Genomic DNA, 67,079 nt, shown 5'->3' on the forward strand with positions numbered 1-67,079 from the left:
GCCCACCTCCTGCAAGCCCCCAGCGCCTCACCCCCAGCCTCCATCACCCAGCGCTGCCATCGCAGCCTCAGCCGGGGCAGGGCGGGCAGCAGCGGGCACACGGCCCCGGCAGCATCCACCGCGCCTCTTCCTCACCCTACCCCCCCTTCCCTCTTCAACCAGCCTCCTTAGCCTCCTGCTAATTCATCTGGGGGTTTTTTGGGGCAGGAAAAGCTGTGAAACGATGCGAAGCAAGGCTCCTTGCTGACGGCTCGCGGGTAGCGGTGGGTGAGGGATGCTGCCCGGGGAGGGATGGGGCGGGCGGCAGCGCTGCCCGGCTCCGGGCGCCCGCGGGCTTCATCAGCCTGGCCGCCGTAGTAATGCCTCCGCTCATCATCCCCTTCAATCCTCGCCCTTGCCGTGGGAGGAGGAGGCGGCTGGGAGGTTTTGATGGCCAAGGTAGGACACAGCCGAGACGGGAACGGGGGAGATCAGTGCGTTCCCACCCGGATCCTGCCGTGGTTTGTGGCTGGGGACCAGGGAGCGAGGCTGCTGGGGTACCCCCGGAGGGATCCAGGCCGGAGGGAGCGGCCCCACGGTGCTGTGGCCCCATCCCTACGGCAGAAAAGCGCTTTCTCATCACCCCGGCAGCAGCCGAAGTTGCCGGCGGTGCTTTGTGTTTGCCGGGTTTCAGCCGGGCTGCTGCTCGCCCAGGGAGGGTAAAGGGCTGCGGCGGGGGAGGGAGCGTTTTGTAACCACCCCAAAATACATCTGGGCGGCTCCAGGAATCCTCCCAGCACCTCTTAGGGGTTATCTGGGGATGTTTTTTTCGGCATGGATGTCTTGCCTTTACTGATTTTTGCCGAGGAAAAATGGTTTCCCGGCCCTCGTGGCCTTCCAAGGGGGTGCTGAGCCCTCAGCCCTGGCAACAAGCGTGGGTGGAGGGGGCACTGGTGTGGTTGTGGGGTGCAGGAGAGGCTCAGAGGGGTTTTAGGGTGGTGGGAAGAGTCACCTTCTGGGGTATTGCACAGGGATGCTCCCACCCACTGCTGCCCTCGCTGCTTTGGGGTGAAAGCATCACCAAAATGCCCCTGGATGAATGCTCAGACCACCCAGGCTGGAAGAGACCACGGTGACTTCCCAGGCTGGATTTTTGCTGGCTTACCCCATTTCACAAAGGAGGGGCTTTTCCCCTCCTACCCCTGCCATGATGTCTTGGGGGATTTCATGAGTGGGGGATAAACCAGGTGCCCACAGGGACCTTCACTTGCTGAGGGACAGGAAGCCACCGTGTCCTCTGCATCACCATCCCCGATGGGGATCTCTGATGAGAAGTAACTCTCGGGGATGGATCCTGCTGCCAGGCTGCACAGGCTGATCTGGCAGGACTGGGTCATCCTTTGCTTGGAGAAAGTGGCTCCAGCACCCCCATCCCAGACACAGGCATGCTCTGGGGGCCTGGAGACCCCTGGCACTACAGGGGCTCGTTGGATTGATGACTGGGCAAACTCAGGGTGGATGGAGGAGGTTGTTCACCTTCCTGATGGCTGTACTGCTCCCAAATAGTTGTCAACCTTCCCAATGGTTGTGTACCTTCCCAAGGAGTGAGGGACCTTCCCAAAGGTTATGGATCTTCCCACCTTTCCAAGAGTCACACACCTTTCCAAGGGCTGTGAGTCTTCCCAAGGGTTGTGAGTCTTCCCAAGGGTTGTGAGTCTTCCCAAAGGCTGTGGATCTTCCAAGGGCTGTGAGTCTCCCCAAGGGTTGTGGGTCTTCCCGAAGTCTGTGAATCTTCCCAAGGGTTGTGAGGCTTCCCAAGGGTTGTGGGTCATCCCAAAGGCTGTGGATCTTCCAAGGGTTGTGAGGCTTCCCAAGGGTTGTGGATCTTCCCAAAGGCTGTAGATCTTCCAAGGGTTGTGAGTCTTCCCAAGGGTTGTGGGTCTTCCCAAAGGCTGTGGATCTTCCAAGGGTTGTGAGGCTTCCCAAGGGTTGTGGGTCATCCCAAAGGCTGTGGATCTTCCAAGGGTTGTGAGTCTTCCCAAGGGTTGTGGGTCTTCCCAAAGGCTGTGGATCTTCCAAGGGCTGTGAGTCTCCCCAAGGGTTGTGGGTCTTCCCGAAGGCTGTGGATCTTCCCAAGGGTTGTGAGGCTTCCCAAGGGTTGTGGGTCTTCCCAAAGGCTGTGGATCTTCCCAAGGGTTGTGAGGCTTCCCAAGGGTTGTGGATCTTCCCAAAGGCTGTAGATCTTCCAAGGGTTGTGAGTCTTCCCAAGGGTTGTGGGTCTTCCCAAAGGCTGTGGATCTTCCAAGGGCTGTGCACATCCCCAAGGGTCATGGGTCTTCCCAAGGGTTGGAGATCCTCCCAAGGGCTGTGTACATTTGCAAAGGCTGTGAACTGTCCTGAGGGTTGTTCACCTTCTTGAGCACTGTGCATCCTCCCAAGTGTTGTGCATGAGCGGCAGGAACATGGGAAGGGAGGATGGTGGCAGAGAAGGGACCAAGAAGCAGGGCCAAGGAGGGATTGGAAAAGAGGAGGCTGAGAGCAGACATGGTCAGTCTCTACAGCTACCTGAAATGAGGTTGTAGAGAGGTGGAGGTCAGTCTCTGCTCTCAAATAATGAGTGATAGGACAAGAGGAACTGGTCTTGAGTTGCCCCAGGGGAGGTTGAGGTTGGAAATGAGGGAGAACTTTATCCCTGAGAGGGCTGTCAGACACTGTCCCAGGTTGCTGGAGGAGTGCCCATCCCTGGAGGGATCCCAAAGCCCTGGGGCTGAGGTGCTGAGAGAGAGCATAGGGGTAATGCTGGAGATGGGCATGATGCTGGGGATGGGGGATGATGCTGGGGATGGGACTGATGCTGGAGATGCGCTTCTGCATCCTGCTTGAGGATGGCCTCACCTCAGAGTGCAGCTGCTGCTGGGTGGGTTACTGAGGCCATTAATGGCCTCAAGTTGCCCCAGGGGAGGCTGAGGTTGGAGCTGAGGCAGAACTGTTTCCCTGAGAGGGGTGTCAGCCCTGTGCCAGGCTGCCCAGGGAGCTGGGGGAGTGCCCAGCCCTGGAGGGATCCCAAAGCCGTGGAGCTGAGGTGCTGAGGCCGTGGGTCAGTACTGGGCTGGGCAGGGTGAGGGCAGGGCTGGGACTGCAGCAGCTTCAAGGGCTTTTCCACTCCTGTGATTCTACGGCTTCCGAGGGCTGGCCACCCCTGTATCTCTAACCCCCCTGTCTCTTCCAGCTCCCGGCACCAGCCTCTGCTGACACCCTCCCCTGGCTCAGCAGCCCTTCCCTGGCAGCCTCCCTCCCCGCCATGCCCCAGCAGCTCGGCAGCCTCCGCAGCCGCCGCGGCCGCGCGTCCCGCCCGGTGCCCGCGCCATGAGCTGAGCCGAGCGGCGCCATGGCCTCGCTGGACCTGCCCTACCGCTGCCCTCGCTGCGGGGAGCACAAGCGCTTCCGCAGCCTGTCCTCGCTGCGGGCGCACCTGGAGTACAACCACACCTACGAGACCCTCTACGTCCTCTCCAAGACCAACAGCATCTGCGACGCCGCCGTCTTCCCCCTGGCCGCCGACGGGGCGCTGCTGACGCCGGCCGCCCGCCGCGATTACTTTGAGAGCACGTCCTTCCAGGGCAAGGACCAGCGCTTCTCCTGCGACCTCGTGCCGGCCGAGGAGCTGGAGCCGGCCCCGTCCTCCTCCCCTTCGCCCCGTTATGTCCACGAGATCGAGATCCCGCTGAGCGACATCTTCACGCGGGGCAAGGCCGTGGCGCAGGGCCCGGCGCCGCCGGCCGCCGTGGACTCGGCCTACGAGGAAGGTTTGGCCCGCTTGAAGATCAGGGCCTTTGAGAAGCTGGAGGTGGACAAGAGGCTGGAGAAGCTGACGGAGGAGGTGGAGCAGAAGATCGCCTCGCAGGTGGGACGGCTCCAGGTGGAGCTGGACCGCAAGAGCTTGGAGCTGGAGAAGGCCAAGCAGGAGAGCCTGAGGCTCAGCCAGGAGAAGCAGGAGCTGGAGGACAGGGCGTCGGAACTGTCCCGCCAGGTGGATGTGAGCGTGGAGATGTTGGCGTCCCTCAAGCAGGACCTGGTGCAGAAGGAGCAGGAGCTCACCCGCAAGCAACAGTGAGTCCTTTGCCTCTGTCTCTGTGCTGGCTGCAGGGTGGGGGGAAATCGGTCCCTGCTTCATCACCCAACATCACCATCGATGATTCAGACCAAGTGCTGGGGCACCAGCGCCTTGGCAACACCCATTCTCTGCAGCAATGGAGGACAGGGCAAGAGGAAACGGGCTGGAGCTGCCCCAGGGGAGGTTGAGATTGGAGCTGAGGCAGAACTGTTTCCCTGAGAGGGGTGTCAGCCCTGTGCCAGGCTGCCCAGGGAGCTGGGGGAGTGCCCAGCCCTGGAGGGACCCCAAAGCCGTGGTGCTGAGCTGCTGAGGGGTCAGTGCTGGGCTGGGCAGGGTGAGGGGAGAGATTTGACTCCAGGACCTTAAAAGTCCTTTCCAACCAAAACAATGATGTGCCACTTTCACTCTCCCCAGGACCAAAACATTCCCTGGGACAATTCCCAACCCTGCCAGCCCTGACCCGTTGTGCCCAGGGGAGGGGTTTTGCTCCCAGGCTCCGTTTGCTGTGCTGGGGATGTTTTTCCACGCAGTCCATGGGAAGCAGAGCGATGCAGGTGATAATCAGCAGCATCACCTTACACCAGAGCCACATTTGCCTTCCAAATGCCCGTGTCCCTTGCCAGGAGCCTCCCAGAGCAGTGCCAAGGAGCTCAGGGGCTCAGCCTGACAGTGGCAGGGAGGGGCATTAATTGGTAATTAAAGGGTAATTAATAACCAGCAGCAGGAATGATGTCACTATGGCTGTGTGTAGTCGGGTGTGCATGGCTGGGTGTGCATGGTCAGGTGTGCATGGCTGGGTGTGCACACAGGTGTGCACAGTCAGTCAGGGTCTGCACAGTTGGATGTACATTTAGGTGTGCACGGCTATGTGTACGTTGTTGGGTGTGCATGGATGGCTGTGCACAGTCAGGTGTCTGTAGTTGGGTGTGCAGGGCTGTGTGTGAACACCAGACAGAGGTGCTGAGCTGTGTTCGTGCCTCTGCAAGTGAAGGTGTGAGAGTGGTTGTGTGTGTGTGTGTGCACCATGGATGATGCAGGTGTTGATTGACAGCGGCTGAACAGGAGCCAGCAGCATGCCCAGGAGGGTGAGAAGGCCAAGGGCAGCCTGGCTGGGATCAGCACTGGGGTGGCAGCAGGAGCAGGGCAGGGATTGTCCCCTGTGCTGGGCCCTGGGGAGGCTGCAGCTCCAGGGCTGTGCTCAGTTCTGGGCCCCTCACTCACTGCCACAGGGACACTGAGGGGCTGCAGCGTGGCCAGAGCCGGGCACAGAGCTGGGGAAGGGGCTGGAGCACAAGGGGCTGGGGAGGGGCTGAGGGAATGGGGGTGTTGAGCCTGGAGAAGAGGAGGCTGAGGGGAGACAGGAGCACTCTGACACTCCCTCACAGGAGGCTGCAGGGAGCTGGAGGTTGGTTTCTGCTCCCAAGTAACAAGAGCGATAGAACAAGAAGAAATAGCCTCATTTTCCCCAGAGGAGGCTGAGGTTGGAGCTGAGGCAGAACTGTTTCCCTGAGAGGGGTGTCAGCCCCTGTGCCAGGCTGCCCAGGGAGCTGGGGGAGTGCCCAGCCCTGGAGGGATCCCAAAGCCGTGGAGCTGAGGTGCTGAGGGCCAGGGGTCAGTGCTGGGCTGGGCAGGGTGAGGGCATTGGTTAGGCTCAATGATCTGAAGGGTCTTCTCCAGCCCAATTGATTCTGTGGTCACCCCTAGAACAATGTGGCCACACACACAACATGGTCCCTGCTTTGCTCTGAACCAGGAGCCATCTGGGCTGGCACAACCCTAAATCAGGCTGTTAATGGAATGGTCTGGTTGCACACAAGCATCCTTGACCCCCAGCTATCCAGCTCTCAGGCAGGGATGGAGGTGCTTAGGGCTGGGTGTGAAAGGATGAGCTGTGACCCTCTCTGGTCCCTCCATGCAGGGAGGTGCTGCAGATCGACCAGTTCCTGAAGGAGACAGCAGCCCGCGAGGCCAACGCCAAGGTCCGGCTGCAGCACTTCATCGAGGAGCTGCTGGACCGGGCTGACAGGGCTGAGAAGCAGCTGCAGATCATCAGCAGCAGCTGTGGCACCACCCCCAACGGCAGCCTGGGCCGCTGCGGCACGCCGGGCACCAAGGCAGCCGGCCGGCCGGCACCTCCGCGGGCACAGGCACGGCACGGCGGCGGCTTCGCTGGTGGCTGCAAGGGGTTGGGCAGGGAGGTGTGGGGACCCCCAGCTCTCCTTCCCAGGGGGAAATGGAGAGTTGTAGGTGGGGGGATCCCAAAGAGAAGTTGCTTCTTGGTGGGCTTGTACTCCCATGGTGAGCACGGGGGTGATGCTGGAGATGGGGGTGATGCTGGAGATGGGGATGATGCTGGAGAGGGGGATGATGCTGGAGAGGGGGATGATGCTGGAGAGAGTGATGATGCTGGAGATGGGGCTGATGCTGGAGAGGGGGATGATGCTGGGGATGGGGGTGATGCTGGAGATGGGGATGATGCTGGGGATGGGGGATGATGCTGGAGATGGGAATGATGCTGGAGAAGGGGATGATGCTGGAGAGCATAGGGCTAATGCTGGAGATGGGAGTGATGCTGGAGATGGGAGTGATGCTGGGGATGGGGATGATGCTGGAGAGCATAGGGGTAATGCTGGAGATGGGAGTGATGCTGAAGATGGGGATGATGCTGGGGATGGGGGTGATGCTGGGGATGGGGGTGATGCTGGAGATGCACTTCTGCATCCTGCTTGAGGATGGCCTCACCTCAGAGTGCAGCTGCTGCTGGCTGGTTTACTGAGGTCATTAATGGCCTCAAGTTGCCCCAGGGGAGGCTGAGGTTGGAGCTGAGGCAGAACTGTTTCCCTGAGGGGGGGTGACAGCCCCTGTGCCAGGCTGCCCAGGGAGCTGGGGGAGTGCCCAGCCCTGGAGGGATCCCAAAGCCCTGGAGCTGAGGTGCTGAGGGCTGTGGGTCAGTGCTGGGCTGGGCAGGGTGAGGGGAGGGCTGGCACTGCAGCAGCTTCAAGGGCTTTTCCACCAGCCGGTTCTGTGACTCTACAATTGACCCTCTCTTGCACCACCACCATTTGTGTTTCACCATGCTGCCTCCTCTCCCCACAGAGAGACCGTCACCCGGGGCCAGGGGTGTCTGTGCACGGTCCCTACGGCGTGTCCAACCTCCGCTCCTCCTCCAGCACCGGGTGAGTCCCCCCCATCCTCTCCATCCCCCTCGGGTGAGGGGCTGCTGGGCAGGAGCCACCTCTGAGCATCCACATCCCACCCCCAGGGCCTCCAGCCGTGCCAAGGCCGTGTCGCAGAGCTCGGGCTGCTATGACAGCGACAGCGCGGAGCCGTGTCCCACCGACGACACGGCCGACGGGCAGCCCTACGCGGCACGGGACGGCGCCCGCGGCTCGGGGCTGCGCCGACAGGCCATCCAGAACTGGCACCGCCGGCCCTACCGCAACAGCACCGAGGGAGAGGAGGGAGACGTGTCCGACGTGGGCTCCCGCACCACCGAGTCAGAGGCCGAGGGCTGGGAGCAGGAGGCGCCGGGATGCGGAGCGGCACGGCCCGCGCGGCTGACGGGTGAGGCCGTGGGAGCACGGGGAGGCTGAAGGGTGGGGGATGGAGGTGGCTCCTGGGGTCTGCCGACCTGCCGTGAGGTGAGGGAGCGCTGGCACAGGCTGCCCAGGGAGGGTGTGGAGGCTCCTTCCTTGGAGGGCTTCAAAACACACCTGGACACGTTCCTGGGTGAGCTGATCTAGGTGGGAGCTGCTTGTGCAGGGGGTTGCGCTGGATGAGCTCTGCAGGTCCCTTCCAACCCCATCACGTTGTGGTTCTATGGTGGGTTTCCCACAGCCAGGACCGAGGGGGCCGGGGGTAAGGCGAGCCGGCTGGAGAGGGGCAGCCCAGGCCACTCCAGCGAGGTGATCAGCCCTGAGATCCTCAAGATGAGGGCAGCTCTCTTCTGCATCTTCACCTACCTGGACACCAAGACCCTGCTGCGAGCGGCTGAGGTGTGCAAGGACTGGAAGTTCGTGGCCAGGCACCCGGCGGTGTGGACGCGGGTGCTGCTGGAGAACGCCAGGGTGTCCTCCAAGGTACCAGGGCTGAGCACGGCCAGGGCACTGCCCTTTCCTCCAGAAGGGTGCAGGAGCTGGGCAAACACCTTGTGTCGGTTGCTGTGTCGTTGTGGTGGTGGGAATGTGGGTGCACACGGCTGTGTGCTCACTGTGGCGTGTTCACACGTGGGCAGCAGCTTGTGTGGTCTCTCCCCACCGTGATTTTGTGGCACATTCTTGTGTGACCTCGTCTGTGCATTGTCTTGTGTGTGTGTGTGAGTGCCTGTCTGCCTGGGGAGTGTGCACAGCTCTGCTCTAAGACAGCCAAGGATGGGTGGGTGATGTGGGGTGTGCTGAAGGTGTCCCACTCAGTGACAGCCACCCCTGTCCTCACAGTTCCTGGCCATGCTGTCTCAGTGGTGCACACAGATGCACTCCCTCACCCTCCAAAACCTCAAGCCACGCCAGCGAGGGAAGAAGGAGAGCAAGGAGGATTACATGAAGAGCACAAGGTGAGACCCACGTCCCTGGCACCCTCCTCTCACAGCTGGAGCCGCTGGTCCTCAGGGACAACGATGCTCCATGAGCCCAGTGTCTACTGATAGATGTTCATTGAACCACACAACCACTGCAGCTGTGAAAGCCCTTGAAGCTCCTGCAGTCCCAGCTCTCCCCTCACCCTGCCAAGCTCACCACTGACCCCTGGCCCTCAGCACCTCAGCTCCACAGCTTTGGGATCCCTCCAGGGATGGGGACTGCACCATGGCCCTGGGCAGCCTGGCACAGGGGTGACACCCCTCTCAGGGAACCAATTCTGCTTCAGCTCCAACCTCAACCTCCTCTGGGGAAAATGAGGCTATTTCTTCTTGTTCTATCGCTCTTGTTACTTGGGAGCAGAAACCAACCCCCAGCTCCCTGCAGCCTCCTGTCAGGGAGTGTCAGAGAGGGCTCCTGTGTCCCCTCAGGCTCCTCTTCTCCAGGCTCCACACCCCCATTCCCTCAGCCCCTGCCCAGCCCCTTGTGCTCCAGCCCCTTCCCCAGCTCTGTGCCCGGCTCTGGCCATGCTCCAGCCCCTCAGTGTCCCTGTGGCAGTGAGTGAGGGGCCCAGCACTGACACAGCCCTGGAGCTGCAGCCTCACACACCGGCTCCTGCTGTGGGTTCTGGGCATCCTGGAGCCACAGATCCCCATGGGACACGTCACCCTCAGTGCAGGGTGTCCATGGGGAGCGTGAGTGTGGGTGCCCATGCCTGATGCTGCCTCCATCCCTGGCAGGGGCTGCCTGGAAGCCGGGCTGGAGTCCCTGCTGAAGGCCACGGGCAGCAACCTGCTGATCCTCCGCATCTCTCACTGCCCCAACGTGCTGACGGACCGCTCGCTCTGGCTGGCCAGCTGCTACTGCCGGGCCCTGCAGGCTGTCACCTACAGGTGAGGCTGGCCACCAGCATCCCCTGTGGGTCTGTAGCTGGGAGAAGGCTGGGGACATCCATGCCGTGTGCTGGGGCTCCTCCGATGCCCATCCCCACTCCCTGTCAGAGTACAACCCCCCCGGCCCGGTGTGAAGGACCCACCTTTCCATGTCCCCAGCAGCATCCCCAGTGTCCCCAGTGCCAGCTGTCCTCCCAGCTCTCATCCTCTTCTGGCATCTTCCCATGCAGACATTTCCCTTCCAGCTCCATTCCCACTGTCCTGCTGCTGATCCCACCCCAGCTGGAGGCATCACCAGGGTCTTTGTGTGGGGACACTGCTTTATATTAGAGGAGGGTGAAGAAGACAAGCACCAACATGGTGCTCAGTGAGCTCCAACCTGACTGTCACCTCCTGATGAAGGGGAGAAGAGACCTCAAGGTCCCTGTGTCCTGGTAGGGAGGAACAGCCTGCCTGAGGATTGCTAACACCCAGCTTGGAGACCTTGCCCAAGGTCAAGGACGTGGGATTGGTCCTGGAGGAGGTCACAGATCCTGGAGAAGATCACTGGCTGCTCCTTGGTCTTGGTCACCTACCAAAGAGGCTCTGCTGAGGAGCCAGGGCATTCTTACCAAGGAACTGCTTCTCCTACACACTCAAGGAGGATGACCCTTGCCCTGCTGCATGCTGCAGATAATCCAGCCTTGGTATCACCTTCCACCCTCATCCAGCCCAGGATGGAGAGTCCTTCAGCTGGTAAAGCACACCCAGCCAAGCTCCTCTGTTTTGGACCAAGTGAGCTCAGACCCAGCTCTGATCTGGGAACCCCAGGCCATGAAGCATCCTGGTGCTGCTGGGTTTAGCCTAAAGACTCCTCCATCAGCCCTTCCAAGGGTGCCAAAGCGAGCCCAAGCTCCTGGCACATTGCTAACCTGTGACTCTGACTCATGCTCTAATTAACCCACCAAGCTCACAAGGGGCTCTTGGCAGCCTTGAGCTCAAGATGACACCCATCACTTATTTTTAGGCTTGCCTGAGGTTTTGAAGTAGGTTGTTTAGAGCCAGGAAGTGCAGCCTGGGTCTGGGGGAGGCAGCCTGGGGCAGTGGAACAGCATGGAACCTCTGCTTTGGGCTGGTGGCATCAGGGTGATGCTCTCTGACACCTCCCCTTCAGTGACTGGGTGCTGGCAGCTGATGGCATCAGCAAAGCTCCTCTGAGGCAGTGGCTCCAATTCTGGGTGGGCAGACAAGAGTGGCTGCAGCTAACCAGTGCTGTGGCTCATGATAAAGCCCAACCTCCACCACACCCCTCCACGAATCCAGCAGCATCCCATGAGCTCTGCTTTGATACCTCCCAAAACACCAAGGAGGAGACCCCAGGAAACCTCTGCAGCCCCCTCTGGCCATCAGCCACCTGCAGATGTGGTGGCACAACCACAGAGCTGGCACAGAGGCCGTGGGAGTTACCACCCATCAGCTGACACGTCCTGTCCTGGCACCTTCCCCATCCACGCTGGGCAGGTGGCAAGTGGAACCAGCCCAGGAGGATCTGCAGGGATGTTCTGTTTGCTCTGCAAGGGTACATGGCCTGGCAGTCTCAGCTCAGTCACTTGCCACCTTTGCATCTGGAGACTTCTCTCTTCACCACCAACCATCACCTTCAGCCACCAACCATCACCTTCAGCCACCAACCTCACATCAGCCTCACCTTCAGCCTCACTTTCTTCCATTTCTCTTGACACTGCACATCCACAGGCACAATTCCAGACTGAAATGCCTTCTGCTCTCCTGCATGGGCTGGTGGTGGGACTCTCTGTTTCATGGGCAGATCCTGGGTTATAGATAATGACCAGATTTGTACCTCCAGGTGCAGAGAGATGTAAGAGGAGGATGGAAGCCCAGACACAGCCCCCAGGGCGGCATCACTGTCAGAGGGGGCCACCACATGTTCTCTCTGTTGTTCCAGGAGCTCCACAGACCCTGTGGGTCATGAAGTCATCTGGGCCCTTGGAGCAGGTTGCAGAGACATCATCTCCCTCCAGGTTGCACCTCTGCACCCCTGGTAAGAGTCACCTCAGGGGGAGGCCAGGCTGAGCGAGAGGGACACGCTGGGCTGGAAGGAAATTGGGTGCCAGAGCCAGATTTGCTTGGGGGAGGAGGGTCCTCATGGGATGAGCAATCTCAGTGACCAGTTTGGGGAACTGGGGAGCTCAGCCTCATCCCTCCCTGGGTGTAGGCACCTCACTGCCAAGCTGGGAGTGTTTCCAGGGAGGTTGCTAACACCAGAGATGACGGGGGAGCTGTGATGGGTCTGGTAGGCAACACTGAACACCAAGCACTTGTCTGAGCTCCTCACTGCTCATGTAACTGCAGCCTTGAATCACAGAATCATTTTGGTTGGAAAAGACCTTTAAACTCATCAAGCCCCAGCCCTGCCCTCACCTTGCCCAGCCCAGCCCAGCACTACCCCATGGCCCTCAGCCCCATGGCTTTGGGATCCCTCCAGGGCTGGGCACTGCCCCAGCTCCCTGGGCAGCCTGGCACAGGGGTGACACCCCTCTCAGGGAAACAGTTCTGCCTCAGCTCCAGCCTCAACCTCCCCTGGGGCAGCTTGAGGCTGTTTGCTCTTGTCCTGTCATTCATCACTGGGGAGCAGAGCCCAACCCCCAGCTCCCTGCAGCCTCCTGTTGCAGAGAGTGATCAGGGATGTTTTTAAAGGGGTGTCAAGTGGTTGCTTAGGAAGAGAAGTGCAGCTGCCCTCTGGAAAAGCACTTGAGGGACATGAAGGTGCTGGTGGATCTGTGTCTCACAAAGTCTGGGTGGTCAGGCATTGACAGCTCACAGAGCAAGTCACTTGGCTCCTCACCTCCATGCCATGGGGCTGCCTCCTGGGCAGGTTGAGGGGCAGGTTCCCCTGGCTCAGGGGGCACAGGAATGTGTCCAGGTGGGGTTGGAAACCTCCTGAGAAGGAGCCTCCACAGCCTCCCTGGGCAGCCTGGGCCAGGGCTCCCTCCCTCAGCACCAAAGGACTTGCTCCTCCTGTGCCAGGGGCACTGCCTGTGTGCCAGCCTGTGCCTGGGCTAACAGGGGGTAACCCTGTCCTGCCACTGGACACTACAGAAAACAGTGTCACCCCATCCTGCTGACACCCACCTTTTAGGTGCTGTTAAGTGTTGTTGAGGTCCCTCCTCAGTCTTGTCTTCATCCAGAAGCTGGGTGTCAGTGGCTCCTTTCTTCCCTGGGGGAAACACGACAAGGCATGTGGGCTTTGCCTGAGCCAGAGGCCCAGCCTCCTGCTTCTGGTCCAATTACTGCAAGCAACAGAGTTCAGGGTGATTCAGACCTCCAAAGGTGGAGGGTTTGGGGCAGAGGGACTGCACTGAGTGCACAGACCTGCTCTACCCTGGCTGCAGCACAGCCTGGGCTGGTTGCTCAGGCAGAGACACCTCCCACCAGCATTACAACCCCAGGATTGGTGTGCTGGGAGAAGTCCCATCCTGGAAGCATTTATGGTTGGAGGTGAGCTTCTCTGGCAGCCCTCACACCCAGCTCTTTCCTTCTTGCTCTCCCCAGCCAGCAGCCCACTCGCTTCAGCAACCGCTGCCTGCAGATGATCGGGCGGTGCTGGCCGCACCTGCGGGCGCTGGGCATCGGGGGCGCCGGCTGCGGCGTCCAGGGACTCGCCTCCTTAGGTAGGCAGCTCTCCTGGAGGGGACAGGGAGGAGGGCAACCTGGCTGGAGGCAGGGGATGCCCCCAAGGAGATGCCCCATGGGAGTGGAGAAGCCCGTGCCGAGGGCTCTGGGTGCACAGGGCTGCTCGTCGGTGCCACCCCTTTGCCCTGATGGTGGGTGCCTCCATCCTTCCAGCTCGGAACTGCATGAGGCTTCAGGTCCTGGAGCTGGATCACATGGCAGAGATCAACCAGGAGGTTGCAGCAGAGGTGTGTCGAGAGGGGCTGAAGGGGCTGGAGATGCTGGTGCTGACCTCCACGCCGGTCACCCCCAAAGCCCTGCTGCACTTCAACAGTGAGTAGCAGCGCTGGGGGAGGGGGGCACGTAGCAGCATCCATTGACCAAAGGGCCACAGGCATCCAGATCCGTGAACCAGGCCTCTGCCTTCCAGACTCACCTGCAGGAACCCACTGCCAGCACTGGAAGGTGTTGGGGGCTCCATGGTGGAAGGTTGCTGAGAGGGAATCCAACAGCCTCCTTCCAAGGACAGGTTAAGGACAGCCTGACCTTGCCTCGGGCTGTAGGGCGGATGGAGACACTCCCTCCATGCTCCCCTTGGTGTAATCATAGAATCATTTTGCTTGGAAAAGACCTTTCACATCATCAAATCCAACCCCTGCCCTCACCCTGCCCAGCCCAGCACTACCCCATGGCCCTCAGCACCTCAGCCCCACGGCTTTGGGATCCCTCCAGGGCTGGGCACTCCCCCAGCTCCCTGGGCAGCCTGGCACAGGGGTGACACCCCTCTCAGGGAAACAGTTCTGCCTCAGCTCCAGCCTCAACCTCCCCTGAGCCCATTTCCTCTTGTCCCATCACTTGGGAGCAGAGACTGACCTCCACCTCACCACAACCCTCTATCAGGCAGCTGCAGGGAGTGCTCTTGTCTCCCCTCAGCCTCCTCTGCTCCAGATTAAACAACCCCAGGTCCCTCAGCTGCTCCTGATCAGGCTTGTTCTCTCAATGTCAGTGGCACACCCCAGGTTCACCCAGGTGTATCTGAGCTTGGAGTCACACGGCTCACTGAAGCCATTTGCCAGGATGGGAGCTCCTGGTTTTGAGGAGCCCATTCCTTGGTGGTCATGGCACACGTGGCTGTGGTTGGAGTTGCTGGAAACTCACCCCTCTGAGTGGAATAGCGAGGGATTCCCAAGGAAGCAGGAGGCTGATGATCTGGGGTAGGACAACCAGGGACTGTCTCATTAACCATTGTCCTGCCTACAGAGGCCTTGGCCACCAAAAAAGTGTCCCCATCCATCTTCAGGTGAGGTTCCTCCAAGTTCATAAGGTTTAGAGGAGAACTGGGTGGGTTTTAGGGTCCACCCTGGCTGTGGAGAAGCCTTCTGCCATGAGGTATGGGGAGGCCAGGCCGTGTCTCTGCCCCCAGGTGTGTGCCGGAACCTCAAGTCCATCGTGGTGCAGGTGGGCATCGTGGATTACTTCAAGGAGCCCCACAGCCCTGAAGCCAAGAAGATGTTTGAAGAAATGGTGAACAAGCTCCAGGTAAAGGATGCCACTGCCAGGTCACTCATGTGTCACCAATCTCCTCTCCTTGTAGGCACTGAGGACAATGTCTTGCCCACGGCTTCAGTCCTTCAGCAGGGAGCCTTTTAGCTCTCTGTTCTTCAGCCACACATCCCAGAGGCTCAGACAGGATCAGACATGCTGTGATTCGTTCCCATTGCTCTATCCAGGACTGATGGTCCGGGAGTTTCTGCCCTGGGGATAGGAAAGGGCCATTGCCTCCTTCACAGGGCCCTTCACTTGCTGAACACTCTCAAGTGATTCAAAATCTCCCCCTGGAAACAGGAGCAGGGCTCATTTTAGTTAGGCTGAGCTGCAGATCTGGTTTGGCTTGTGATGCTCAGCAGGGCTCGAGCTGTCCTTGACCTGTCCAGGGTCTCCAAAGCATCTGCATCCACATCCAAGGGGAAAAAGAGGTTCCTCTGTTTCACATCATCCTCTGGTTGGGCTCCCACAGAGGCCCAAGTGGAGACTCCCGTGAGATGCTGAGCAGGGCCCAGCACACAGACAGATGCTGACAGAGGCCCAGCACTGCAGCTGGAGGGGAAGGGATGGCTGATGGAGCTCCTGCTCCTCTGCCAAGCCCTGGCACGGCAACAGCAGCCAGACAGAGCCGTGGGCACCCCCAGGAGCCTTCAGACAGGAGCCATTTGGGCTGGGCTTTCCTGGCCTGGCCACCCACACCCCTGTGTGACAGTGTGTGCCTCACACTGCGACTGTCCTCTGGAAGCAGCAGACACCAAACCAAACCCAGAGCTGGCTGCAAGGGAGCAGGGTGGAGAGGCATTGAGCCAGTCCTGCAAGGGAGCAGAGTGGAGAGGCATTGAGCCAGTCCTGCAAGGGAGCAGGGTGGAGAGGCATTGAGCCAGTCCTGCAAGGGAGCAGGGTGGAGAGGCATTGAGCCAGTCCTGCAAGGGAGCAGGGTGGAGAGGCATTGAGGCAGTCCTGCAAGGAAGCCAAATCCCTGTGGGATGGCCAGAAAAGACCTTTAAACTGCTGAGTCCCAGCCCTGCCCTCACCCTGCCCAGCCCAGCACTACCCCACAGCCCTCAGCACCTCAGCCCCACGCCTTTGGGGTCCCTCCAGGGCTGGGCACTGCCCCAGCTCCCTGGGCAGCCTGGCACAGGGGCTGACACCCCTCTCAGGGAAACAGTTCTGCCTCAGCTCCAACCTCAACCTCCCCTGGGGTGATTTGAGGCTGTTTCCTCTTGTCCTTTCTCTGGTTACTTGGGAAAGGAGTCCAACCTCGCCCCAGCCACAGCCTCCTGTGGGGGGGTGTCAGAGGGCTCCTGTGTCCCCTCATCCTCTTCTCCAGGCTGGACACCCCCATTCCCTCAGCCCCTCCCCAGCCCCCTGTGCTCCAGCCCCCTCCCCAGCTCTGGCCCCGCTGCAGTGTGATGGAGGGATCAGGGCAGGCTCCTTCCCACGGTGGCAATTCCAGGTTGTCCTCTCCTGCCTCTGGCCCAACCCGTGCTGCCAGGCCCTGCACCGACCCCCCTCTCTGCTCCTCTTCCAGGCCCTGAGGAAGAGACCAGGCTTCTCCAAGATTTTACACATCAAAGTGGAAGGAGGCTGTTAGCCCTTCAGGGACACCACCAAGCACATTCCCTCCTGTGCCCCATGGAGCCAGCGGCCCCTCGGAACCGAACCCACGGCCCGGCGCCGGCCCATGCACAAAACAACCCCAAACTCTTGCAGGCCTTAGTGACTGGCAGCTGGTGCCCAGCCCTGGGGACAGCTCCTGGGCAAGAAGGTGCTACTTAAGGATATTTTTATGGCTGCCCAAAGAGGCAGAGCTCTGCTCTTTCCCGGGAGAGACAACGGCTTCAACCCCCCGCTGCGGCTGCTCATTGCCAAGGATCCTTCTCTGGGGAATGGCTTCTCTTCCCTCACATGCTGTCTCTGGGACGGGAGTTTTGGCTGTTTGGTGGGAGCTGAGGTGGCTCAGCCCATCCCTGTGGGCTCCCTGCAGAGTGCTGGGCTCAGCTGCCTCCCAGCTGGAGATGGGGTGGGATGGGGCCGTTCCTCCGGAGGAAATGGTGCTCAGCATCCCCGCAGGGCTTCTGCTCCTCCTGTCACTCGTTTAACAGAGGGGCACCCAAACCTGGCCTGGTGCTGCCCAGAAACCAGCAGCCACAACAGCCCAAGGTTGGCAGAGCTGCATCCCAGGGGGCTGTAGGAGCCAGAGGACACCGGGAAGGGATGGTGGCTCTTCCAGAGGATTCCAGCCTCATCTCCTCTCCACCCAAACCCTCCTGCCAAGGCAATAAACCATCCTCAGAATCCTCGTCCACCAGGAAACACGGGTCATGCTTCTGTCTCCACCAACATCCACCACCAGCTCAGGCTTCCTCCAGAGCCAGCTGTCCCATGGGGAGAGAGGGACTGGCGTGGGCCACCCGCCTCTGCCATCTCATCACCTTCCTGAGCAGCCTGAAGGAGAAACCGTGGCCAAATCATCCAGCAATCCACAGCTGCTGGTGAGAGCACCGACCCAACTGCCCCGGGACATCCCCTGTCTACAGCCACAGCCGGGTTTTGGACCTCTGCTTGGTTCCTTCTGGCTGGCCTCTGCCTGCAAGGACATCATCAGCCCCAAAACACCCTTCTTGTTCCAAAGGAAAAGGCTCTTGAAAGGCATCTGGTGGGGTCAGGCGTCTCCATCCTCCCCCCTTGGGTTTGAGCCTGAGGGTGCCCAGGCCATGGGGACACCCAGCGCAGCACTGCCAGCAGCAGGGACAGCCTGGCCTTACCCCCAGCCCCAGCAGCACCTGCTCGGGCACAACGTGCTCAGCTGAGAGGAAAAGCACATTTGAGGGTGTTTTGTCTTCTCTGCACCGTGGTTGGAGGTTTTGGTGTCTGCTGTGAGCTTCCTCCAGCCCTCCTGGGGTGATGGGCTGCCGTGGAGCATCCCCTCAGGAGGGAGAAGGCTGCAGACCCATCCTGGTACCACCTTCCTCATCTACAGCACGAGAGCCACAGACCTCAGCCGAGGGCTCCCAGCCCATGGGGACCCCAAGGACAGAAAGGAAGATTTGATTCCCAGTTGCTGAAGCTGGTGGTGGGCTGGAGGGAGCTCCTGAGTCTCCAACCCGAGAAGGCACCTCAGGAGGTCATTCCATCCACCCCTCGTCCCATCTACGCCGTCTCCTCCGAAACAGGGTAAGGTTTTTTGGCCATAACCCCTCTCCCTCCTTTGAAGCACCTCCAGCTTTCCAGGAGAAGGCTGTTCCCTGTATGCACAAAATGTGGGAGGCCCCCTCCCCTCAACAAAAACCCCCCACCTGGGAGAAACTACCACGTCCCACCACGTCCCTGTGGGCAGCGTCGGACGAGCTCCCCAGCACCGCTGGGGTCGAGCTTCACCCTGGGGGAGGCTGGGACACGTGTAATCCAGGGGCAAGAGGGGCAAAGGGTGCCCCAACCAGCAACAAACAACCCACCTCAATGTGTTTAGCAGCTTGTTAGCAATGCTAAACCCCCACCCTGGGGAAGCACCCAACCCCAACAGCCCACCAGTGTGGTCCCAGCTGAGCCATCCCCGCCCGAAATGGCTCAGAGACTTGTGGAGTTCCCTTGGAGAGCAAAGAAAGTGGAGTATTTATTTCTATAGAGAAAAAACAAAAAAGCTAGCAAGATTTTAAAGGAAAAGTTCTATACTCAGCATGTTTATGCACTCTGTGCTTCAAGACTATCGTGTTGGAGAGTCGTGTGTGAGGACTGAAGGTGGCTGCTCCAGGCCTGTGCCCGGCTCCCACGGGACGTGGGGAGGGGGAGTGATGGAAAGCAGAGGGAGATGTGGGGAACTCTTGGTGCATGGGGGTGGGTGATATCCCCATCCCCTCACTGCCACCAGAGTTTGGTAAGTCACAGCAGCACAAGCTCACCTGAGTTTGGGGCATTACTGAGACCAGACCAAACCAAACCAGACCGAACCATCTGCCTCCCCTTGGGGCATGCCCAAACCACCACGGGTTTACACAATGTCCTGCCATGACACAAGAGCTTGAGCAGCTTCCAGGGCTGGAAGACAGTGAGATTTCCCACCCTCATTTTGCTTGATGGGTCCCTTCCTCCTCCTCAGCTGGGGATGAAGGCGTCAGTGAGAGCCCTGTGTCTCCTCAGCCCTCCTGGTGCCTCCTAATTGCATGTTGTTAATGGCAAGGAGCTCATTAAGTGTTTCCTGCCCTGCAATGCCAGGTGCATGGTTTCCCTGCTGCTTTCCCTCCCCAGATCCCCCATCAGTGGCCCCATCCTCAGGCGATGCTGCCCGTGGGGATCACCACGTGGGTTTCCCTCGTGGAACGATGGAGATGCACCAAAAGATCAAATCCCCTGGGAATGCCTGGAAACCAGGAGGGAAGGGAGAGCTGCAGCCTGTGCTCAACCCTAGAGCAGACCCCAGAGAAGTCACTCTGCAGTGACAATCCCCAGGGTGCAGCAGCCTGGAGCAGGACCAGCAGCGTTCACTCGGGGTCACGGTGACAACCAGATCTGCCAGGGTTTGGGTGGATGGTGCTGCCTGGTTCCAGCTTCCCACAGGACCAAGGTTTGGGGCAGATTTATCCCTTTTCTAGTGGCTTTGCCCAAAGTTTCTCCATGGGCAAAGTCAGCAGCACCCTCCTCTGGCTTGGGTTTGGGTGCCAAGGAGGGATGTGGAGAGGAACATGAGCAGCAGAGGCAGCTCCAGGGGCAAATTCAGCCCAGATCTGTGGGTCTGTCTCCCATGTGTGTTGGGTTTTGCTGCTTTGCCTCCTCCCTCAACCCCTGCACCCCAACTTGGGGGTCCAGGGGAGAGGAAAAAGATCCCCCCTCAAGTTGGCTCCATCCAAAGAGGGTTTGAAACCTTTTCATCGAGCAAAAAAAGGTGAGAATAAACCACCCCACCTCTGTCTGTGTGTCACAGCCCCAGGGGCCACCTGAGGCACATCCTAATGGTCCTGGATCCTCCCAAAGGCTTGGAATTGGGTTAAAACAGAACAACAGAAAGGACAAAACCATTGAAAGTGTTGCTAAAGGCTCTTAAAGCAACTTTTAAAAGCTCTTAAAGCCCTCAGGGGTCACAGAGGAGCCCACCCAGGAGCCAGGGCATTGCTTGAGCCTCTCAGTTTGTGCTGAAAACCCACAGGTGGAGGGTGAAGGGAATCGATGTGGAATGATGAGATGCTTTAAAACAAAAGAAAACAAGCAAAAAAAGAGAGAAACAACCCCCCCAAAAAAGCAAAGAGATTTCAGCAGCTGCTTTGTTGGGTGTTGCTGCAAGGTGAGGGCTGTGAGGAAAGACCCTCCCCATGGCTGAGAGGTAAAACGATCCCTGCAGCAGGAGAAACGCTCCCTGAGGGGAAAAGCTGCTCCCAGACAGGAGGAAAATGTGTCCAAAGTGCCCGAAAGCAGCGAGGAGGGGAAAGGCTGCCGTGCTGCAGCCCGAGGGAAGCGCGGGGCGGGCCGGGCCGGTGCAATGGGGCGGGAGGGGGTGGGATCTGGGGAAGGGGGAGAGGTGAACGCACAGTTTGCTCCGAGATAATCAGAGGCCACAGCCCCCCCGAGGGGAGACAAATCCGTGCTGTAGGGCTGGGTGTTGAAAGGCTGAAAGGCGATGGCTGCTCTCCTGTGGCTGCTCCCCCGCCGGGGAGGGGGTGAGGGAGGCTGTGGGGGTTTGGGGGTACAGGGTGTGGGAGATGGGGTGAAGGGGGTGGCTGCTGCCCCGGGGGGAGCCCGTGTTTTTAGCACTTTGGTCGGTTACTCTCACCTGTAGACGCACTTTGATGTTGTTGCTTCGAAACTTTGCCGAGTGTAAACCATGTGTATTTAATGACTTACAGCCAAAAAATAGCCCAAAGCGCCGCGGCCAGGGCGGCTTCTGCCTCGGTGTGGAATAAAGGCTCTTTAAGAGATGGAGGTGGGGCTTTTCCTGGTCAGCTCCAGCACTAACCCAGTGAGACCACCCCTCCTCCTCCTCCTCCTCATCCCTGCAGGCACAGGTACAGAGACAGCATGGGGGGAGCAGCACAGGATGGTGCTGGGGAGCCCCCCGAGGCAAAGGGATCGAGAGAGATGCAGCTCTCCCCTCCCCACAGCCTCTGCTGAGGGAAAAGGGGGTTCACTGTTGGGAGACACAGCTGAGGGGCTGCAGGATTCCTGGTTCCCAGATTACAGCCCTGCAGAGGTGGGGACAGACAGGACTCAGGTGCCAGGAGGGGAAGCTGCAGCAGCCCCAAGGCTCTGCTATGGGTGACCGTCCCCCCAGGCCTGCTTCTGTCCCCCACCTCAGGCTGCAGAGGGGCTGTGGTGGGTTTAAATCCCACCCCTGGCATGCTGAGAAGGTTGGGAGGCAGCACCAGCCCTCAGGGGTATGTCAGGGGAGGCAGAGGGGCCTCAACATCACCAGGGCTCAGAGGCTGTGCCAGGGGCTGCAGCTGCCCCATTCCCACCTCCCACAGACAACACGCCCCAGGGCCACAACTGCTCCTCCTCTCCTCCACTGACACAGCAACAGCCCACGAAGGAAACAGCCCTGAGCAGGATCAGAGCCAGCAGCTGAGGGAATGGGGGTGTTGAGCCTGGAGGAGGCAGAGGGGAGACAGGAGCACTCTGACACTCCCTGACAGGAGGCTGTGGCCAGGGAGGGGGTGGGTCAGGCTCTGCTCCCAAGCTACAAGCCACAGAAGAGGAAACAGCCTCCAGTTGCCCCAGGGGAGGTTTGGAGTGGAGATGAGGAACAATTTCTTCCTCCAAGGGCTGCCCAGGTGAGACAGCACACACAGAGACCTGGCTTGGAACCACAGGGGAAGGGCTGGGAGAGGATCCCAAACCAACCCAGGCCCCAGGTAGGAAGGATAACGTTTGAAGCCGATGAGGCTGGGGAGGGGAGGAAGCAGCAGAAAGCAGAGGGGACGCCCCAGCTGGGCCATGGAAACAAAGTCATCTTTTATTGTTGGGCTCCAAAACCCCAGCAGACAGGAACCAAACAACTGGAGGAGTATAAATAGGAAGAAGGCCCAGCACTGGCTGGAGGGGTCAGTGCCGGGGGGAACACAGAGCAGCCCCCAGGCTGACTCAGTGCCACGAGGCCGGCGGGTGCCCCAGAGCCCTCCAAACCCCCAGCTGGGAACTGGAAGCTCCACACGGACTCTGCTCAGCCCTGGCTGCGGGAGGGGTGCAGCAGGGGGCGGCTCTCAGTGGTTGTGGGGTCGGGCTCGGGGGCGGCCGCGGGCGCCAGGCGCCGCCTCGGCGCTGGAACGAGGGTTCCTGATGGTCTCGTCCACAGACACGATGAGACAGGCGGCCTCGGAGGCGGCCGTGAGCGCGTTGCTGCGCACCACCGCCGGCTCCCACACGCACGCCGCCAAGTTGTCCGCGATGTCCTCCCGGCTCACGTCCACCCCGTACCACAGCCCGCCCTGCACACCGACACGCGCCTGAGCCGCCGCACGCACGCAGGGAGCTGGGCGGGAGTGGTGAGCTGGGTGAGGGAAGGAAGGGGGTGGAAAGGGGCCCTGGGCAGGCTGGAGCCGTGGGATGAAGGGGAACGAGGGCAAGGGGTGGGTGCTGCCCTTGGGTCACCCCAAGGCCAGGCAGCTCCAGGTTGGGGCAGAGGGGCTGGAAATGGCTGCAGGGAAAGGACATGGGGGGGTTGGTGCCAGGAGCCAGCAGCGTGCCCAGGGGGGCAAGAAGCAAAGGGCAGCCTGGCTGGGATCAGCACTGGGGTGGCAGCAGGAGCAGGGCAGGGACTGTCCCCTGTGCTGGGCCCTGGGGAGGCTGCAGCTCCAGGGCTGTGTCAGTGCTGGGCCCCTCACTCACTGCCACAGGGACACTGAGGGGCTGCAGCGTGGCCAGAGCCGGGCACAGAGCTGGGGAAGGGGCTGGAGCACAAGGGGCTGGGGAGGGGCTGAGGGAATGGGGGATTCAGCCTGGAGAAGAGGAGGCTGAGGGGACACAGGAGCACTCTCTGACACTCCCTGACAGGAGGCTGTAGTGAGCTGGGGGTTTGACTCTGCTCCCAAGTAACAAGAAAAACTGTTCAGCCTGGAGAAGGCTGAGGGGAGACAGGAGCACTCTGACACTCTCTCACAGGAGGCTGCAGGGAGCTGGGGCTTGGTCTCTTCTACCAAGCAAGAAGCAAAACTGTTCAGTCTGGAGAAGGCTGAGGGGAGACCTTCTTGCTCTAGGCAACCTCTGCTCCCAAGACACAAGTGACAGGACAAGAGGAAACAGCCTCAAGTTGCCCCAGGGCAGGTTGAGGTTGGAGCTGAGGCAGAACTGTTTCCCTGAGAGGGGTGTCAGCCCCTGTGCCAGGCTGCCCAGGGAGCTGGGGGAGTGCCCAGCCCTGGAGGGATCCCAAAGCTGTGGGGCTGAGGGCCAGGGGTCAGTGCTGGGCTGGGCAGGATGAGGGCAGGGCTGGGACCTGATGATCTTAAAAGGGTTTTTTTCGAACCAAAATGATTCAATGAAAGGCTTCACTTTGGGGAGAAGCTGCAGAAGCCTGACAGGACTGACCCCACTCCCCTACCCACATCGCAGCTGCTCATTGCAGGGCATCCCCCAACCCCCCCTGAACAGCAGCAGGATGGAATGGGGTAGGAGTGATCCCACAAGGGGCAAGCTCTGACTCCCTGAAATCAGCAGTGCTTGCAGTGGGACATGTTCCCCCAGAGCCAAAGGGATCACAAACCAGAGGAACCTTCCACCTGCAGCTCCTCTGGGGCACACACAGGGCTTGGCCAGCTCCTAAATCCTCTCATGTTTAATACAGAAGCCTCCTCCTGACAAAGGATGTATTTTTAAAAAGCAAAACCCAAGCTCCCAGCTCTACAAGTCACCAGACAGCTGTGATCAAAGGGAAAACAGATCCCCTCCCCTTCCACAAACCCACACCCAGCCCACACAGGGGATGGAAACAAAACACGGCGCTTCATCAAAGAGGACACGAGGCAAACACGGGCTCAGTGGCTCCCTGGGGCTCCAAAAGAAGGGTGGGGAAGGGGGTAAAGGAGAGAAAGAAGTTGCCCACAGTGGGCTGGGAGGTGGGCACTCACCTGAGCGTGCTTGGCCCGCAGCTTGTTGAGGATGTTGGTGGCGTCGAAGCCGGCGTTGTCGCAGAGCTGGCGGGGAATGATCTCCAGGGCTTTGGCGTAAGCCCCGATCAGCAGCTGCTGCTTCCCTGGAATGGTCCTGGAGTAGTCCCGAAGGTACTTGGACAGCTCCATCTCTATGGCACCACCACCAGCAACAACTGAGTCATTCTGGAAGGAAAGGGGAAACTGTCACTCCTTGCAGCAAGGAGGGGAACAGGGAAGGAGGCTTTGCTGTACATGTCAGGGTGAGGCACACACAGCAGGCCCAGGCAGCGACAGCAACTCTGCAGAGGGCTCTGGCCAGGCTGGAGCCATGGGCTGAGGTTTGACAAGGGCAAGGGCCAGGTCCTGCCCTCGGGCCACCCCAAGCCCAGGCATTGCTCCAGGCTGAGGCAGAGGGGCTGGAAACTGCTGGAGGGAAAGGGCCTGGGGGGGGGGTGGTGCTGTGAGGAGGGGCTGAGGGAATGGGAGTGTAGAGTCTGGAGAAGAGGAGGCTGAGGGGACACAGGAGCCCTCTCTGACACTCCCTCACAGGAGGCTGCAGGGAGCTGGGAGTCACTCTCTGCTCCCAGTAATGAATGACAGGACAAGAGGAAATGGGCTCAAGTTTCCCCAGGGGAGGCTGAGGTTGGAGCTGAGGCAGAACTGTTTCCCTGAGAGGGGTGTCAGCCCCTGTGCCAGGCTGCCCAGGGAGCTGGGGGAGTGCCCAGCCCTGGAGGGATCCCAAAGCCGTGGAGCTGTGGCTGAGGGCCAGGGGTTAGCAGTGGCCGTGGCAGTGGTGGGGAAATGGTTGGACTTGATGAGCTTGAAGGGCTTTTCCAACCTCAACTGTTCTGTGACACGGGCCAAGAACCTCCTGTGCCTGCCTCCAGCAGCTCTTTCCAGCTGTGCACACAGTGAGTGGGTGGTTTGGGGAAGATGTAGCAAGGGAGGACAGCCAACCACAGCCCCTCTGTGCTGGACCAGTTTCCCCTCACTTCTGTACACGACTCCAAATTGAAGATAGCTGCAGCAGCACACAGCAGCCAAGCTCTGCTATTTTCCCCCTCCCTGTTTCATCTGAGAGATCAGGATGTTCTTTCCAAGAGCAAAGGAGTTCCAAAAAGCTTGACATGCTTCTTCCCATCCCCTCAGGGCACTCAGCCTCAAAGCTCATATAACCAGAAACCACCTCATTAGCACATTAAGCATAACCCAGGAACACCCACAGCTGGGCAGCATCAGTCACATCCACACAGCCTCAGAGCTCACACACACACAGCCTCAGCCCCCTCTCCGTGCTTCCAGCCCACCCTGACAGCCCAGGGACAGCCACCCCCTCGCACTGCTCACCAAGAGAAGGCACAACTGGCTTTAGCAGGTGCTGACACACAAGTGGGATCAACCCAACTACTCACATCTACTGAAGATCTACCTGGAAACCCAGAATCTCACGTTCCCTTTCAGAAGCAGCTGTTCACAGAACACACCACAGCCCAGCAAGCACCAGTTAGGATTCTGCTAGAGAAAGCAAAACCCAGGAGTGCCTGAAAAGCAGCTGGCAATGCTTTCAGCCAAGGAACAGCACTGGAGTTAATCGATCCGATGGCACCCGGCTGTGAGCTCCTGAGAGGCCTCAGCCACGTGCTGCTGTGGGAAAGGCTTTCCAGGAAGTGTTACAGCTGTGCCAAGTCCCCTGGGCAACCCCCAGTGCCAGCCCAGCTGGGAGGAATTGCCTTTGCCAGTCCTTACCTTGATTGCTCTCCTGACTATCATGATGGCATCGTGCAGGGATCGTTCTGTCTCTTCCATGAACTGCTCTGCCCCTCCCCGCAGGATTATGGTGCAAGTCTTGGCCTTGGGGCAGCCTGTGAAGAAGTTGTACCTGCCAAAAACACAGCAGGAGGAGGGGTTGCGGTGATGAAGCAGCAGTGCCTCATCTGATACAAGTGCTTCACACTGATACAAGTGTGGGAAGAGAGTAGGTCCTCACAAGCCAGATGCGTGAAGCTGTTTCACCCTACGCTGTGCCCCTCTCAGCTCTGAGGCTGTGCAAGTGAAACTCAAACTGCCCCAGGGAAATCCTCTCTCCCCCTGTTGTGAGGGCTTTGTGCTAAGCTGATGCTCCCATTTCCACCCAGTAGGAATGCAACAGATGTTTGCACAGAGCCTCAGAGAGGAGCAATGGGCTGAACCCCACTGTGCAACACCCAGAGCTTCATGTGCACCGACAGCAAAGCACTGTGGGACCAGCAGCCCCAGAAGGACTTTGAGGCTTGTGAGTTAGAAATGAGAGAACACCACTGTGCTTTCTGCAGGGCACTGGGGAATAAATGCATATAAGCATTTAGAAGAGGCAATATCTAGATGAAAGGTTACTCCTGCCCCCTCCTTCAGCCTCATAAAAAGCAGCAGGAACACAATCTCTTCACACCATCACCTCGAGAGACTCCTCAAAGCTGATGACACTTGGAGCCACACTTTTCAAGCTGTAGTGTCTATGCAGGACTGGGGATTCCCTGACAGTGTTATTTCCTTACCTTTCTCCTCCAATCTGAGTCTCCTCAAAGAGTTCACACCGGCCCAGAACATCATCTGACAGGGCATTGACACTGGTCTGGATGGACCCACCACAGGCCTGCAGGGAGAGGAGATGCAGTGCTGTTACCAACACAGACCAATTGTACAAGGGTAAACTGACCCAGAAGGCCCCCACTCTTCAAGAAGAAGTTTCAGCTTGATTCTCAGGTGAAAGAGCCCTGGCCCAGGCTGCCCAGGGAGGGTGTGGAGGCTCCTGCTCTGAGGTCTTCAAAACCCACCTGGATGAGTTCCTGTGTGACCTGACCTAGGACCTGCTTTGGCAGCGGGGGTTGGACTGGATGATCTCTAAAGATCCCTTCCAACCCTCACCATTCTATGATAACAACATCAGAGAGACAAAAAGAGCAGAGCAGATGCAACCAGTGTGTGGTTGTTCATGCCATCAGGGAGAGCTCTGTCACTACGTGCCAACTCGACACAACAACCACACAAGCAGAAGTGAGTTCATTTTCACATCTTTGCAAGCTGCAGTTTGCTCAGGTCACCCAGTGCTGCCTGTTTTGACAACGACCAGGCTGGCACTGTTAAACCTAACCCCAAGTGTGTTTCCTCTGAACTAAGGCCTCTCACCATCATGGTTCGTTTGAGATCCTCCTCGGGCACACGGCCGGCGCAGAACATGTCTCTGTCCGCGAAGTACTGGGTGGCCACATCACCAATGGGGAGCTTGGACAGGACAACTTTGGCTCCTGACTTGTGGATTTTGTCCAGTTTGTCATACAAGATGTTCCACTCTGCATCCACGATGGCCTGGTAATCCTGGCAGGGAGGAGAGAGGAGGGGTTTGCTTGTGGTGTAAAGGATTGCTCGTGCCACCCTGCAGCCCTGGCCAAGGGAGAGCTCCGTAAAACACTGGCAGCAGGGACACTGCTCGGTGCAGCCCTGGCACACAACTGCTTCCCAGCACTCCCACGTGAGCTCAGGGAGTGTCACACAGTCCTGTCTGTTCAAATACTACCAGCAGTACAACTGATAAAGGGGCTGGATGAACTGAGAGGAGGTGACAGCTCAAGACAGCACAAGGAGAGTAAAGGGGTGAATACTTTCATCAGTGATCTGGATGAGATCAAGAGCACCCCCAGTCAGTTGTCAGAGGACACCAAGCTGGGTGGGAGTGTTCATCTGCTTCAGGGCAGGAAGGTGCTGCTGAGGGCAATGGGATGAAGGGGAACAAGGCAATGGCCAAGGTCCTTGGGCCAGCCCAAGGTCAGGCAGCTCCAGGCTGGGGCACAGGGGCTGGAAACTGCTGCAGGGAAAGGGCCTGGGGGGGTTGGTGCCAGCAGCGTGCCCAGGGGGGCAAGAAGACCAAGGGCAGCCTGGCTGGGATCAGCACTGGGGTGGCAGCAGGCCCAGGGCAGGGATTGTCCCCTGTGCTGGGCCCTGGGGAGGCTGCAGCTCCAGGGCTGTGTCAGTGCTGGGCCCCTCACTCACTGCCACAGGGACACTGAGGGGGCTGCAGCGTGGCCAGAGCCGGGCACAGAGCTGGGGAAGGGGCTGGAGCACAAGGGGCTGGGGAGGGGCTGAGGGAATGGGGGTGTTGAGCCTGGAGAAGGGGAGCCTGAGGGGAGACAGGAGCACTCTCTGACACTCCCTGACAGGAGGCTGTGGCCAGGAAGGGGGTGGGACAGTCTCTGCTCCCAAGCTACAAGCCACAGGATACGAGGAAATAGCCTCAAGTTGCCCCAGGGAAGGTTTAGACTGCATATAAGGAACAAATTCTTCCCCCAGGGGCTGTCCAGCCCTGTGCCAGGCTGCCCAGGGCCATGGTGCAGTCCCCATCCCTGGAGGGATCCCAAAGCCATGGAGCTGCGCCTGAGGGCCAGGGGTCAGTGGTGCCCGTGGCAGTGCTGGAAGAGTGGCTGGACTTGATGAGCTCAAAGGGCTTTTCCAACCTCAACCATTCTGTGATTCTGGTGTCTGAGAGGTGTTTACAGAACTGCACATGAATGTTGAGGTGGACAGACTTCCAGTATCTACAGAGGAAGAACAGATTCTCAGAAACCTCAAGGCTTTACCATTGTGCTGAGGCTTCAGGAGCCTGTAGTGCTCCAGCTGTCAGTGAAACCCTGCCCCAGGTAGCTGGGAAAGGTTCCAAAAGCACACAGCAATGTCACACACAGCAGCCCACTGCACCAGAAAAGACCATCCTCTTCAGCACACAGGGCAAGGAAACAATGATGAAGACCAAAGGTGGCCAAGACTCCAAGAAGCAAAGCGTAAGGAGATGCTGAACATCACACAGGCAGGAACTAAATGCAGGTAACTTTGCAGAGGCTTTTCTAGCACTTAAAGCTTGATAAGCTTTCCTTGGCAGGCCACTTAGTAGCTGACAACTTCTCACAGCACAAATGAGACCCAATGACTGGGCAGAAACATGCCCTAAACCTGCTGTACTCTGTCTGCCATCCCTTGCCCCAGCTGGGGCAGCATAACCCACCAGTGACTCTCAGGTGGGGAAGGATGTGCAGAAGGCATATCCCACAGGCTCTCAGGCAAGCACCACAGCTGGCAGGCAGGAGGAAGCAGGACAGGTTTGCCTTGGAGCTCTTACCTCCACGGTGTTTACTCTGACCTCGGCGTTGTCCTTCTCAGCTTTGAGCTCCAGCTCCACGTTGAGCAACGCGATCTTGGGAGCCTGATACTTCTTGGGCTGCATCTCAAAGCCAGCATAGGAGAAGGTCTTCTTAAAGGCAACCCCAGCCACCAGCTGGGAGTCCTTGAAGACAGAGATCTGTGTTAGGCTCAGCCACTCCAAGGTTTTCTCAGTCAGGAGACTCCCTGTTTCCAGAGCCCTCATTTACAAAGCTCTCCCCACCAGCTGTCTCCTTTCATTAACCCACTTCCAGAGAAAAGCAGCAGCAAGTATTTTCTTGTCTCTCTTCACAAAACCAGCTTCTGTCACTTCCTTTCCACCCCTCAAGACACCACAGACACACTACACACAACCTGAAGATCAAGGGATGGAGCAATCTGTTCTCTCTCTGATGTCTTTCCCATTTCTACCCTTTGAAGATGGATGCTTCTCTCACCCACAGCCACACACTTGGATTGTTGGGTGGGGGGTTTTTTTGGCCTTGGTTTGGTTTTCCCAGCTCCAGCACCACCTCCAGGATTGTTTTGCAGCAGGACTGCCTTGCCTGACCCTGACTGCTGAAGTGAACTTCGTGGCTGGGAGTGAAATCATCATCTACATCTCTTACTCCACAAGCATCTAAGCAGGCATTACAGACTCTGCACAGCCCCTGAAGCCCAGAAGATCCCTGTCCCTCCTAAGCCAGGACAAGCACAGACTCCTCTGCTCTGACAGGGTGAGATGGCTCAGGATCACTCACAAGCCAAGCCTCCAAAGCAGTGTGCTACAATTATTTGCCCCATCCTCCTATAGAGTCCCCAGGGAGTCTGACAGGGAAATACAAGGGCTAAACTCTGAGTAGGGAGAGATGCTTTCATCCAGAATGGGAGTCACCACCCACCCCAGGGGAGCAATTCTGCAGCTTCAGAACACCAGCAGCCCAGGCCACCACCACAACAGATGCTGTAATGCTCCTAATTCATTGAATTAGTTGTCTGGGCAAGATAATGGTGTAATTATAACATCTCCTCCTCAATGAAAACACTCATGCAGAGTGTTTACAGCCAGTAACAGTCACAGAATACTAATTCACAGACGCTCTGGTGGGCTTTACTTTGCAGCAGCAGGATCCCAAGTGACAGGCCAAAGCTCCACAGGACACAGGCAGAAGAGAGCATGGACACACCAACTCTTCCACAGCCCAAGAACAAGCCCCAGTCACACTCCTGTGCATGAGAGGTAGAACCAGGCAGCCCATCCACCCTGCTCCTTTCACAACCTTTCCTTTGCATCTTCCCCCCACCCAGTACTCATGCACTCAAGCAGGACTGGCTGGCTTTTGGTTTCAGAAATAACAGACTTCGCACCACCATCCTCCATCATTACTTGCAGAGATATAAAGGGAATTAGTCTAACAGGATTGGCTGTAGAGGGAGCTGAGGTCAGAGTGCATCTGCCTCAAACAGGTTTTCCACCTCCAGAGAAGAAATGCATCCTTACTAAGCATCTGCCTCACAGAGGCTTTGGCAATTCCTGAGGAGGAAGCATCAAGCCAGGCTGCCATCTCTGCTAGAGTAACCCATCCAAGGAGCTGCTTGTCTCCTCTAACTTCACAACAGGCTCTGACAGAACTTACTTCCAAAGCACCTCCTTGCACCTTCTTGATTCCAATCATTTTGAGCTGCAACAAGTCATCCAACATCATGACAGCATCTACAACCATCTTGGAGAAAAACTCCTTGCTCTGGGAGATGAGCTTAGAGCTCAGGGCTGTGGCTGCACACTTCTCCAGCAGGCTCCTCAGCTCACTGTGAGAAAGGAAGAAAGCAAAAACAAGGTCTTGGTCACTTGCTGATTCTTTTCACAAGCTCACATTGTGCATGGAATGATTAATCCAGTCTGGAAGAGGCAAAGATCAGCTCCCTTCTGTTGCTGGGGCAAGTGAGGTGCAGGTGGCAATGTCCAGACTGTCAAAGCACAATTCTCCCCTTCAGAGGTGTGAGGAGGCTGGAGCCAGGCTGTGCTCAGTGACAGGACAAGGGTCAACAGGGAAGGGCTGCAACACAAGAGGTTCCAAAGAAACACAAGGACAAAGTTGTTCCCTGTTGAGGTGAGGGAGCACTGGCAGGGGCTGCCCAGATGGGCTGTGGAGTCTCATCTCTGGAGACATTCCAACCCAGCTGGATGAGTCCCTGTGTGCCCTGCTCTAGGTGGTGCTGCTCTGGCAGGGGGGTTGCACTGGATGAGCTTTCAGGGTCCCTTCCAGCCCTTGAGATTCTGTGATTTCTTCCCTTTAGAGCCAAAGCATCAGCCCAGTGCTACCCAGGTCAGGGCTGGCTCTCAGTCACCACAGGCCCAAGCCAAAGAGCAGAGCTCAGCATCCCCTCCTTCAGCCAAAGGCAGGAAGAAGATCCTGAAACCCTCTAAAAGTGGCACATTCTCTGAAGTATTAACTCAAGAGAACAAATGCCATAAGAGAAAGGATGAAACAAAGGGACACCAGAGAGATATGGACCCAGCTCCCAGGCTCTATCACCTGAGCTACTGCTGACCATCAGAACTGCTGTATCTCACATCCCAGGACAGAAAAGACACAACTAGGTTTAGTTTACTTGAGATGGTTGTGCACTTCCACTTGAACTTTTACTGTGGGTATGAGGAAGGTCAGATCAAGCAGATGAGAGCTCAAAATGCAGGGAGAGAATGAACTGTGGTATCCTCAGCTCAGCTGAAGGGATCATTTCCATTCTAACTGCACATATTCTACAGCTGCAGAGTGATCTGATTCCCAAAGCACTGAGCATTTCACACTGCCACTGATTCTAAGTCTCCACCATCACTGGAAAAAAGAAATCAGGCCACTTATTTTGGGTCCCCAGCTTCCTCCTCACACACTGGAGGACACTGGCCTACCTACTTTGCTGCAGCCCAAGCAAGAGCAGGGCAGCTCTTCCCAAGGAAGAGGAAACTAAAAACACAACAGGCCAATAACCCCAGTGTGAGGCCACAGCTGCTCAGCCCAACCTCGAGACCTCAGTGAGACTCACAGCAGAAGCCTGAAACACTCCCACACCCCCTAACAGAAGCCCAACTGCACAACCAGGTCATCTGTAAGGGAAACTTACTCTTTATCTTCCTTCTTCACAGTAACAGCAATGTCTTTGATCTTGTTTACAGCCTGTGAAAACACAAGCCAACAGCTGGATTAATGATTCATGCTCATAACCTGATCTGATCTCCAACTTCTCCCTTTGTACTTCATCTCATCTTTTATTTCCTACTTCAATATTATTCAAGTTTCAAGCATTGAAGCTATTGCATCCATTGCAGCACAGTAACTGTAAGAGACACATCAACATTGAATCACAGAGTGGTGGGGTTGGAAGGGACCCTTAGAGATCATCCAGTCCAAACCCCCTGCAGAAGCAGGTCCCACAGGAACATATCCAGGTGGGGTTGGAAACCTCCTAAGAAGGAGCCTCCATACCCTCCCTGGGCAGCCTGGGCCAGGGCTCCCTCCCCTCAGCACCAAAGGACTTGCTCCTTGGGTTTAGGTGGAACTTTTTGTGTTCCAGCTTCATCCCATCACCCTTTGTCCTGTCACTGGATACAACAGAAAAAAGGAATGTCCCAACCTCCTGACACCCACCACTTATATACTTATAAATATTAATGAGATCCCCTCTCAGTCTCCTCTTCTCCAGACTGAACAGCCCCAGGTCCCACAGCTTTTCCTCATCAGGAAGATGCTCCAGTCCCCTCAGCATCTTGGTGTCCCTGCACTGGCCTCTCTCCAGCACTTCCCTGTCCCTCTGGAGCTGGGGAGCCCAGAACTGGACACAGGACTCCAGATGAGGCCTCAGCAGCTCTGGCAGAGCAGAGGGGCAGCACAACCTCCCTGGCCCTGCTGCCCACACTCTCCTCAATGCCCCCAGGCTGCCATTGGCTTCTTGCCCACGAGCCCACGTGGCTGCTCATATTTAGTTTATTCTCACCCAGCACTGCCAGGTCTCTTTCCTGGAGCTGCTCTCCAGCAGGTCACCCCCAGCCTGTGCTGCTGCAGGGGGTTGTTCCTCCCCACTTGCAGGACTCTGCACTTGTCCTTGTTGAACCTCAGGAGGTTTCTCTATGCCCAACTCTCAGTCTGCCCAGCTCTCACTGACTGGCACCACAGCCTCTGGTACATCAGCCAGTCCTCCCAGTTTGGTGCCATCAGGGAACTTGCTGAGGGTCACTCTGTGCCCTCATCCATGAAGATGTTGACCCAGACTGGCCCCAGAACAGATCCCTGTGGAACCCCACTGGTCACAGGCCTCCAACTCAATTCCATGCCATTGAACATAAGTTGAAGAGGATCATGAAGAAGCTCAGAGCTGCTGCACTGCTTTCACCAGAGATCTGGGCAATCAAAATGCTACTGAGGGAGTTAAGCTCCAAAGATTTAGCTTAATGGGACTGATGGGCTTCCCAAGCCCTAAGCTTTACTGAGGAGTAGCAGAGATCAAGAGAATGGAAAATGAGCTTTCCTGTTCATTCATTCTTCCCTGGAATTAAATAACACAAGAGACAGCACTGCAAAGGTACTACCTGGAAATAACAGGTCCCTGACACCGGAAAAGGCAGCTGACGCTCACAGTAAGACATCACAAGATCAGTGCTGTCACTCCCCACACCTATTCATTGCTGCACTCTGCCTGGAAGGACGCTCTTTTCCCTCACCTTGCCACAACTGCTGTCCCCAGACACTGTGCTGGAGCCCAGTGCAGCCCTCAGCTCCTGCCCTGCCCTCCCCACCCCTGGGTGCAGAGCTGCCTTACCAGCTGCGTGGCGGTGCGGAAGGCACGGATGATGATCTGAGGATGGAGCCCTTCCTCCACGTAGGGCTTCACTTGTTTCAGGAACTCAGCAGCGAGCAGAGTTACAGATGTGGTACCATCACCAACCTGCAGTGAGAGGAAATGCTCTGTGTCACCCACATGCTGCAGAGCTGCTGGGACAGAGGCTTCAAAACCACATGAAGGCTTCCAGAGGAATTGATTTCATCCTTTTGTCTGCTCACAGACATGTGGCTGGATTCTTTAGTGATTAAAGAGGGCTGGGTTCAGACCACATCCCATCTGAGAGTGAGGTCTCACTTCCCAGTCATCCACACTCATGAAAGGTGAACATTTTACCTTTGAAGCTTCCCAATCACCCACGAAAAATGGCTGAGACACATGGCACAGCTCTCACAGAAGAGGTGTACATACAGACACCAGAATCAACACCAGCACTCCATGAGCTGTCCCCAGCAGTTAACACCAAGTCCCCAGAACCAGAGGCCAGCAAACTGGCTGCTACATGTGACCCTCATCCCCTCCTACCTCTGCATCTTGAGATTTGGCAATGTCCACCAACGTCTTCGCAGCGGGATGGACAACGTCAAGGAGCTTCAGGATGGTGGCACCATCATTAGAGATGGTGGCTTTGCCTAGGATTGATGGAGAAAAGGAAATGAAGCTTGATCCCTGCCAGTAGAGTCCTTACTGTTGCAAAAGGGCACCCTATGTGCAAGGGGCTTTTGAACAGCAGGGATATGTTAATCACAGATTGGTGGGGCTTGGAAGGGCCCTGCAGAGCTGCTTCAGCCCAGTCCCTGCTCAAGCAGCTTCCCTTCACTCAGGGGGCACAGGAACGTGGCCAGGTTGGAAACCTCCTGAGAAGGAGCCTCCACACCCTCCCTGGGCAGCCTGGGCCAGGGCTCCCTCCCCTCAGCACCAAAGGACTTGCTCCTCCTGTGCCAGGGGCACTGCCTGTGTTCCAGCTTCTGCCCATTACCCCTTTTCCTGGCACCAGCCACCAAAGAAAACAGTGGTGTTGCCTTATCTTCTCAACATCTACCCTTTAGATACTTCTAAGTACCTTCTCTTCTTCAGCCTTCTCCTCTCAAGGCTGAACAGCCCCAGGTCCCACAGCCTTTCCTCAGCAGGAAGATGCTCCAGTCCCCTCAGCATCTTGGTGTCCCTGCACTGGCCTCTCTCCAGCACTTCCCCGTCCCTCTGGAGCTGGGGAGCCCAGAACTGGACACAGGACTCCAGATGAGGCCTCAGCAGCTCTGGCAGAGCAGAGGGGCAGCACAACCTCCCTGGCCCTGCTGCCCACACTCTCCTCAATGCCCCCAGGCTGCCACTGGCTTCTTGCCCACGAGCCCACGTTGCTGCTCATGGGCAGTTGATTCTCCCCCAGCACTGCCAGGTCTCTCTCCTGGAGCTGCTCTCCAGCAGGTCACCCCCAGCCTGTGCTGGTGCAGGGGGTTGTTCCTCCCCAGCTGCAACAGTCATTTCAGACCAGTCAGTCTCACTGTGCTTCACTGTTTCTCCTTCCAGCCAAACATGGCCCCAACCTGTTACTGTGTCACAGTGCTCCCCAGCCAAGCCTTGGTCCTGCATTGCCATGAGTTTTGTCTTGCCTACTTAGTCCCAGGCTCTCAGGCCAAACTGCCATCTAGAAGGCTTTTCTCCTTCAACCAAATGACTGCTTTGTTCTGCTAGGTGATTTGAAATGTGATCATCACCATGCCTGGATACACCCCTACAGCCACATAAACAACTAGGAATCAGCTGAAAAGGCCAGTGGAGGGGTCACCCCCATGGAAAGTAAGAGCCCAGACCACAGGAGCCTCCTCAGGCTAAGTTAATGACCTCAGTTTAGTCTGTCTGAGGGGTAGATGAAGCAAAGTGAGTGCAGAACAGCTCTCTGCAGCTGTTGAGGGGCTTTAATTTCTCTCTTACATCTCAATATCTTCCCCAAACAGACAAAAGCAGCTATCCCAGTCTGACACGTGAAGAGAGAGACTAGAAATCAATCACAGGAGCTATGAGGTAAATTTAAAGCCAATCCTTACATTACTACAGCTCCTATTTGTAAAACACCCACTATTTAAAGACAACACCAAGACCTTCCACCCCACAAACACATTTGTTTGGTGACCCAAGTCTTTTCAGAGGGAGGGCAATCTCATCCCTCAATCATACTTTAAAAATACCTCCTGAGTAACATGCCCTGACCTCACCCACAGCCACAGGGGCTGAGGAGCTCCACACATCCTATGGCCTCATTGAAAACATAACTGAACGCTCAGGGATGCCTGAGGAGCAGGTTCAAGGCACCACTTCTCCTTCCTGGCAATGCTTCTAGTTATCCAGTCCCACTGTGCTGTATGTGGCTGGGATAGAGTTAATTTTCTTCCTAGTAGCTGGTTTGGGGTTGTGTTTGTGTTGGAAACAGTGTTGGTAGTAGAGAGATGTTTTGGTTACTGCAAAGCAGTGCTTAGGCAGAGTCAAGGCCTTTTCTGCTCCTCACTCCACCAGCAAGTGATGCACAAGGAGTTTTTGGGGGAACACAGCTGGCATAACTCACTCCAACTGACACAGGGGATGTCCCACACCATATGGGGCCATGCTCAGCAGATAAAGCTGTGGGAAGGAGGAGGAAGGGGAAATTATCTTCCCAAGTCCCCATTACACATGATGAAGCCCTGAGGATGGCTGAACACCTGCCTGTCCATAGCATAAGTTGAGTGAACTCCTTGGTTTGCTTTGCTTGTGTGCACAACTTCTCCCTGAGCTGTTCAACTATCTTTTATTTCAACCCACCAGCTTTTTCACTTGGATTCTGTCCCACTGCTGGGACAGTGGGTGAGCAGCTGTAAGGGGACTAGTTGCCATCTGGGGTTCAACCATGACATCCACTTCATCTCTTCAACCTCACACCAAACAAACACAACCACCTTAAGTCAAGCTGGCAGGAAGCAAACAGGAGTTCCCAAGGAACAATCTTCAACAGCAGAGGCCAGAGTCAAGGTGTTAAAACTGAACATTGAGGGATAAACTGAACCTCTGCTGTGAGAGTTTAGTGTGGGGTGAGGAAGCTAAGCCTGAATATATGCAAGAGTTGGGTTTAATTGAGAGGAAGATACAAGTAAATACACACACCACCAGTGTACACTGTGCCTGGAGAGTATCTGAGCCCCTTTTGTACACAGCTGTGAGGGCACTGCCCAGTGCTTACCCCGGTCATCCACAATGAGCTTGTCCATGCCCCGGGGTCCCAGCGTGGTGCGCACGGCCTCTGCGATGACCTGGCAGGCATTGATGTTGCTGACGAGCTGAGGGATGCCCTGGGAGGTGTCTGTCCCCTCCTTCAGCAGGATAACTGGTGTTGGCTGAAGAGAGAACCCACAGCAGAGCCGTTACTCCCATGTCAGCAGCCTGGAGCTGATTCCTCACACTGCCCAGCATGCAAACAGACCAAAACCCAGAGCCTCCTTTAAATTCCACTGCCTGCACACCAACTAAGTGCCTTCCAGCTCCCACTGCTCTACACAGAAAGCCCACCTCAATTGACTCATCTCCAGTGGAATCATACCATAACTGTCCCCAAAATAAGGAGGCTGCCTCTGTACAGCACAGCTCAGCGAAGCTCTGAGTTTGCCCCTGGACTGGAGAAGCCATCACCCCCAGGAATTACAGGGGGCTGCTGTATGAGTGCAGCAACTAAAGCAGTGATTTATCTGTTACAGTGCCAGCAGAACAGGCCCGGGAGCCTTCTGCTGATCGCACCCATTGTACCACACATACAGTGTCATAAAGCTTCGGTCTAATCACAAGGGATCACCGTTGCCTGACAGTCTTGGAGACAGCACAGAGGACACCAGAGGCCAGAGCAGACAAAGGCTTGAGGGTGCCCTGAGCTGCCCCTTGCAGGGAGCACAGCAAACACGCCTTACTGGCAAAGCTCAAACTCCAGAGGCTGTGAGGCGCCCGGTTTTAAACAGGCGCCTGCAGGCAGAGAGCAAAACGATGCAGCGACTGCCGCTCTAAGCAGTGGCGGGGCTGAAGGCCCGGCGGGCGAGTCAAAGAGGGGCGTGAGCACCAGGGAAGCCTCTCTCAACCCTGCCAGGCTTTTGTGGCAGAGAACCCATCGACTTCTTCCTCACCCTGCCGAGCAGCGAGCTCAAAGGGAAAAGAAACCCCGGCACCGCCGGGAGAATGAGGGCAAAGGCGGACGCCCGCCCGCGGGCACACACTCAGCAACGGCTCTCGGGGCCGGGCAGCGCCGGAGGCCCAAGAGATCCGCAGCCGCGGGGCCGGGAGGCAGCCGAGGCTCCGGGAGGGCCCCGTACGGCAGCGCCACAGCTCCCGGGACGCGGAGCCCGGCGGGACGCGGAGCCCGGCCCAGCCCGTCACGCCGCAGGCCGCCATCCACACCCGCCCCGGAACGCGCGCAACCCGGCCGAGCGCAACCCCTGCGCGGCGCCGGAGGCCGAGCAGCCCGTCCCCGAGCGGCGGGGCTGGGCGGCGGCGCGGATGGCGGCGGATGGCGGCGGATGGCACTCACCATCATCCCGGCTGCGATCGCGGCGGCGCCTCACACACGGCCGCACCCCACAATGCACCGCGCCCGCCCAGAAGCTTCCCGCGGGCGGGAGGGGCGGCGCGCGGTGCTACGCCATCGCTTCCGGCCGCGCTCCCGCCCCGCGCAGCCGGGCAGAGGGAGGAGCGGGCCGGGGGCGGCGGCATGGCGGCGGGACGCCGGGCGGACGGGCCTCCGCGCCTGCCCTCCGCGCCCTGATGGCTGCCTCGGCCAATGGAGAGGCGCGGGGCGGCGGCGGCGCGGCGGCGGGGCGGCTGGCGGCGCCGGGCGCAGCCATGCTCCGCCGCTCGCTCTGGCTCTGCCTCTGCCTCTGCTCCTGCCCGGCCCGCGGTGAGTGCGAGCGGCCCCGGCACCCCGCGACCGATGGCTTTCCGCTTCGGCCCGCCCGCCCTGGGGGCATTTCCCCTCCCGCACCCCGGTCTCGGTGCATTTCCCCTCCCGCACCCCTGTCTCGGTGCGTTTCCCCTCCCGCACCCCAATCTCGGTGCGTTTCCCCTCCCGCACCCCAATCTCGGTGCGTTTCCCCTCCCGCACCCCAGTCTCGGTGCATTTCCCCTCCCGCACCCCGGTCTCTGTGCATTTCTCCCTCGGTGCATCGCGATCCCGTTGCATTTCCCTCGGTGCATGCCGCCCCCGTTGCATTTCCCCATCCAGCACCGTGATCCGGGTGCGTTTCCCCTCCTGCATCCCAATCTGGGTGCATTTCCCCTCCTACACCTCACTTTAGGTGCATTTCCCCTCCTACACCTCAATCTGGGTGCATTTCACCTCCTACTACCCCACCTGGGTGCATTTCCCTCAGTGCATCGCGATCTAGCTGCATTTCCCCATCCAGCACCATGACCCGGGTGCATTTCCCCTCCTGCATCCCAATCTGGGTGCATTTCCCTCAGTGCATGCTGCCCTCGTTGCATTTCCCCAGCCAGCAGCTCATTCTGGGTGCATTTCCCCTCCTACACCTCAATCTGGGTGCATTTCACTTCCTACAACCCCACCTGGGTGCATTTCCCTCCTACACCCCAATCTGGGTGCATTTCCCTCGGTGCATCGCGATCTAGTTGCATTTCCCCATCCAGCACCATGACCTGGGTGCATTTCCCCTCCTGCATCCCAATCTGGGTGCATTTCCCTCGGTGCATGCTGCCCTCGTCTCATTTCCCCAGCCAGCAGCTCGTTCTGGGTGCATTTCCCCTCCAGCACCCCAGTCTTGGGCGCATTTTGCCTCCACGATGTGGGTGCTTTTCACCTCCATGCACCCCAACCCCATTACATCTCCCCATCCAGCACCCCAATCCAGCTCCATTTCCCCTCGGTGCACCCTGGCCCCGTTGCATTTCCCCTCCCACACCCCACTCTGCACACATTTGGCCTCTGTGCATAACAATCCAGGTGCATTTTCTCTCCACACTCAACAATGTGGGTTCATTTCCCATCCCTGCACCCCACCTCCACTGCAGTTCCCCTCCTGCACCCCAATTTGGCTGCATTTCTCCACCCAGCACCCCGTCCCAGGTGCCTTTCTTTTCAGGGTGCCTCCATCCAAGCACATTTCCCCTCCTCAGGGATTTTCCTGTGTGCTTCCTCAGCCTCTCAGCTCTCTCCATGCCCACCCAGGTTTACGTATCCATGAATACCTGTATTTCCAAGTGCTGAGCCCTGGAGACATCCGTTACATCTTCACTGCCACCCCAGCCAAGGATTTTGGGGGGGTGTTTGTAAGTATTAACCACTCATTTTGTCTATTTGAGTGCCTCCATCCTGATGTTTCTCTGTTGGGCCTGGTGATTTGAAGCCTTTGATAGAAATAGAGCAAATTGCTCTTGGAGCTCAGGAGGTTTTCAATGGGGGTTTGGCCCCATGTGTGTTCAGGGAGCATGTGCCTCCCTTTTTCCTCCTCCAAGGGTTGAGACAGGTACAGCCACGTCCCAGGAGGGCTGGGTGGGCTGCCATGGGGAATGGCAGAGAGAAACCAGCTGCTCTGCGGATATTGAGAGGCAGGGAACTGATGGGAAAGGCGAGCACAGGGCTACTGAGGTGATCAGGGGACTGAACATGTGTGTGAGGAGGAAAGGCTGCAGAGCCTGGGGCTGTTCAGCCTGGAGAAGAGGAGGCTGAGAGTGGATCTCACCAACATAAGTACCTAAAGGATCAATGTCAGGAGGATGAGGTGACATTTGTTTCTGTGGTGGCCACTGTCATGGCAAGGGGTAATGGGCACAGGCTGGGACAAAACATCTGCCCCTGGCACAGGAGGAGCAAGTCCTTTGGTGCTGAGGGGAAGGAGCCCTGGCCCAGGCTGTCCAGGGAGGGTGTGGAGGCTCCTTCTAGGAGGTTTCCAACCCCACCTGGACACGTTCCTGTGCCCCCTGAGCGAGGGGAACCTGCTGTAGCAGGGGGTTGGGCTGGATGAGCTCTGCAGGGCCCTTCCAGCCCCCACCATTGTAGGATTAAGACCTTTCCCTAAATAAACCCGGAGGCAGGATGGAGGTACAGGAGCAGATCTGCTTAGGAAGGACATGGGACATGGAAGACCAGAGGAGAAACCATTTTCTGGGTGGATGGATTCAGTTTCCCCTCCTCACAGCAACACTTCAAGCTATTGAGTGAGATCAGGCTGACTCTGCAGGGGCTGGAATGAGACAACCAGCATCCTTGCACCTGGGAGCCCTAAATGTCCCTAAAAGCACACCCTGCTCAGGGATCAGCAGGGCCATGGGGCAGGGGATGGGAAGCTGCCCCCTCCTCACTCACCCCTGCCTGTCTTCTCCTCGGAGAACACAAGGTACGAGCAGATCCACCTGGTGCCAGCGGATCCCCCCGAAGCCTGTGGAGAGCTGAATAATGGCGTCTTCATCCAGGACCAGATCGCCTTGGTGGAGAGGGGGTAGGTCTGGTGTCACAGGGGAAAGGGTCTGTTCAGTGGGGGGAGCCTCAGGCAGGAGGCCACAATGGTGACAGTGCCATGAGCACATTTTACCATCAACTCCAGCTTCTTCCCCTGACCCGTGAGAGAATAGGAGGGGAATGGGAGGGTTGTCCTACCTCAGAGCATGTCTCATTATGCCTGTGGGAAACAGCCTGTGCTAAGGGGAATGTTCTCAGGAGGAAAGGCTGCAGGAGCTGGGACAGTTCAGCCTGCACAAGAGAAGGCTGAGAGGGGGATCTCATTGACCCTTGTATTTCAAAGGTGTCTGTTAAAAGGATGGGGCAGCACTTCTGTTGTCTCCAGTGCCAGGACAAGGGGTAATGGACACAAGCTGGAACACAGATAAACCCAAGGAGCAAGTCCTTTGGTGCTGAGGGGAGGGAGCCCTGGCCCAGGCTGCCCAGGGAGGCTGTGGAGGCTCCTTCTCAGGTTTCTAAACCCACCTGGACACGTTCCTGTGCCCCTGAGCCAGGGGAAGCTGCTTTAGCAGTGGGTTTTGCTGGAGCAGCTCTGCAGGGCCCTTCCAGCCCCCAGCACTCAGGGACTCTGTGAGAAAAGCCTGCTGTTACTTTTCCTTAGCTGAGAACAGCCGAGTGTGGGCAGCCTGGTGCCTAAAATACAGGCTGGAAAGAGGAGCGCGCTCTGGGGGAGGCGCAGGGCCAGGTTTGGGCACATCCAGGCAAACCCTGTCACTCCCATCTCTTGTACCTACCGAGCTGCCCAGTGGGCACCAAAAGTTTGTGACTCCCCGTGCCAGGGGCTGCTCGTTCCTGTCGAAGACCCGTGTGGTCCAGGAGCACGGCGGGCGCGCGGTGATCATCGCCGACAACGCCTACGACAACGACAGCTTCTACATCGAGATGATCCAGGACAGCACCCGCCGCACGGCCGACATCCCCGCGCTCTTCCTGCTGGGCAGGGACGGGTAAGGGCCCCTCAGGCATCCTCCCAAAGGGGAAATGGCTTGTGGGAAGGGCTGAGTCGTGGCCTTGTCCCCACAGCAGGGCTCGGCCATCAGCGGCTCCAGCCTGAGCACCACGAGGCTCGTTTTTAGTGGGTTTGGTCTGTAAGGAATCAGCAGTTTTCACTTTGAGCTGGTTTGTGGTTTCTGGGGTGTGTGGAGAAGAGGGTGGGCAGCAGGGCAAGGGAGGTTGTGCTGCCCCTCTGCTCTGCCCTGCTGAGGCCTCATCTGGAGTCCTGTGGCCAGTTCTGGGCTGCCCAGCTCCAGAGGGACAGGGAAGTGCTGGAGAGAGGCCAGTGCAGGGACGCCAAGATGCTGAGGGGATGGAACAAGTGTGTGAGGAGGAAAGGCTGTGGGACCTGGGGCTGTTCAGGCTGGAGAAGGATGAGGGGGTATCTCATCAACACAAGTACCTAAAGGGTGAGTGGCAGGAGGATGGGGTGACACTGTTTTCTGTAGTGCCCAGTAACAGAACAAGGACACAAGCTGGAACACAAAAAGCTCCACCTAAACCCAAGGAGCAAGTCCTTTGGTGCTGAGGGGAGGGAGCCCTGGCCCAGGCTGCCCAGGGAGGGTGTGGAGGCTCCTTCTCAGGAGGTTTCCAACCCCACCTGGACACGTTCCTGTGCCCCCTGAGCCAGGGGAATCTGCTGGAGCAGGGGCTGGAGCAGCTCTGCAGGGCCCTTCCAACCCCCAGCACTCTGTGACTCTGCTCCTGTGTGGCCCCTCTCAGGCAATTCACAGCTGTCACATCTTCATCCTTCCAGGTACATGATCCGACGCTCCCTGGAGCAGCATGGGCTCCCCTGGGCTGTCATCTCCATTCCTGTCAATGTCACCAGCATCCCCACCTATGAAATGATGCAGCCCCCCTGGACCTTCTGGTAGCAGCCAGAGGCTGCAGAGGATCAAGGACTTCTTGGTGGATCCTAGGAGTTTGCCCCAGGGACAAGGTTTGAGGAGAGTTTCCCACTGTGCTCCAGAGATGCCACTGCTCAGCCTCCCCAGATTCAGCAACAGGGAGCTCTTTCTGCTGCCGTGTGTGGCTGAAGGGCAAAGACCAGTGCCCATGGTGGGAAGCGTGAGCCTGGCACCAAGCACCCTTTGTAGTGACTTTTTAGGAGGGGTTGTGATGGCCCACAGCAGGCCAGCACTTCCCCAAGAAACATTTTTAAGATGCTACCAGTAATTTGTGCTGCTGATTGAGAGGGAATCAGGGTTATGTGGACATGGTCTGACAGGGATGGGAGGGAGAGCAAGATCCAGGCTTGGTCTGTGCTAACAGGGCTCACCCATCTCCTGTGTATTTTTGTCTCAGCTAATGAAATCTGAACAAGTTTTAAAGAAAGGAAGGTTTCTCTCTTTTTTTTCAGCAGTCAGGGGATCAAAGGACAAATCTTATCCCTTAAGGCTGTGGGACCTGGGGCTGTTCAGCCTGGAGAAGGCTGAGGGGGGATCTCATCAGCACTTACTTGAAGGGTGGGTGTCAGGAGGATGAGGCAACACCATTTTCTATGGTGTCCAGTGACAGGATGAGGGGTAAAGGACACAAGCTGGAACACAAAAAGTTGCACTTAAACCCAAGGAGCAAGTCCTTTGGTGCTGAGGGAGGGAGCCTTGGCCCAGACTGCCCAGGGAGGGTGTGGAGGCTCCTGCTCAGGAGGTTTCCAACCCCAGCTGGACACGTTCCTGTGCCCCCTGAGCCAGGGGAAGCTGCTTTAGCAGGGGCTGGGGCTGCAGCAGCTCTGCAGGACCCTTCCAGCTCCCAGCACCACTGTAGGATTCTAATGATGTTTTCCCTAGTTAAACTCCCTGCAGTGAGGGCAGAGCTCCTGTCAGTCCCCTCTGCAACACGAGTCAGTCACCCACTGGGGCAGCAATAGCCCCACAGGACAGCACAGCTTCAGGCCCCCAGCCCCAAGGGCTGGCTGGCCACCGATCCAGAGCCCAGACCTCAGTGGGCATCACTTCTCTCATGCCCAGCCCGCCCTGTGCCCAGTAGAACCAGCCCCAGCTCTTGTCTCTGACCCACTCCCCTCCACTGGTACAAAGAACGTGGCCCTGAGTTGTCACCAGTCTGGGTTTATTACAACACAGAAGGGGCTGTGGCCCCGGAGGGCTGGGGACAAGCAGCGGCTGCACGGCTGTGGCAGTGATGGTGGTGTCACAGGTGCCCATCTACAGTCTGCCCTCGCTCCTGCCACGGGCTTGAAGGAAGCAGCAGCAGGAAAACAGCTCCCAAAATCCAAGAGGGGAAAGAAAATACCCCAGGGTGCATCCCTGACCTGCTGCCTGTTGCTGGGAGACTCTTCTCCCTCCAGCCACGTGGTCCTCAGACACCAGCATGGGATGGGTGACAACACTCAGCTCAAGACAGCTCCACGTGGGGCCACTCAGCACTATGGTGTGTCCCTGGGCACAGCAGCTCCTGCTTGGGCACATCCTCCCTCCCCAAGCAGCCTGCAGCCAGATGGGTCTGCAAAACCCAAACCACCTTGTGACTGCTTACACATCATAGCCAGTGTCACCCAAAAAAGCCCAACAGTCACTGCAGGGGGCTTTGCATTGCATGAAGGTGAGAGGGAGGGAGGGAGAGAGGTGCTGCCAGGGTTGCCCCCACTCTTCCCACTGGCCTTGGGCACCTGAGCCACTCTCTGAGGTGTCTGTCCCACCTGCAAAATCGCTTTGCCCCGTGCTGCTCGCCAAGGCAAGGCATGGAATGGAGTATATATGAGGACCCCAGCTCCTTAGTGTGTAGATAGTGCTATATAGACATTAAATAGTACCCCTTGTGCACACAAACACACACACACAGAGGCTCCACTCATCCCTGGGGGATGGGGAAGGACACACTCCTCCACATCCACAGCCAGCACGGATGTGGTGGAGCAGCCTCACAGGTGACCACCGTGATGTCCCAAGGGCTGGCTGGCCCCTGCTCTCCTCCAGCTTCCCCCCTGCAAGCACCAGCCAGCCCCAACATGGCAGAGGGCCACCCCCTCCCAGCCTGTCCTCACAGGGAGGACGGGGACAGCCCAACACACACACACAGAGCACACCAGGACAGGCGGGAGCAGGGCCTGCCTCCGGCTCCCCCACACGGCCTCCCACCCGACCCCACAACACAACCCTGCTTCTGGTATTAAAGCTGCTGCCTCTCAGAGGAACCCTCCCCTGCCCCCCTGTCCCTCCCCTCTCCTCTTGCCCGGCACCAGGATCAAACATCAGTCATCTCATCCTCCAGCTCAGCATCATCTGTCTCCCCTTCGCCCTCCTCTTCCTCCTCAGACGTCACGTCGGCGTCGTCGGCTTGCGCCAGGCACTTGGGACACGAGCAGGTAAACAAGTAGTTCTCCCTGGGAGAAGAGAAGGAAGGAGGAAGGGTGATGGCACTGAAGGGTGGGTACAAGCCCAGTGGTGCTGCTGGGCAGGGGGCTGGGGACAGAGCACACAGGAAGGGCTAAATCACAGTAGTGTGTTTGGTCACGATGGGCTTGTGGGACGCAAGTTGTAGGGGTGGAGAAGGGGGTTTCTCAGCCCTGCAGGGGGGATGGGACATGGGGACAGTGACCAGCAGCAAGAATCCCAGTCCCTGAAGTGTGGAGAAGGGAAAGGAAGGTGGATGAGGACAGCAAGGGTTTGCAGGAGCCAACTGCAGAGCAGAGCAAGAGATGGGGGGCCCAAATCTTTGGCCCTTGAGGTTCCTCCAAGCAGCCCCTACCTGAGTATCTTGTTGCGGCTGTGTCTGCTCCTCTCCCTCTGACAGCAGTCCAAATAACTGATGCAGATTTCCTGGGAGCAAAAGAGAAACAGGTTGGGCTGAGAATCACCCCCCCATGAAGCCAAAGCAGCACCATTTGTACCAGTCCCACTGGGAGTCAGGGTAGCTCTTCCACAGGATGAGGTGAGAATTCCTCTTACAAGGCAAGAGACTGGAGGGGACACAGGGACCTTCTGCCACGGTGTGATGCCACCCCAGCCTCACACAGGCAGGTTCACTGCCTCACCTCTCCTGCTTCAATGTCCTCCAGAGCTGTGAGATGCAGGAGGAAGTTGTTTTCTGGGAAGGATGTCTCAGCGTTGGGGATGCAGCTGTGGTTACCTATGGGGAGGACAGCACACAGCTGTGAGGGTATCTCCAGGGGAAGGAGAACACAGAGGCAAGGTCAGAAACCTCACAGAGGCCCTGGGGCTTGTGCCTGCCCTCCCATGTAGCCCAGGCACACAGGAGCCAGAGCCTCCAACTGGGAGGACCATGGCCTGGCTAAAGACAAGGCAGCACAAAGCTGTGGCCACCCCATCTGCCTCAGGGCCAGCAGCATCCATCCCCACTCACACTGGGGACCAAAGAGCCAGCAGGGCAGGGGCCAGGAACAGAGCTCTGGGTCAGACCCACAGAAAGCACTCAGAGAGAGCAAACTGCCCTGGATCAACCCTGGGTTGCACAGCACCATGGCTGCCCCCAGGGGCTGAGGGGAGGATGTGCAGAGCTGTACTGTTCCTCCTGCTGCCCTGCTCCCCCTCACTCTGCCATTAACACTTAGGAGTGAAAGGTGACAGCTTTGGGTGCCAAGACATCCACTCTTACATCCCTGTGGTCCAGACAAGAAAGGCTCTGTCCCTCTGTGGTTTGTTCAGCTCTGTTTTGCTCAGACAAGGCTGGAGTTGAACTCTTTGCTAACTGCATACACAGCTCCTGGAAGCTGTATCACATCTGAGTCCAAGCCAGGACTGACCACTTCATAGCTACAGATGCCAGGAGACCCCTGAGACAGCCCAGAACAGCATCTAACACCAACACAAACCCCTTTCTCCAAAGGCTCTGAGGAAGAGTCTACCCCAGGCAATCCCCCTTCTCACTACTAGTTCCTCCCAGTCCTTGTGTTACTTACAGCAGCTCTGGAGCACGTAGAGACCTGATCCCTCGCAGTTGAGGAACTCTCCTGACTCTGCAGCACAGAGAGGGGGGTTAAAGCTTTGCATGAGCCCTTCCTGTCTCTCTACTCACACAGCTGTACCAGTCAAAACAAGTGACAAGCAGGGCTTTGAACGTTTAGTGTGGATGGGACTTTCTGCACAGGATCCCTCCACATCAGCCCTACACAGTCACAGAATCATTTTGGTTGGAAAAACCCTTGAAGCTGCTGCAGTCCCAGCCCTGCCCTCACCCTGCCCAGCCCAGCACTACCCCATGGTACCTCAGCACCTCAGCCCCACGGCTTTGGGATCCCTCCAGGGCTGGGCACTCCCCCAGCTCCCTGGGCAGCCTGGCACAGGGGCTGACACCCCTCTCAGGGAAACAGTTCTGCCTCAGCTCCAACCTCAACCTCCCCTGGGGCAACTCCAGCCCCCTTCCTCTCTCCCATTATCCTGTCACCTGTTCCTGTGGAGAAGAGACCAATTCCCAGCTCACTGCAGCCTCCTGTGAGGGAGTTGCAGAGAGTGCTCCTGCCTCCCCACAGCCTCCTCTTCTCCAGGCTGAACACCCCCAGCTCCCCTCCAGCTACCCAGCCTCCAGCTCGTGCTGCTCACAACCTTGGACTTGCTCTATCCACACAGCAAGCCAAAAGCAGCAGGCACAGAGCAGGGAAAGGGGGGATCTCCCAGGCTTCTCCTTGTGTCTGAAGCTGGGAAAACCCTCCAGCAGCCTGCTGCCAAGAGCCCTGCCCATGGAGCCTCACCCTTCTCGATGTCCTTGTAGAGCTGGTCGATGAAGGCATCCAGCTCCTCCCGCTGCAGCACCGGCAGCTCCAGCGCGTCACAGGCGTGAACCCACTGGCTCAGAGAGCTGCAGGAAGCAGAGGGACACCCTCACAGTCCCACGGTGGGACACAGCATGGGGGAAATTTAAGGGTTAAACTCAGCAGCTCTGAGCCTGGCAGAGGGATGAGAAAGGGTTGGGCACAGGCGAGATAAAGGACAGCTTCTAAGTGAGCCCTTTGTTGTGGTAGCCCAGGCCAGTGTGGGTTTACAGAGGGCACATCCCCTCTGTGCCACAGAACAGAATCACAAGGGCTGGAAGGGACCCTGAAAGCTCATCCAGTGCAACCCCCCTGCCAGAGCAGCACCACCTAGAGCAGGGCACACGGGAACTCATCCAGCTGGGTTGGAATGTCTCCAGAGAAGGAGCCTCCACAGCCCATCTGGGCAGCCCCTGCCAGGGCTCCCTCACCTCAACAGGGAAGAAATTCTCCCTTGTGTTTCTTTGGAACCTCTTGTGTTGCAGCCTGTACTCACAGAAAGCCCCGTTACCTTGTTCCTATGCCTTGGCCGTTGGTTCCAACGAGGGCAAAGAGGGATCGAAAGCCTTCTGGGGTGAACCACTGCAGAAGGGAGATAAGAAAAGAAGCTGAGCCCAGGCCACCCACTCTGCAACTGTCTCCAATCCCACAGGGAGCTTTGGGGGATGGAGAAATGAGGAGAGTGCCAGGGGAAGCCCTGGCCAAGGGAAGGGTCCCACCACGCTCCTGGGCTCATGGGGACGCAGCTCAACTCACCCTGCTGAGATGTTCATCGTAAAGAGCTTCAGTGAAGAGCAGCCTCAGCAGTTCCAGCTGACCCTGGCAGGACACAGCAACATCCTCAGGGTGGGGAGAAGCCACTGCACGTCAGACCCAGGCTGACAGCTGGGCCCAGCACAATCTGAAGGCTGAGGAGTCAGGCTCCTCGACCTTCCCTGCAAGGCTGGAGGCTGCTGCCCTCAGAGCAGCAAAGGCCATTCATTTTAGCAGCACAAACCACCCACTCAGCAGCTAAACATCACCCTGTCCCATCTCACTGTACAGGCATCTCCACCTCAGCAAGGAGGAGCGTGTCCCACTGGAGCACCACAAGCCCAAAACCCTCCAAGCAACCTGTTTCCTCTCTGTCAGGTCATTCAACCTGGCTTTGTGCCTCCACTCTGAGCCTGGGATTTCCAGTGTCTCCCATCCCAGGTGTAACAGGGCCTCTGCAGCCATGGGCTCACAGACACAGGCAGGGAGAGAGCAGGCTTGGGGATTCAATACATCCAAGAGTTGTCAGGGTCTTACCTTAAATTTGTCCCCCAGCAGCTTGTGCACAATCTCCTCTTCTTCATTTGCTGTCTTATTGCAGAACTGGGAGAAGGCCTTGATCCACCACTCCTTGTCTTTAGCCTGACAAAGGAACCAAGTAAAGGCATTGCAACAAAATGGATTTCCTCCCCAAAGGGGACAGAGGGAGGGGAGGACAGGGTTTTGGTAGTGGGGGGCTACAGGGGTGGCTTCTTTAAACCAAGAGCTCTCAGAAGCTCCCCCTGTAGCTGACGGGGCTAATGGCAGTCAGTTCTAAGACGGACCCACAGCTGACCAAGGCCTGGCCAACTAGTGACTGAGGGAACCCCTCTGTGATTAACAAACTGAAGGGGAAGGAATGGCTGGGCAGTTGCTGAACTGCAGCAGTGACAGGGAGTGAGAAGAATGTGAAAACACCTCTGCAGACACCAAGGTCAGTGAAGAAGGAGAGGGAGGAGGCTGCTTAAGCCCTGAAAGAAAGACTCCCCTGTGCCCTGTGGTGCAGCCCATGGTGAGGCAGCTGTGCCCCTGCAGCCCAGGGAGGCCCCAGGGAGCAGAGACCCACTCACAGCCCATGCAGGAGCCCACGCTGGAGCAGGTGATGCCTGAAGGAGGCTGTGACTCTGTGGGAAGCTCAGCCTGGAGCAAGTTCCTGGCAGGACCTGGGAGCCCATGGGGAGAGAGAAGCCCAGGCCAGAGCAGGTTTGCTGTCAGGGCTTGTGACCCTGTGAGAGCCCCGGGCTGGAGCAGTCTGTCCCTGAAGGACTGTTCTCCCCATGGATGAGCCACATTGGGGCAGGGTGTGAGGAGCTGCCTCTGTGGCAGGCCCTGTCCTGTGTGCTGCTGGGGGGGATGAAGGAGAGTCCTGGGCACAGGGAGGGGCGGGGGGAGGTGGTTTAAGATACTGTTTTATTTCTCATCTCTCTTTTCTGATGGTTCATTAATAAATCAAACCCTTTCCTCCCCAAGTTGAGTCTGTTTTGCCTATGACTAATTGCTGAGTGATCTCCCTGTCCTGATCTCCACTCACAAACCTCTTGGTATATTTCTCTCTCCCCTGTCCAGTTTAGGAGGGGGAGTGACAGAATGACTCGGTGGGCACCTGGCACCCAGCCAGGGCTAAAGCACCACACCAAGCCAAAGAAACAGAACCAATGGAAAGCTTCAGTTCTTACTATTTTGGTACCAAAAAAAAAAGGACCTGCTTGGCTCAGGACACAGGAACCTCCTTTGCTGCCTGCTGTCTCCATGACCAGGGACCACTAGATATTGAAATCTATTCAAGCAGTGCCATGTCATAGCAGAGATCAGTCAGTAACTGAATAACAGCCACAGCAGGGTGAGGAAACCACCCAGTGGCAGTTGTGGCTCCAAACCACCGACATACCTGCTTGATAGTGGCGACCATCCGGGCCATCAACATGATGCTGGAAGTCTCTGGTGGATAATGCATGTTTCTGGGGGATAAGAATGAAGAAAAGAGGTGAGCAGAGATCAGTGCTGGCATGGAAACAAAAAGCCAGAGGCAGGCAGAGGCAGCTGCCATCCATGTGGGCATGCCTGCATTCTTCTGTCACACCAAAGCAGCCAGTGCAGCACGAGGATCCAGCACTGCTAAGGGTGAGGAGCAGCCTGCACCCACCTGCCTGCTCTGAGCATACAACTAATCCCCCATCATCCTCCTAAACACAAAGCCTGGGGCTGCAGAAAGACACAAAGCCTGGGGTCTGTGACGTGCTTTGGGTCAGAGATGTCTCTTCTCCCCTTGCAGATTTGCCATCCCCAAGCGGGGACAGCAATTTATGCACCCGCAGGGGTTCTGCAAGGAGGATCCCCCAGAGGCTGGAGATCAGCAGGAGCACTAGAAAACTGCAGGAGTGAGGGATGCACAGCTCAGTGCTTTGTAGCTCTTTACTGGGAGAAAAATAAGAACTGCTCAGCCTTGTGCCCAAAACCCCTGAGCTGCCAACACAAAGTTACCCGTTGTCCAACCAACAGGTAGAGCTGGTCACATCCCATGGGCACCACCACCCTCCAGCCACTTCATGCAGGGATGCAAAGCAAAGACAGCCCTCAGCCCTGGTCCCAAGCAACATCATCCAGCCCAGGAGAGCCACCTCTTCCACCCTGGAGCAACGGGCAGAGGTCGGTCCCCTACCTCCATGCCTCCTGCAGCTTGTTGAGAGGGTGCGTGGGGTCGTCACGGGACGGGCCAAGGCACAGGACCTGGTGGTACTGCTCCAAAGCGGCCTGCCTGCACTCAGCACTGCAGTACGTCACCTAGAGCGAGGGGCACAGCGCCCAGCATTGGCTACAGCAGCAGGAAAAGGGGGTCTCTGGCCTAGCTGTGCCCCCTTCCCTGACCCTCTGAGCCCCAGCTCTTCAGCCAGCACGATGCAGAAGGGAAAGGGCACCCATCTCGAGGCAGCACGAGGAGCCAGTGACCCCAACAAGACCACGGTCCTTCGTGGCAGCCGCGTACCTGGCATCGGGGACACTGCTGGTGCAGGTCCTTGCGGATGCTGCACTGCTCTGGGTGAGGCAGCACCAGCGAGCTCTTCCCCAGCAGCCGCTGGGCATTCTCCTCCGCCGTCTCCAGAGCTCGCAGGCAGTGATCGCAGGCTGTGGGGAGAAAAAGGGTCAGGGAGAGACGGCACAACTGGTACCAACACCACCTCTGAGCCTCTTGTGGCTCCTTCCTCAGGAAACACCACCTCTGCTGCCATTTAAACCCTGCCCATCCCTCATCTGCTGCCCTGAAACACCGTGCAGTGTTTAGGGGCCGTACGATGGCAGTGTCCCCATGTCACTGATCCAGGATGGATGTCAACACAGGACAAAGAAAGTTTAAAACCCTGCTCTTACAGCCCTCATCTTTCACTCTGGTCCCTCTGGAGAGCGCTGGCACCTTTGTGGGCTGCGTTCTGTGGTGGTGTGACTGGGATTGCTAACACCCACCAGCAGAGGTTCCCACATAGATGGTACCCGGTGGTGGCACAGCGGGTTGATGGACGTCACCATCCCTCAGATGACCCCTCACGTTTCCAACTTGTCAACAGAGGCAGAAATGGCAGCAGGGCCACCTTCCTGGCACTGCTAAGACAATCCCAAATCCTTTCCTTACAAACTAGGCAGCTCCTTTGGGACCCCCACATCACCTCCACAAGGCAGGCGATGGGGACACGGCCACCACCCGCTCACCTCGGTAGTTGTACAGGGCGTTCCAGAGGAACTGGGATGACACCACCGGCCTCTCCACGAACACGGTTTCCCCTTTGCGGATGTTTTTGGTGGCGAACAAACCTTTTCCCTACCGAGGGAGAAGCGCGGGGTGAGGGAAAAGCGTGGGGAGAGGTGACGCGCCCGAACCCACCCACGAGGCTGAGGGTGCCCCTTCCCCCGCGCTCAGCCTGACAAGACAAGGCTGACGGGTTTTTAACCCTCCCTTTTTCCCCCCGCAGAGGCAGGGGATGGGACGGAGGGACCCCCGCGGCGGGGGCCCGGGCCGTGGCCGCCGGGCTCACCTTGGCGCTGCTGATGAACCGCGCCTCCGCCGCAGCCCCGGCCCCGCACACGTCCCCCGCCGCGGCGGCCATCTTCGGGCGGCGACTTCCCCGCTCTGACCCGCCGGGGGCGGGCAGCGCCTCTTCCTCTTCCTCCTCCTCCTCCTCCTCCTCCTCCGCCCCACCAACGCGCCGCTCCACGTGAAGATGGCCGGTCAAACCTCGGGAGTCCGCGCCCGCCATCACCCCCCCACACTTTTCATCTAGGGGCGGTGGGGGCCGGCGGCCATCTTAGCCCTCCCCTCAGCCCACTGCCACCCGTCCAAAAGCTCCGAAACGGGCGCTCGGGAGCTTCTGCAGTCATCCGAAAATCACGGCGGAGTTTTGCTGCCTCTCCTCTCTAAATTACTGCTGGTTTTTAACCGTACAGAAGCGAGGGGAATACCCTTCATAGCCCTGTTATGTGGGAACGCAGGGTACCCCCTCACAGGGCAAGGGAGTATCGCAACTGCCCCTGCGCGCCCTGAACTAGCCCGACTTTCCTAAAGGAGCCCTCAGGACTGGTTAAACTGGCCCCTGTGCCCTCGCTACATCCTGCTAGGCTGCCTGCAAACCCCTAAAGCACACGAACACGCGGGTTTAGTTGTATGTGGTGATGGGTGCCGGCCCTAGCCACCACTCAGTCCCGCTCATCATCGACCCGGCAGCCGCAGCGGGTTTGGCCGTGTCGAAGAATTTCATCTTCGGGGCGCGTTGAGGAGTCACTAGGTGTCACTGTCGGCTCGTGGCGGTGACACGGCAGCGGGTGGTAAGGCCGCATGGCTGCCGCGGCGGCTGCCTCCGTGCTCAGGCCGGCAGCCGTGCGGGAGCGTGGCCGCAGAGCAGGACACCTCCCCGGCAGCCAAGGGACGGACAAACTGCCAGGAGCACCCTCCTCATCTGTATTTTGGGGTCTGCACTGCAAATGCCCTTCCCAGGGTTCTACAGGGACCCAGACACGGATGGAGCGATGGTACCCAGTGACTCCTGTTTCAATTACATCCTCACACAAGTCAGCAGCTTAGCCATCATTGCAGTAATGGCGTTGTGTGTCGTTATTTTCTAAGGTTGTGGTGCTGAGTGGCAGGGTGTCTCAACCATCAATCACAGAATCACATCATGATTGAGGCTGGAGAAGACGGCCACCACTGAGCCACGTCCCTCAGAACCACGTCCCCCGGAACCACGTCCCTCAGAACCACGTCCCTCAGAACTATGTCCCCCAGAACCACGTCCCTCAGAACCACGTCCCTCAGAACTATGTCCCCCAGAACCACGTCCCTCAGAACCACGTCCCCCAGAACCACGTCCCCCAGAACCACGTCCCTCAGAACCACGTCCCTCAGAACTATGTCCCCCAGAACCACGTCCCTCAGAACCACGTCCCCCAGAACCACGTCTCCCAGAACCACGTCCCTCAGAACCATGTCCCTCAGAACCATGTCCCCCAGAACCACGTCCCTCAGAACCATGTCCCTCAGAACCATGTCCCCCAGAACCACGTACCTCAGAACTATGTCCCCCAGAACCACGTCCCCCAGAACCACGTCCCTCAGAACCATGTCCCCCAGAACCACGTCCCTCAGAACCACATCCCTCAGAACCATGTCCCCCAGAACCACATCCCTCAGAACCACGTCCCCCAGAACCATGTCCCTCAGAACCACGTCCCTCAGCCCCACAGCTACAGGGCTGTGGAATCCCTCCAGGGATGGGGATTCCACCATGGCCCTGGGCAGCCTGGCACAGTGCTTGGCAGCCCTTTCTGGGAAGGAATTGTTCCTCATCTCTAATCTAAACCTTCTCTGGGGCAACTTGAGGCTGTTTCTTCTTGTCTTGTCACTCACTCGTTACTTGGAAGGTAAAGATGCACCACCTCCCTGCAGCCTCCTGTGAGGGAGTGTCAGAGTGCTCCTGTCTCCCCTCAAGGCTCCTCTTCTCCAGGCTCAACACCCCCATTCTCTCAGCCCCTCCCCAGCCCCCTTGTGCTCCAGCCCCTTCCCCAGCTCTGTGCCCGGCTCTGGCCACGCTGCAGCCCCTCAGTGTCCCTGTGGCAGTGAGTGAGGGGCCCAGCACTGACACAGCCCTAGAGCTGCAGCCTCCCCAGGGCCAGCACAGGGGACAATCCCTGCCCTGCTCCTGCTGCCACCCCAGTGCTGATCCCAGCCAGGCTGCCCTTTGCTTCTTGCCCCCCTGGGCACGCTGCTGGCTCATGTTCAGGCAGCAGCTGTCAACCAGTATCCCAGTATCCCCAGGTTCTTTCCCTCTGGGCAGCTTTCCATCAGCTTGAGCCACAGCCCAGCCAGCAACACTCATTGTTCCTGTCTCCAGATGAGCCCTTGTGCCCACAGGAATTTGAAGTATTGGTAAAGCTGGACCTGGTTGTGATTGGAAAGCACAGGAAGAACCTTCTCCTGAACTTCTGTTTCCTGAAGCATCAGCCCTTCACAGCTTTGGCTGCATCCACTGCAAATGCAAGTCCTTGTTCTCTGGGAGCAGCAGCCCAAAGCTGAGCACCCCATGCTAACCAGATGTTTATTTCTGACTATAAATGTAGCTCTATCTCCGCAGTGATTGGCCCAGAGAGAATAAATCCTGTTATCTACTCTACTCATTGATCATTTTTTTAAACACACCTATTTTTAAGCATTTATTTTTGTCCAAAGCAGTTTATTAAGAGAAAAACCCTCAAACTTCTGTGAAAGATGAAAATACACTTGGAAATTTCAATGGAAAACTAAAAGTAGTTGTATTTTCCTTCTGGGTTTGGGTTTTTGGGTTTTCAGTTGATCTATCCAAATACTGTTCTTGCTCCATTCCAAATGTTCCAGCTTGAGGCAAGTGCACAGGTTCACCAGCAAACACACAGGGGTGGGGGGGAAAAAAGCCCTTCTTTCATGTTTTTATTGGCATGGAATGGAAAAGTGTGAGAAGAAATCACCCTGTCAAGCAGAAATCACCCTTGCATTGGCTTCTGCTGTTTTCTTTTTGACAACAGGAGTCCCATTAGAAGAAGATGTATTTCTCTGGGGTTTTCTTCTTGTTTTTAGTTACCTTAGAAACACAGAGTAAACCACACACAGCAAAAACGGGGTAACCCATCCCTGGCAGCTCTGGGACAAGAAGCCACTGAGGCCTCTCTGTGTGCTCAGAAACCAAGGAGCTGCCAAAGCCAGCCTCCCCCCAAGCCAGACCCATCTCTCTTTTTAAAATAGACTCCATCTTTATTAAGAAGCAAAGGAAATAAATAAGTGACACTTACTGAGGAAAGAATCAAGAAGTTACTTCTATAAATAACAATTATAAGAGTAAAGGGATAGAAAGAGAAGCAATAAATTACCCTGTGGTGCTTGGTACCCTGGGCAGATGGAGGAAGGCGTGGTGACAGCCCAAGCACTGACAGCCTGGCCTAAGAGCACTCAGCTGTTAACACACAGTGGGGAGGGGAGGCTCAGGTGCTTAGTCCTGACCTCTCAAAGCCCTCCCACCCCCCAGAAACAACCACTAACTGCACTGGGTGGTCCCAGCCCTGCTCACCCAACGCTCCAGCTGCTGCTTCCTAGATGTATAGTGAGGAGAGAACTGAGCAACTGCTGTCTGAGGCAGAATTGGCACATCTGGATGAGGGGCAGGGGGGTGGCTGAAGCACCAGAAGGGTTGGAAAGCTGCGTCTTTCTGACAGCTCTGATCCCCACACCCCAGCCAGCCCAAGTACCTCATTCCCTGCACACACCAAGGCAAAGAAAGGCAATGCCAAAGGGCAGGGAGACCTACTGGGTTCTGCCTTCTGGGTTTGGGAAGCCAAAACAAAGGCACAAATACACCAAGGCACAGCATTAGAAGAGGCACTTGTGTTCCAAGGGCAGGATCAGACCCTGTTCATCTTATTGCAAACATAACACCACAGTTTGTGGGTGGGAGCAAAGAGATTTCCAACTTTCTCCTTGGTTGTTTTTCGTGACCTGGGAGTCAAGTTGACCAGGAAAAAACAGAATCAGAGCTGATCCTCCTCCCAGCACAGATGTCCCTCCCAGCAGGCCACAGCCACAAGTGACCCCGTGTTTAATTGCCCTTATGCTCACAGCCATCAGAGACACCGTCTGATGGTCACCCCAAGCCTCTCTCCTGGAAACTCTTGTGTGTCCAGGTGCTTCAAGAGCAAACAAGACACCACATGCCTTGCCACAGCCATGGCACCATCAAGTACAAGCAGCTTGGTGATGAAACCCCAGCAGTTACAGCACAGGGCTATCAAACAGCAGTCAAATTCAGGGGGTTCCTCCCAGCTGGCTGCAGTTTCATCCTGTAGCTCCAGCTCTCAGATGGGAGAGCACAATTGGACCAAAGCAGCACAGATGTGCCTGCATCCTCAGTATCTCCAGCAAACAGGCATGGCTGAAACAAACACCAGTGGCAGCTGAGCCTCAGCAGCCCTTCAAAGCTCCACATCCACGGTGTCCTCCTCAGGGCTCTTGTCTGTGGAGTCGGCGGTGGCAGGTTGGATCACCCCAAACTGGGACAGCTTGGCTGCCTTCTGCTCCATGCTCTGCTTCCTCCACTTGATCCTTCGGTTCTGGAACCAGACTTTCACCTGGCAGAAAAAAAGGGCACAACAGCTTCACCCAAGCTCTCCAGGAGCCCACTCCCAATGGTGATTCTTGTTACGTGGCCCTTCTGAGGTCCCTCCCAACCCTTAAGATTCTGTGATATGCTCCTTCTGTGCAGAGTGTGTGTGAGCAGGAGGTGACACTACAGAGAGCAGAGTGGTGCCTGGGGAGAGTGAGGCACAGCTACACAGAGGAGATTCTGGCTGAGGGAGTGAAGGAGATGCCTCCCCAACCTCCCTGGTGCCACTGAATCCACCCCCAAGACTATGGCTGCTAAGGACATGACCAGACACCCACCTACCCCTGTGCTCACCCTCCCTGTCCCCCTCCAGAACTGCCCTTGCTTTGCTCTCCTGTTCCACAGCTGAATTTGGATCCCACCCCTTCACACAATAAATGAACAGCAGCTTGGGGGGGAGGGCAGGAAAACAATTTAGATCGAGCATCATGAAAGGACAATTAATGCAGAGGATGCAGGTACATTAGTCCAGCTGGAACTATAAAGCAAACAGGTTTTTGCTCCTAAAAGCTTTTTGTTCCACCTCATGGATTAAGGAAAGAATGTGCTTATTCATAAACCATCTAACTGTATCTCACATGCCTCGAGGCATGTGGCCTTCATCAGGGAGTCCCACAGGTCACTGAATCCCATCCTTCTCCCACTGCTCCTCACAGCAGGGACTCATAGAATCATTTCAGTTGGAAAAGATCTTGAAGGTCCTGCTGTCCCAGCCCTGCCCTCACCCTGCCCAGCCCAGCACTGACCCCTGGCCCTCAGCACTTCAGCTCTATAGCTTTGGGATCCCTCCAGGAATGGGGACTCCCCCAGCTCCCTGGGCAGCCTGGCACAGGGATGACACCCCTCTCAGGGAAACAGTTCTGCCTCAACTCCAATCTCAACCTCCCCTGGGGAAACTTCAGCCCATTTCCTCCTGTCTTCTCATTCATGACTGGGGAGCAGAGACAGACCCCCAGCTCACTGCAGCCTCCTGTCAGGGAGTGTCAGAGAGGGCTCCTGTGTCCCCTCAGGCTCCTCTTCTCCAGGCTCAACACCCCCATTCCCTCAGCCCCTCCCCAGCACCCTTGTGCTCCAGCCCCTTCCCCAGCTCTGTGCCCGGCTCTGGCCACGCTGCAGCCCCTCAGTGTCCCTGTGGCAGTGAGTGAGGGGCCCAGCACTGAGCACAGCCCTGGAGCTGCAGCCTCCCCAGGGCCCAGCACAGGGGACAATCCCTGCCCTGCTCCTGCTGCCACCCCAGTGCCGATCCCAGCCAGAATGCCCTTTGCTTCTTGCCCCCCTGGGCACGCTGCTGGCTCATGTTCAAACTGCCCCAGACCAAACCCAGACCCAGCACATCTCTGCTACCACCCCCAGCTCCCTCATGTCTCACCTGAGTCTCTGTCAGATGCAGAGTTGCAGCCAGGTCTACTCTCTCTGTGCCCACCATGTACTGCTGCTTGAGGAACTCTTGTTCCAGCCTCTCCAGCTGCTCTGGTTTGAAGACTGTGCGGACCCTCTTCATCTTGCAGGGCCCTCCAGACCTCCATGGCACAGCAGGTCCCAGTGAGTTGGGCCCCATGCAGTGAGACAACTCCAGACCTGCAAGCAAGAAGCAGCAACTGAAGGGGTCTGCATTCCTCCAAGCCTTGTTGATGTGCCAAACCCAACCTGCTTCAGGTGTAGCTGACATCCAAATGCAGCTGCTGGATGCACTAAAGGGGGCTGGGAGAAAATAGCACAAAGAAGAAAAGCAGGAATGTCCTCTACCCTGCCTAGGTCATCTCATCTGGGCTTCCTTTCACACAAAAGGTTGGACAAGATGATCTTTCGAGGTCTCTTCCAAGCCATCCTGTGATTCTACCCATAGGTATGATCTAAGACAGTCCTGGATTGTCAGACCCAAAGTCAGCTCTCAGTGAGGAGAGCAGGGTTGGACCTTCCTCTGCACAGGATCTTTGTAACATCAAGATCTTTGTCCATCAAGAGCTGCCGAATGCAAAAGTCCTACCTTTGTCTCAGCCCCTAATTACAAATGTCTAAAGGCTGGAGGAGTTTTAACCCCACGCTCAGCCCTGCTTTTGCCCTTCCCGTGGCAGCTGCAGCCAGGCAGCTCAGGAGAAGGCACTAAAGCTGGCAGACTGGGCTGAGGAAGATGCCACCAGCAGGTCCCTCTTCCTTTGCTCTCAGAAGGTTCAACTGCTCCATTAAGTGTGCAGAGGCGTCAGCAGGACTAACAAGTGGATCTGGTCTCAGTCTCCCATCTGCCTGTGGCCTGATGATAACTGTAATTACCTAATTAACATACAATACAACACCAGCACCCTCACAGGACCTGAGGCACCAGTGATTCACAGAAGTCTGGATGCTCAAAGAAGCTCCTGACTGCTACCCCCAACCTTCCCCAGGAGCCACGGGGCTCATCCCAGCCACCTCTGTCCTCCTGAAGAACCTTCACAGGAGCCAGATACCTCACTGCAGCGTGGAGAAGCCAGGGAAAGAAACACAAGGAAGAATTTCTTCCCTGTTGAGGTGAGGGAGCACTGGCAGGGGCTGCCCAGATGGGCTGTGGAGGCTCCTTCTCTGGAGACATTCCAACCCAGCTGGATGAGTCCCTGTGTGCCCTGCTCTAGGTGCTGCTGCTCTGGCAGGGGGGTTGCACTGGATGAGCTTTCCAGGTCCCTTCCAACCCTTAAAGATTCTGTGACCTGCCACAAGAAGTGTGAAAGCCCAGTCCTGAAGGTGTGGGGAACCAGCACTGAGATGCAGCTGCTGGTGCCACAGCTTCGGTCCTGCCAACAGCCAGGCACACTTAAACCTCCCAAAAGAACCCACCAGCAGAGCCAACAAGACTTCTCTAGGTGGGAAGCAAAGTGTGAGGCTGCATCTGCAGGATGAGGGCATTAAAGCTCCCCACCACTGCTGCTGTGAAACCTCAGCCCCATGGCAATGCCACCTGTCCCAGATCAGCTCTGCTTTGGGCAGAGGTTGGACTCTGCACCTCGCCAGCCAAAGCCATCTCCCACTGCCTCAGACTACTGTGATATAACATACCAAGCTGAGTTTCTTCAGCTTTTATGGCAACACTGCACATAATGCTGCCAGTTCTCACCCACCACTCACCTCTCCTTTAATAACTGATGCTGTGTTCCCCAGGCACAAACAGCCACCTTGACCCACACCGTTTCATTAACTGGCTGGAAGTTGTGCCTTGTGTTTAAGGCTTTGTAGCATGGAGACCTGACAGTTTAACAGCTCCAATTGCACTTCAAACCACTTTAATCATCCAAATCGTTCCACTTGTCACATTTTTTCCCTCTCTATTTTAATACTGGGATATAACAAGTGTCATTTCCAGCATGAAACACTTGGTGGAAATAGCTTTGCAGATTTAACTCTGTTTCCCTACCTGTACCCTTGATACAACACAAAGATTAACACATGGCTGTGCAGGTGCTGTCTTGGAAAAGGAAAGAATAGATGAAATAGTCGTGCTAAGTAGTGTAAAAGGAGAAAAAGATTCATCAAGAGTAGCAAATGCTTTTGGTATCTGACTATTAGAGCTGTTGGGATCAAGTCAGGAGTTTCTTGTGCAAGGAAAACCTGGCTGCAGGTTTCTGCCTGGGCAATGACAAAAATGAGGCTCTGAATTCTAAAGAGATGCTTCATTTCAAGAGAAATATGCTGAGTACAGGTGCTTCATTGAAAGAAATGAGTCATTTTGCTGATAGAAAGGTGAAAACGGGGCCTGATGGATGATGTTGGCAGCCCCACTGGGTATATTTTAGCCACAAGCCAAAACGTTTCCTTCCGTGCTTTTGCATTGAAAAATAGAGGTTTTGGGGCTGGGTGCAAGGGAACACTCAGCGTTTGCATCGCAGGGACAGCAAAATGAGAGGACCAAGGAGCTTTGGTAGAAGAAGAGACCCCACGCAAAGGCAAAAGGGTGCTGGCAGCAGGGAGAAATTCCTTCTGGGGCTGAGCCTCTGGGATAAGCCAGCAGGTTTTTGGAGGCACAATGAAAACACGGTGCCTTTCTAGTACATGAAAAGGGAAATAAAAGTCCGGGGGGAGGCAAAACCACCGTTGAAATAGAGAGAGGTTGGGGCACAGGGTGGGGGGAACCGTCCCCGACCTGAAACCTTCTACTCAAGTCAAGCCTGAAGGATGTCAGTCGTTATCTGACTCTCACTGCACCCGGTTATTTAACGTTGGGGGTGAATGGGTAACGTCAGTTATCGATCGCTGCGGGGTGGGAATCTTAGGAAACTCATCCCTCTCGGTTTCCCACAGCCTCAGCTCACCTCTTCACCTCGGGCTTGGCAGGGAGGCTGCAGGACGCAAAACCACAGCCGTAGAGGGTGGGGGAATAAAGTAACAGAGAAGAAAAAGGCATTTTTGGGGACGTGCGGGTGATGCCAGCCCAGCACCGGCCGGGCCGGTCCCCGCATCCCCCCGACCCGCATCCCCGCGCCCCGGCCGCATCGTTCCCCACCCCGCGGCTCACCTGCACGGCCCCGCGCGTTGGTGGCCGCGGCCCAGCCCCAGCCCCAGCCCCAGGCGCAGCCCCAGGCGCCCGGCAGCGGCCCCAGCGCGGCTCCGGAGCCCGGGGCCGGGGTGGGGGTCGGTGGCGCCGCGGGCCAGCCCGGGGCCGGCGGGGCGGGGGCGGCGGGGCAGCGGCGCGGCGGCTCCCGGGCCAGCAGCGCGTCGATGTGGAAAGGGGTCTTGGCCGGTGGCGGGTCGGAGCGGGGCCGCGGAGGGCTGCGCAGCATGGCCGGGACGCTGTGGGCGACCGCCGGCCCCCGCACGCTTATATGGAGGGAGCGGTGGGCTGGGATGAGCCGCGCTCCTATGCAAAGCGGCGGCGGGGGGGCGGCGGGGGCTGCCCCCTGGCCTGCGGCAGCACCCCCACCGACACCTCTTGTTTGCCCACGACACCCCTTGTTTGCCGACGACACCCCTTGTTTGCCAGCGACACCTGTCCTTCCACACCGACACCCCCAAAGATACCCCTTGTTCCCCGCCGACGCCCCCATAGACACCCAGACTTCCCTCCTTCCACACCGGCTCCTCCACAGACACCCCCATCCATGCCAACACCCCCACAGACAGACCCTCCAGCTTCCCTGCTGGCACCTCCACTGATACCCTCCTGGACCCCCAGATCTTGCCCCCCAGCCAGCTGTGCTCCTTCCCCACAGACAGCAACAGCCACTCCTTCCTCACCCACACAAGACCCCCCCTTCCCCATGGACCCCCACACTGATACCTGCTCTTGCCTCATGGACAGCTTCTGCTACTCATGGGCATCCACTCCAGACACTCACCCACATGGACATTGCTCCTTCCCTCTGCCACAGACAGTCCTTCCTCATGGCCAACGACACCTTCCCCCTGCCAAGCCTTGCTGGCACACTCACCTTCCACCATGGACTCCTACAGCTCCCCAGCCTGACCCCACAGCCACCCAAACCCCACTCTGCACCCACATCAGCCAGCTGGCCATACCCGAGGGCAGGGATGTACCCTGTGTGAGCCCATCCTGAGGCTGTGCCAAGGGAACTGTGTGTGTGTGTGTGTGTGTGTTCCTACCTGGGTGTGTCTGTGTGTACCTAGATCTGAGGTACAGGACAAACACATCAGGAGCATTGGAAATGTAACTGCTCATCTGGTTTGGATGCTGTGATGCCCCCAGACTCATGGGCAGATGCAGATGGCACAGACCCCTCACTCAGGTGTGACTGTACTCAGCAAACACACACACACCACCCCCATACACCCACCCTGACACACACAACCCTTCTTGTTGTGAACCCAGCCTCCACCAGCACCAAAGTTACACTGAAAGTTCACTCTGGTGTTTGGAGGAATCCCCGGACTGGAGTCTGAGGGTTAATAAACAGGGAGCAAAGATCCCCCCATGGGTGTTTAACATCTGTGTGCCCGGGCCAGCTGGCCCTGGGTAGGAAATCCTGCCTCACCTCGGGGCTGGGTGCTGTTTCACATCCCTTCTCCCTGCCCAGGCCCTAGGAATAGACCTTGATAGACATGAGCAGCTCTAGATTTCTGAGCATTTCAAAGCAAATGGAAATGATGGCAATGCATTATGCTGCTCAGAGGAAGCACCCTGGTGATGGCTACAGGAGGGAACCTCGGGGAAGAAGAGACAAAAGACTCCCTCAAGTTTGTCTTTAGAACACTTCTTCTCCCCCTTCTCCCCTTTAGCATCCTGTCTTCCACAATAGCTTCAAAATCAGAGAATAAATACAGCTGCTGCTTTATTGCTCCTTATCCAAACAGGCAGCCCCAGCCCTGCTGCCCTGGAACCCTGTGCTTAATTGAAATCACACGTTCAAAGCTGGGCAAGCACCGAAGCCTCCCCCCAAAAACAGCCACCACCACGAAAACAAACCCAGGGAGATTCACAGCTCCAGGCTTTGCTTGCACAGAAGTTGTGGGGATTGAAGTTTGTTGTCATAGAATCATCTTGGTTGGTAAAGACCTCCTGGAGTCCCAGCTCTGCCCTCACCCTGCCCAGCCCAGCACTACCCCATGGCCCTCAGCACCTCAGCCCCACGGCTTTGGGATCCCTCCAGGGCTGGGCACTCCCCCAGCTCCCTGGGCAGCCTGGCACAGGGGCTCACACCCCTCTCAGGGAAACAGTTCTGCCCCAGCTCCAGCCTCAACCTCCCCTGGGGCAGCTTGAGGCTGTTTCCTCTTGTCCTGTCACTTGTCATTTGGGATAAGAGACGGATCCTCACCTCACTACAACCTCCTGTCAGGGAGTTACAGAGAGTGCTCATGGGTCAGGCTTTATAAAACCCAGGTTTAATTAAAAGCCTGCTAAATCTCTGAATTATTATTCCTCTCTATAATGAGTTATGACTGCCACTGTCATTCAGCAACAGGACAAGGGGTAAGGGGCACAGGCTGGCACACAGGCAGTGCCCCTGGCACAAGAGGAGCAAGTCCTTTGGTGCTGAGGTGAGGGAGCCCTGGCCCAGGCTGCCCAGGGAGGGTGTGGAGGCTCCTTCTCAGGAGGTTTCCAACCCCAGCTGGACACGTTCCTGTGCCCCCTGAGCCAGGGGAAGCTGCTGGGGCTGCAGCAGCTCTGCAGGGCCCTTCCAACCCCATCATTCTGGGATCCTGTGCTTCCTACGGAGAGAGATGTTGGAGATGCTCTGTGGCTTTATGTCGTGGCTGTGGGAATGGGTGAGCCATGGACAGAGCGAGGAGTCCTAGTGACATGCTGCTGCTGGGACAGACACACAGATGTGTGAGCCAGAGTGACAGGCAACCAGCAAAACCCCACTTGCCTTTTCCCCCTCCACCCTCTCTGGCTGACCTGGCTGCCTCATGCCACGTCCTGCTTCCCATTAGTGCTGTGTGCTCAGCTAATGCATTTCGCTCCCAAAGCTGGAAATTTTCACTGCCTGGTAATGACTTGGGAAATGTAGCACCCAGCAGCCAGGGCAAGCCCCAGCTCCTGCCCCAGCTGCTCCCAGCAAAGGGGAGATGAAAGGCTGCACCCTGAGCCTCTGCAGCCTTTTTCCTGGTGAGGTTTTGGTTGGGGTTTTGATTTTATTCCAGTTTTGTTTTTCAGGAGGGTAGAAAATAAAAGGGGAAGGGGGAGGGTGGGGGAACTTATGGGAGGGGGGGGGTAAAAGAGAATCCCAACAACAAAACAAGCCCCCCAGCCCTTTGCAAACATCCCCCCTGAGCAAAGGGAAGGAGGTGAAAAGCATTTCCTGATAACTCCATTAAAGAATGAGGCTGCATTAACATTCCAAGTACCTCGACAAGAGATGAAAGTGGGGAACTGGAGTTCAGCCTCTCCTTGCTCCAGATGTTATTATGGGCTCCCTGAAAGCTTTTTTTAGTTCTTTTTTTTTGCAAAGAGACAAAGATGTTGCCTACTTCAAACGGGGCTAATTGATGCTAATGACTATCAGATAGAGTGGGGGCCCTTATTCCCCCCTGCAAAGTGGAAAGAGAGAGTGCATTTTACAATCCCCTCATAGAAAACGTCCCACTCTTCAAACCAGGTTTGCTGCTTTGGGCATTTTTGTTCCTGCTTGCTGCTTTCTCTCCTCCTCCTCTCCCCCCTCCCACTGCCTCCTCTTCTCCTGGGCACCCCGCAGCTCTCACTTGTTTGCCCATGAGAAATTTCACACCTCTCCTGGGTCTGTGGGCAGAGCCTGGCTCCCTCTCCATCCTTGGCCCAGCTTGGAAAGTCCATCCCAGCGGGTGAAAGGAGGAGTGGAAATTCCCCCAACGCCACAGCAAGCACACCTGAAAACCTGAGGGGAACCTTGTGCCACTGAAACATCATCTGCACCCAGAGCATCCTTTATCAGGGAGGAGATGGGTCCCAGGGCTCCTGTTGCTGGTTAGACAGGCATGTGTGTGTGTGTGTGTGTGCTCCTCAGGGTAACTATCCCACACAGCCAGCCTAAGGGGGCTGAAAGCAGGAGCTCATCCCTTTTGCTCTTACCAAAGGCCAAAGAAAGGGCTTAAAATAGGATGTTGAACACTGCTTTGAGTTTTTACCCATTTCTCATGTGATAACATGTGGTAATAATAAATGAGAATCATAGAATCCCTGAATGGTGGGGGCTGGAAGGGCCCTGCAGAGCTGCTCCAGCCCCAGCCCCTGCTCCAGCAGCTTCCCCTGGCTCAGGGGGCACAGGAACGTGTCCAGGTGGGGTTGGAAACCTCCTGAGAAGGAGCCTCCACACCCTCCCTGGGCAGCCTGGGCCAGGGCTCCCTCCCCTCAGCACCAAAGGACTTTCTCCTTGGGTTTATCTGTGTTCCAGCTTGTGTCCATTACCCCTTGTCCTGGCACTGGCCACCACACACCAAACACTGGCCCCAGCCTCCTGACACCCACCTTTTAGGGGCTGAGCAGCATTGCTGAGGTGCCCCTGAGCTCAGGCTTCTCTTCTCCAGGCTGAACAGCCCCAGTTCCCACAGCCTTTCCTCCTCACACACATGTTCCATCCCCTCAGCATCTCGGTGTCCCTGCCCTGGCCTCTCTCCAGCACTTCCCTGTCCCTCTGGAGCTGAGGAGCCCAGCACTGGACACAGGACTTCATAACCCACTATTAGGCAATGGGGAGAGTCCCCAAATCATGTGGCTCCTGGAGCTGGTGACTTGCCAGATCCCACCAAATCCCATGGAAAGAGGAGAATGGGGCTTCATTTTCCTGGGCAAGGAGGAGCAGGGGGTTATCTCAGGGTAACTGATGTGTGTTGGCTCTGTCAGCATCAAGTCTTGCAAAGAGAAAGGACTCAGGCTGAGGATAATGACTGTGTGTCACCATGGTGCCACCCTGCCATGGCTTTGCCACCTGCCCCAAGCTCCTGGGGAGCTGCAAAGAGCTCCAGAACAAAGTGCAGGTGGCAACTGCTCTGAGCAAACCCCATCTCTCTGCAGCAGGATCCAGCCACAGTTCCTTGTGCCTTCTGGATCCTCAGCACCTCGCAGGGTCCCAGTAACAGGCGCAGACTGGGGGAGGCTGGGAGTGATGGTACCTGTGCTTTGAGGCTGCTCCCAGCAATGGGAGCCCCTGGTTGCAGGTG

General features: G+C 57.3%; 5 protein-coding genes across 7 annotated transcripts; 2 read left to right on the top strand and 3 right to left on the bottom strand.

Moving 5' to 3' along the window:
* The first annotated feature begins 3,367 nt into the window (after positions 1–3,367).
* Positions 3,368–16,371, top strand: FBXO41 (F-box protein 41). Its single transcript, XM_061993479.1, has 12 exons — positions 3,368–4,089; positions 6,012–6,240; positions 7,190–7,269; positions 7,356–7,657; positions 7,931–8,172; positions 8,530–8,645; positions 9,408–9,560; positions 11,506–11,601; positions 13,113–13,231; positions 13,407–13,565; positions 14,656–14,771; positions 16,309–16,371. Exons 1-12 carry the CDS (start codon positions 3,368–3,370, stop codon positions 16,369–16,371), a joined length of 2,397 nt encoding a protein of 798 aa, XP_061849463.1.
* CCT7 (chaperonin containing TCP1 subunit 7) lies at positions 12,693–38,478 on the bottom strand. Of its 2 annotated transcripts, none has more exons than XM_061993481.1 (12): positions 38,397–38,478; positions 37,068–37,221; positions 34,382–34,488; positions 33,836–33,961; positions 32,144–32,196; positions 30,655–30,826; positions 28,998–29,162; positions 27,017–27,205; positions 26,386–26,483; positions 25,598–25,730; positions 23,828–24,034; positions 12,693–12,777 (listed from the first exon to the last, which is right to left on the bottom strand). In XM_061993481.1, exons 1-12 carry the CDS (start codon positions 38,400–38,402, stop codon positions 12,706–12,708), a joined length of 1,482 nt encoding a protein of 493 aa, XP_061849465.1. In that variant the 5' UTR covers positions 38,403–38,478; the 3' UTR covers positions 12,693–12,705. The 2 variants fall into 2 exon arrangements, with proteins under 2 accessions (XP_061849465.1, XP_061849464.1); XM_061993480.1 differs by lacking the exon at positions 12,693–12,777 and adding an exon at positions 21,701–22,192.
* Positions 38,479–38,536: 58 nt separating this feature from the next.
* On the top strand, positions 38,537–43,667 carry PRADC1 (protease associated domain containing 1). Of its 2 annotated transcripts, XM_061992997.1 has the most exons (5): positions 38,537–38,762; positions 40,047–40,147; positions 41,207–41,316; positions 42,116–42,283; positions 43,087–43,667. In XM_061992997.1, the coding sequence occupies exons 1-5, from the start codon at positions 38,630–38,632 to the stop codon at positions 43,205–43,207; spliced, it is 633 nt and encodes a 210-aa protein (XP_061848981.1). In that variant the 5' UTR covers positions 38,537–38,629; the 3' UTR covers positions 43,208–43,667. The 2 variants fall into 2 exon arrangements, with proteins under 2 accessions (XP_061848981.1, XP_010208790.2); XM_010210488.2 differs by lacking the exon at positions 38,537–38,762 and having other exon boundaries at positions 38,971–40,147.
* Positions 43,668–45,516: 1,849 nt separating this feature from the next.
* SMYD5 (SMYD family member 5) lies at positions 45,517–52,959 on the bottom strand. Its single transcript, XM_061993421.1, has 13 exons — positions 52,878–52,959; positions 52,555–52,663; positions 51,836–51,975; positions 51,512–51,633; positions 50,741–50,810; positions 49,351–49,455; positions 48,817–48,879; positions 48,572–48,642; positions 48,001–48,107; positions 47,212–47,268; positions 46,327–46,421; positions 46,041–46,111; positions 45,517–45,675 (listed from the first exon to the last, which is right to left on the bottom strand). The coding sequence occupies exons 1-13, from the start codon at positions 52,947–52,949 to the stop codon at positions 45,537–45,539; spliced, it is 1,221 nt and encodes a 406-aa protein (XP_061849405.1). The 5' UTR covers positions 52,950–52,959; the 3' UTR covers positions 45,517–45,536.
* Positions 52,960–57,330: 4,371 nt separating this feature from the next.
* LOC133625160 (homeobox protein not2-like) lies at positions 57,331–62,269 on the bottom strand. Its single transcript, XM_061993231.1, has 3 exons — positions 62,047–62,269; positions 58,891–59,099; positions 57,331–57,486 (listed from the first exon to the last, which is right to left on the bottom strand). The coding sequence occupies exons 1-3, from the start codon at positions 62,267–62,269 to the stop codon at positions 57,331–57,333; spliced, it is 588 nt and encodes a 195-aa protein (XP_061849215.1).
* Positions 62,270–67,079: the final 4,810 nt, after the last annotated feature.

Source organism: Colius striatus, chromosome 3, assembly GCF_028858725.1.
Source record: "Colius striatus isolate bColStr4 chromosome 3, bColStr4.1.hap1, whole genome shotgun sequence".
In the NCBI taxonomy this organism is placed as follows: domain Eukaryota; kingdom Metazoa; phylum Chordata; class Aves; order Coliiformes; family Coliidae; genus Colius; species Colius striatus.

Bases quoted from the DNA above. Each gene is read 5' to 3' on its own strand.
- PRADC1 (XM_010210488.2), top strand. From the start codon at position 39,662: ATGTGGGTGCTTTTCACCTCCATGCACCCCAACCCCATTACATCTCCC. The intron at 40,148-41,206 runs GTAAGTATTAAC...TTCTCCTCGGAG, and splicing joins AGGATTTTGGGGGGGTGTTT to AACACAAGGTACGAGCAGAT. The intron at 42,284-43,086 runs GTAAGGGCCCCT...TCATCCTTCCAG, and splicing joins TTCCTGCTGGGCAGGGACGG to GTACATGATCCGACGCTCCC.
- FBXO41 (XM_061993479.1), top strand. From the start codon at position 3,368: ATGGCCTCGCTGGACCTGCCCTACCGCTGCCCTCGCTGCGGGGAGCAC. The intron at 8,646-9,407 runs GTGAGACCCACG...CATCCCTGGCAG, and splicing joins GATTACATGAAGAGCACAAG to GGGCTGCCTGGAAGCCGGGC. The intron at 9,561-11,505 runs GTGAGGCTGGCC...CTGTTGTTCCAG, and splicing joins CTGCAGGCTGTCACCTACAG to GAGCTCCACAGACCCTGTGG.
- LOC133625160 (XM_061993231.1), bottom strand. From the start codon at position 62,269: ATGCTGCGCAGCCCTCCGCGGCCCCGCTCCGACCCGCCACCGGCCAAG. The intron at 59,100-62,046 runs GCTGGGGCTGGG...TCTTGCTTGCAG, and splicing joins GGGCTGCGCCTGGGGCTGGG to GTCTGGAGTTGTCTCACTGC. The intron at 57,487-58,890 runs GTGAGACATGAG...TTTTTCTGCCAG, and splicing joins TGCATCTGACAGAGACTCAG to GTGAAAGTCTGGTTCCAGAA.
- CCT7 (XM_061993480.1), bottom strand. The intron at 32,197-33,835 runs GTAAGGCAGCTC...GTGTTTTCACAG, and splicing joins TCCGCACCGCCACGCAGCTG to GCTGTAAACAAGATCAAAGA. The intron at 30,827-32,143 runs GTAAGTTTCCCT...CCTTTCTCACAG, and splicing joins GTGAAGAAGGAAGATAAAGA to TGAGCTGAGGAGCCTGCTGG.
- SMYD5 (XM_061993421.1), bottom strand. From the start codon at position 52,949: ATGGCCGCCGCGGCGGGGGACGTGTGCGGGGCCGGGGCTGCGGCGGAG. The intron at 48,108-48,571 runs GTAACGGGGCTT...TGCTTCCTGCAG, and splicing joins GGCCAAGGCATAGGAACAAG to CTCTCTGAGCCAGTGGGTTC. The intron at 46,422-47,211 runs GTAAGTAACACA...TCCTCCCCATAG, and splicing joins CTACGTGCTCCAGAGCTGCT to GTAACCACAGCTGCATCCCC.